The sequence below is a fragment of the Brassica napus genome, chromosome C3 (assembly GCF_020379485.1).
Source record: "Brassica napus cultivar Da-Ae chromosome C3, Da-Ae, whole genome shotgun sequence".
NCBI classification, from domain to species: Eukaryota; Viridiplantae; Streptophyta; class Magnoliopsida; order Brassicales; family Brassicaceae; genus Brassica; species Brassica napus.
This window is the reverse complement of record NC_063446.1, coordinates 32,953,902-33,024,811: the sequence shown is the minus strand read 5'-3', so window position 1 is coordinate 33,024,811 and position 70,910 is coordinate 32,953,902. Positions and strand designations below refer to the sequence as shown.

Here is a 70,910-nt window from a genome sequence, read left to right as displayed (position 1 = left end):
AAATAATAGTATACATGGATTGCTTTTTGATAGATCCCATTTTCTTATCCAAATGTTTTGAGATTTTTTTTTGTCAACCAAATGTTTTTAGATAGACTTTTAATATATGCAGAAAACGTTTAAACAAAAACTCATGTAACATTTCTTTCGAAAATAATCAATCTCTGAAAATGTGTCTTAATTCTTGATAATTGTTTTTTTTTTAATTCTTGTTATCAGAGCATCTTCAATGTATTACTCTATATTTTACTTTAAAATGGTACAACACTAAAACGGAGTAGAATTTTACTTCAATGTATTATTCCATTTTTCACTCCAAAAATAAATATTCTAAAAGAATTCTATTTTTAATTAATTAATAATTATTACTAACAACTTTTGCTTACAAAAACCTACCAATTAATCCCAAATATCTGATGTTTATAACCACAAAATATAATTTATTTAAATTAAACATTTCTTATTAAAATTACGATAAATCATAAATATATATAAGATAAAATATTTTGGTTCATTAATGATTATTAAAATATTATTTCTCACAAATGTCTAACTAATGCATTTCAGGATGAATAGTGAGTTTTTTTATACATGATTTTATTAAATTGGGCAAGAAAATTTAAAATTGAGTATTTTCATCGTTTGGGCAATACTTCACCGATCTGACAATTGCGTAAATGAATTAGCAGATTATTAAATCACTTATTTTATATTATATTTATTTTATATGCTTATGTTTAGTTTGGTATTTTTATTAGTTTATGCAAATTTTATGTAAAATTATTAAATAATCTCTTATGAAATATTATATTTATTTTGTATTATTTTTAAATATTATTTAAGTATGAAATAAAATCATTCAAAATTTAAAAGACCATTCTATAAATAAAAAAAGTTCAACCCTAAAATAGAGTAATAGATACTGGGTGGGAAAAAAAAACCAAACCAAACCGACCCAACCGAACCCAAACCAAAGTATATGTCTAACCCATTTGGTTCAAGATTTTATCAACCCAAATGGTTCGGTTTGATTTGATTTTAAACCGAACCAAACCGAAACACCGAAGTATTTTTTAATTAGATTAATTAAATATGCTCATAATATTAAGATTTGATATATTTATCCTTTTAGCCTAAACAACTAAACATAATTTTTAACATTTTACTTTTAAATGAATAAAATAAACACAATTAAAAATAAAATAAGAGAATATGAATATCTTACATTAACATTAAAACGAAAAAATATTTTATGATATTTATACTATGTTTGAAGATAATAATATAAAATTATTGGATTACATTTTCTACATATTTATTTGGTGATTTTGGTTTTATGTTTAAATATGAAGACAATAATGATTTAGTGTCAAATGATGATTTGTTTATGTTTTTATAATTTATATTTTTATAATTGAACTAGAACAAAGCTAAAAGATCAAACTCGGTTGAACTGAAAAATACATACAAAATCAAAGTAAACCTAACCAAACACAAACAAAACCGAACTAAAACCAAACCGAACCTAATTTGGGTTGACTTCAGTTTAAATTTTCTTAGAACCAAATAATCTAAACCAAACCGAATCTGTAATTAAACCGAAATGTCCACCTTTAGGATTATTCTATAAATGGAATAACCCTAGTTATTACTCAATTTTACAGTTGAAAATGGATTGGGATTGGACTATATTTTACTCCAAAATGATGTTTGGAATATAAAATCTTGTTATTATTTTCCAGTTTTATTTTGTGAAGACAAATAATGAAAGGAATTTGTGAAAAAAAATGATTCAAACAAATTATTCACGACCAGCAGTATCGTAGATATTAACATAAATCTAAGTGACAAGACGCCACACCAACAGTATAATATATATGTTCATAATTCTGGATAACAAACTGCTTAATGGTTTTCTAGTTGTTATCCGTTGTCAACTATTTTTGAGTTCACATACGTCCAAAGCGGCCATACTTTGACGGAGAAATCATCGAGGTCTCCTGAAAAACAATAAAAATAATAATCACAATAACCATACTAATAATAGACGATACTAATATTTTGCTATTAAAAAGTTTAACGAAACCCGTGATAGTAGAATATCATATTTGGCAAAATAATTATTGATATCAGTAAATATTACCGGCAACGGACAAATGACATTAAGTGTAAAATACTAAATAGCTTCACGATACACTCATGACCACCGACTCTTCCCTTAACCACCTCTCCTTTCTAATTTTATTTTTTTTGTCAACACCTCTCCTTTCTAATTATTTTGCATTATTATGTAACTGCTTCTTTTATTATAAGTTAGTCACATTTTTAAAAAAGAAGTAGGAAACACCAAACACTAATTAATGATAATTAATTTAGTTGTCAATGACATTATGTTTGCTTCCGCGGGATTGGTTGGTATGTAGTTTTCACATCTCAAAGAATAAAACAGGCTCAAAAGCTGGCAAAAGCTACTTCTTTATTGGCGTCTCTACATGATCATACTAGATGTTTACCACATACTACTACCATATGAATATGAAAAAGGAACCAGTGGTGGAAAGAGAGAACCATTAATAAACAGGGGAACCGAAAAAAAAAGTGAACAACAACTATATTTAGCGCAAACCCAACATGATAAATAAATTTTTTTTTTTTTGGAATATCTCTTCTTCGTACAGTATATTTTACAACAATGTGGAATTAAACGGGCAAGTGTATACTTACTATGTTTCAATAACTTTAAAGCAGAAATGTTTGTATAACATGTTATATATGTTTTGTTTGGCTCTAAAAAAAGAATGGTCACATCGTAAATAAGTTGGTTCATCTTCCGCAATGTATTAGAAAAGCAGAAAATCTACTATATACACTATATAACCCTTTTGTCGACAAAAAAAAACTATATAATCCTTTTAAAAACACACTGTTATACATGATACCAAGCTGTAACACAAACACGTAAAAGTATGTTTATTTACAGTTGCAAGTTATACTAGCCCTGAACATTTAAATCGAAAATCAAACTGAGCCAAACAAATATGAACCGTTGAAATCAAAACCAAATGAATATTTAAGTTTTAAAATACAGTTTATTTACTTGAAAATATAAGATAATCAAATACTATAAATAATACTTATAAACCAGATTATCGAAAAAGTTACTCAAAATAATTTTGTTTAAAATATTTTACTGTCAATATTTATCTGAATTATCCGATCTAATTTAAAACCCTAAACTATTCGACATTTTAATGTAATTAACGAAGATTGTCATAAATGTATTGAATGAACCAAGATTCGAATTTGATTCCAAATGTTCTTACATATTAGTCGGTTTCTATTTTTATTATCGGAGTCAAATTAAAACAAATCAAATTATATAAATACCTGAATAGTGGTAATACATCTTTAGAACAAAAAAAATAAAAAACCAAACCAAAAATCGAACAGCCATGATATTTGGTTTACTATTTATGACTAAAGAATAGACTTTGTAGCGTGTTACAAAAAAAAAAAAGAGAGAATAGACTTTCGTAGCAGATAACAGCTGTTAATGAAAACGAAGAAAATATAAAATTAACATAAAAACAAGTATATAACGTATACTTTTGCAACCCTAGGGATAAAGAAGCTATAAGCAAAAATCGAATCTCACACCTCACTCTCTCTCTCTCTCCTTCACATAACATCTATCTTCTTCTTCTTCCACATTCTCTCTCTCTTTCCTCGCAGATGTCTGGTTGTGTGGTGGTGATATGAAGAACACCACTCAATCTCTCCTCCTCCTCCTCTTCTTCTCTTTTCTCCTCTCTGTCCATTCTCTCTCCGTCTCATCCAATGCTCCTCTCACCGACAACGAAGTCCGATTCATCCAACGCCGACAACTTCTCTACTACCGCGACGAGTTCGGCGACCGTGGAGAGAACGTGAGCGTAGATCCGTCTCTCGTCTTCGAGAACCCAAGACTCCGAAGTGCTTACATAGCTCTTCAAGCTTGGAAGCAAGCCATCCTCTCTGATCCCAACAACATCACCCTCAACTGGATCGGATCCAATGTCTGTAGCTACACCGGAGTTTTCTGCTCTCGCGCTCCCGATAATCGCCGGATCCGTACAGTCGCCGGTATCGATCTCAACCACGCCGATATCGCGGGGTACCTACCCGAGGAGCTCGGTTTGTTGACGGATCTCGCTTTGTTCCACGTCAACTCGAATCGTTTCTGTGGAACGGTTCCGCACAAGTTCAAGCATCTCAAGCTCCTCTTCGAGCTCGATCTCAGCAACAACCGATTCGCCGGGAAGTTTCCGGCGGTGGTTCTTGATTTGCCGTCGTTGAAGTTCTTGGATCTCCGATTCAACGAGTTTGAAGGTACTGTGCCCAAAGAGCTCTTTAGCAAACCGTTAGATGCGATTTTCATTAACCATAACCGGTTCCGGTTTGAGTTACCGGATAATTTCGGAGATTCGCCGGTTTCGGTTGTGGTGCTTGCGAATAACCGGTTCCATGGCTGTATTCCGTCAAGTTTTGTTGAGATGGAGAATCTGAATGAGATTATTTTCATGAACAATGGGTTGAATTCTTGTTTGCCTGCGGATATCGGGAGGCTGAAGAACGTGACGGTGTTTGATGTTAGCTTTAACGAGCTTGTGGGGCCGTTGCCGGAAAGTGTCGGCGGGATGGTGTCGGTGGAGCAGTTGAATGTGGCTCATAATCAGTTGTCGGGGAAGATTCCGGCGAGTATTTGTCAGCTTCCCAAGCTTGAGAATTTCACTTACAGCTACAATTTCTTCACCGGCGAGGCTCCTGTCTGTCTCAGGTTGCCGGAGTTTGATGACCGGAGGAATTGTTTGCCGTCACGTCCTGCTCAGAGGTCTTCGGAGCAATGTGCAGCGTTTTTGTCTCGGCCTCCGGTGGATTGTGAATCTTTTAAGTGTGGTCGTTCTGTTACACCCCTTCCTCCGATTGTACCTCAATTGCCTCCGCCGCCTCCACCATCGCCACCTCCACCATCACCCGTCTATTCCCCTCCTCCGCCTCCCCCTGTCTATTCCCCTCCACCACCACCACCTCCTCCTCCTCCACCACCACCCGTCTACTCTCCCCCACCACCACCACCGCCTCCACCTCCACCTGTTTATTCTCCCCCTCCACCTCCACCACCACCACCTCCACCTGTATACTCTCCCCCTCCACCATCACCGCCGCCACCACCTCCACCTGTCTACTCTCCACCGCCACCACCACCACCACCGCCTCCACCTCCACCAGTTTATTCTCCCCCTCCACCACCACCACCACCACCACCGCCTCCACCAGTTTACTCTTCGCCACCGCCACCGCCAGTATATTCATCTCCACCACCACCAGCTCCAATTTATTGCACTCGCCCTCCCCCACCGCCGTGCCCCTCACCTCCACCACCGCCACATTACTCACCTCCACCACCACCTCACCATTCTTCTCCCCCACCATACTATTACAGCTCACCTCCGCCACCACCACCACATCACTCATCTCCTCCCCCATACTACTACAATTCCCCACCACCGCCGCATCACTCACCTCCACCACCATACTACTACAATTCACCACCACCGCCGCATCATTCTTCTCCTCCACCATACTACTACAATTCACCACCACCACCACACCATTCGCCGCCTCCCCCACCAATGTATCCTCACTCCCCACCACCACCACCACCACATTCCCCACCACCGCCTCCTCATTATTCCCCTCCTCCACCTCCACCTTGTATCGAACCACCCCCACCCCCTCCCTGCATAGAGTACTCACCACCCCCTCCAGTTTACAGCTCTCCGCCTCCACCATCAGTTCATTACAGCTCTCCGCCGCCACCATCAGTCCATTACAGCTCTCCGCCGCCACCATCAGTCTATTACAGCTCTCCGCCTCCACCACCGCCATCTCCTGAATATGAGGGGCCATTACCGCCAGTGATCGGAGTATCCTATGCTTCTCCTCCACCTCCACCCTTCTATTGATTCTTGGACAGGTAAAACCCAAAATATAAAGCGATGTCGTTTCCAATTACTCTATGTAAGATTGAAAATCTAAAAACCGTCATTGTTCATAGATTGTTTTACAGAGATTAAGCGAGTGATCAAGATTGTCTTAGAAGATTTATTTGATGAAAATAAGAACAAAAAGAAGAGATTATTATGGTTTCCAGGAAACAAAAAAAGTTGTATGTATAGAGGGATGATGATATAATCGGAGCAACATCTTCTGCTCCATTGTTTTTCAATTTGTGAGATTAATTTTATTTTTGTGTTATTTTTCATAGTGAAACTCAGCCACATTTTTCTCTTTTGGTTTTTCGTATTTGATCTATCAGACGAGCCGTAGAGGCTTATTACATTTATTTTTCATTTCTCCATTCATAGAGTTGCACCATATACATAGCGCGCATTCATCTTTGTTTAGTTAACACGCATGTCTACTGACCCTTAGATTGAAAATTTAAATTTTTATTCAAATTTTTTTCACAATATTTATGGACGATAATCAGAATTTCGTTATATTCCATCTTTTCTGCACTAGTAAGCTCATGAAATAATCAACTCATAATAAAGAAATAACAAAAGAAAAATGGGAGGAATAAGAGCCTTGATTAGCGCAAAAATTTCAGTAAGAGTGCTATTGACTTGAACAAAGAGAAAATATTTAGTCAGATTTGAATCCTTAATTTGTGGGTCGCTGCAATTCCTTACACTTTTTCTTTGTTTAATTTTAAACCCTTTTTGTTGTGTTGAAAATTGAAACTGGATTATTTAAATACTCAAAAGAGGGAAAATAAAGAAACAGTAGAATTTCTGCCGACAAAACAGAAATATTTGTTTTCGTCATTTCAACGATTTCATGCGCCAGTTCATTTTATCTATTTTGAATGTATATAATATATATCTATCCAAATTTCTAATACATTTGTACTTTACGAGTTACATTGATTTTTATTATAGATTTTTTTGTAACTGACATTGATTTTTATTATTTAAATTTCATTTTTTGGGTGCCACGATTTTCTTTTTCGGTGGTAAAACAGATTATAGTATAGATAAAAAAATCCTGATAAATGTCGGTCGAACCGAACTTGTGCTATTTTTGGAAAACTTTCAGCATATCGACAGGAGAACAACGTTTTTTTTTGTCCGAGTCAAATCGGTCACAATAACATGTCGATGTATTAGCTGTGTCCTATGCGAAAACTTGTAGCTATTTCTTTGTAAAATTACAGTGTTGTGTTTCTTACTATTTATTTACCCTTACAAAATGGCTTCTTGTAATTATTTAAAGATAACATGTTGCCATTAGATAATTTTGGTAATTCTATTGTGATATGAAGACACTATAATAGTTTTTTTTTTCTCAAAGAAACTTCATGAATAGTCAGATTAGCTCTTATAAGTTTAATCGTGTGTATAACTTACGAAGGCATTTGGTCAAAAAAAAAAAAAAAAAAAAAAAAAAAAAAAACTTACGAAGGCATTATATTAGATTTGAGTGGGTGAGTTAGAAGAGCGTGGACAAATATTTTCACCACATAGAAAGGGGACCGACAAAAGGATGATGTCTTCACGGAGTGGGGCTGACAAGTATGTACTTTTTTCTTGTTCACATATGATTTACCATATATACTTTTTATTTATTAAAACTCACCTCTCATTTCATTTCCAAAATTTAATGGATTTCCACTATTCAAAAACCAAAATAGAATTCTTTTCTTTAACGTGTAAAGAAAAAATTGTCCAAAATATCGAAATTTATTGGAATTTAATGCTCTTTAATACAGTTGCAACTTGCAAGTCAGTATTTTCCAGTGACATTTTTTGTGTTCTTAGATTTTTAATGGTGGAAAGGATATAGTATAGGACTTTACCGAACTATGTGAAAGCATCTCTTAGACTATAACCCGAAAGGCCGAAACAAAGTAAGAAAACTCTCTGTAACAATTTATTTTTTCAGGCTCTATGATATTTGGGATAAAAGCACACAAATTATTTAATTCAGTTAAATATAAAAGACTGTAAAATATGACTGGTCAAATAGTTCAATAAAATTAAAGTTAATCTAAAATAGAAACATTCTCAAAATATCTGCATTATGAAATAGAGTGACTGGGTGGTACTATTCTAAATAGAAAGTAATCATTCAATATTCTATTTTGAAGTTACTATTTCTTTTCTAATTTGCAAAATGATCGATATGTTTCTAGTTTTTTTTTAATCAAAATTTCCAATTTTCTTAATATTACATTATTCTATAAAGTATTCGAAGTATGTTTTTTTAATATGCCAAAATAATAAATTCGAAGTATTTGTCTTTCTGAACTGTTTTCTAGTGAAAAGGGAAAAATAAATGAATATATTTACGTAAATGAAAAGACATAACAGAGTTTTCTGTTAAGAAAAAATGAGAAAATTTTGGTTTCTCTTCAAATGAAAAGAAAAAAAAAACCTGTAGAGAATTTATGACATGAGGTAGTATATGCTAGACAGAAAGTCAAGGTGGTGGATAAACAAGTATTAAAAATGCAAAAGAAGTGAACACGGTTGTTTGTAGAGTATGCATTTGTTAGTTACCAGACAGTTGTTGGTGCGATGAGCTTGACTTCTTGAGACCATCTGATGAATGCATCAGCAAAAGTTCTATTTCACGGATAAAGTGCCATGTTATCCAGCTTTCTAACTTTATTCATCATATTGTTTTGATTCTTTATAAGAGCAGATCAAAAATACTTCTACAACTGATCCAAATGATCACATAACTATTTGATACTATACGATTTGCCCTCGCAAACCTAGTGGAATTAAGTGATTCCTCCAAACAAATTTATATATGAGTAGGTGATTCGCTTAAAGCCGAGTGACTGTTTCAACCAAAAAAAATTACAAAGTAAAAACAATACAAACTTTATAATAAAAACAAGTGTGGTATTTCAAAAAAAAAAAAGAGAGTGTATATGGGCTATGTTGTGGAGTTTCCTAAGCCCATGAATTCAGATTAATAAAAAACGGTATAATATTGTAAACCCTCTGGTAATTTTTCACATATATTGCCAATCACACTCCTAATTCCCTTAAATGTTGAAATATTCTAATCTCTTATATGTAACGTATTGCATTTTGACGTTTTTCAAAAATTAATTAGTCATTCGCAGTTTTTTTTTTCTTCTCCAAAATGGCATAGTTCACGAGTTTCTTATAGATGTTTGGTTAGAAAAATCCAAGTATGTCTATTTGGAAGTAGACCTTAGCCGATAAGACCATAATCATTTTCAGTCTTGTTTTTCATTTCCATCGCTTTCTTTACATTGGAAAAGGAAGTTATACTTAATATATATTCGAATAAAATCAATTTGTAGCTGAAGATTTCACTAATAATAAATCAAGATATTCAAGTACGTATGGATAAATAAAACTGATTAAAAACCATACAAAGAAGCATAAATACGAAGTCAAAACCTCTATGACTCGCTTCCCGATGCAGAGCGTTTGGAAGCTCCCTAGCCGTGCTTCCGCCCCGAGCCCATCGCCGTCCTCTGCTGGTGACTCCCCTCCACCTCACCCCGTTCCACCGGACCCTCCCGACCCACTCTCCCCTCTGTCTCCTCAAGAATATCCTCTCTTATCCTCAACTCCCCTCTCGAAACAGAAACGTAACATTGTTCCGGAGCCTTTGAAAAAAGGGTTACTGGTTCTCTCCTCTATTAGCTCTACCAAGATTTAACATGTTGACTCCACTGTCAAAGTTCAGTTTGAATCGGTAACAACTATTGCATCCGCTGAAACTGGTCCTCAAATTGGATCTGAAATCCCTACTGCCCCTGTTCATTCAGAAGAAACTCACGTACCTATCCTAAACTTCATAACAATTAACCCTAAATCCTCATCTTCTATCATCACAAACAAAGCATCATCCTCTCAACCTACTAATCCGCCAGCTTCTACCACCGACCCCAGTCTCGAAACCAACCCACCACCAGTCACTCTGCCTCCTACCCTTCCAATGCCCACCCAAACTACACCTTCAGAACCATCCCTTGTAGAAAGATTGAGAATCTCTGAAGATAAAACCCTAAAAAGACTTGCCCCTGTAACAATCTCAGAAACATGAAGACCTAGAGTTTTAATTCCTGACTCAGTTTTTGAGAAGGGTGCTGCGATTCACAAAGACTTCATCATCTGCTACTACAATGGAAGGCCACCTCCGTTTAATCAGATTCAGAGCGTCTTTAACCATATGTGGGGCAAAGGAAAAAAGTTAGATTTCATAACAACCCCCGTAACAGATCTACTTTGGTGAGAATCCCAAATGATTACCTTCGCCAGAAGATTCTCGAGAAGAATATTTGGTACGTAGGGGACTCCATGTTCCACACGGCGCAGTGGTCTTTAGAGCATTCTATGTCTACTCCGCCTTTAAAAGCTATAAAGATTTGGGCACACTTGACAGGTGTTCCCCTCGACCTAAGGCATCAAGAAGGTCTCAGTTTAGTAACAGGTTTGGTAGGTGACCCGAAAGAAACAGATGACTTTACAAGGAACCTTGTTAGCCTTACCTTGTCTCGTGTGAAAGTTGAAGTTGATCTCACTTAGCCCCTTCCCTCGGTTGTTGAATTTCAGCGCCAGAGTGGAGAAGTTGTTGAAGTTCTGGTTCATTACCCTTGGATCCCTCCAACCTGTTCGCATTGCCATGAACTAGGTCATCTTGTTCGGAACTGTCTCCTGCTTCCCTCTCCATCGGTTCAAAACACTCCTAAACAAAACCATCCTCAATCAAACCTTCCCATACAAAGCCCTTTCCAAACCAATCATCCTAAACAAGCCCCTGCCAATTCCTTCTCTACTCTCATCCCCAAATCCACACCAAAAAATGCTCCCACTAGAACTTATGTTAAAAAAGTCTCAGCTACTTTTAAAGCCAAAAAAGCCCCGTCGTCAAATCTTCCAACTGCTAGTTCTGATACCCCAAAAATGCCCATCTCTAATACCTTTGCTCTTCTTGAATTTGTCCCTTCTTCTCATGACCAAATGGTAACTGACCCTCCTCTCCTCACAACCCTTCCCACTGAATCCTCGTCTGATCATGTAAATCCTCCTCTTTCAGCCATTTCGTCTAACTCGACCCTATCCCTAGACCTTCTCTAAAAAGATCCAGATCTTCTCCAACTTTCACACCTTCCTCTTCTCTCAATCCAAATCCTTTTGCTCACCAGCCTACTGACCCAGTAGAAGCCCTCGCCTTTCTTTCCAATCCTCTCACCCCCATCTCTTCAACCCGGCTTCCTATTGAAAACCCCAACTCCTCGTTAGATTTTTTGCACCTGGTTCCTCGCCTTACAAGCGAGGTCCCTCCTTCTTCTTCCCAATGAGTGTAAAACTCTTTTTTTGGAATATCCGAGGCCTAAATGACCCGGATAAGCATCGGCCTTTTATTAGTTGGTTACAAACTCATAAGCCTATTTTTGGAGCCATTCTTGAATCTCATATTAAAGAACTTTCTATGTTACCGCTTATGACTAAGCTTTGCTTTGGTTGGCATTTTGTCTCAAACCACCAGTCTGATGAAGATGGTAGAATACTCATAATCTGGAAGGATCCAATGAAGGTGCGTGTAGTTCACCAGAGTAGTCAAAGCCTCACTTACTTGCTTGAATTGCCGAACAAAGACCCCTTCTACTACACTGCTGTGTATGCTTCCAATCTCTGTGCAAACCGGGCTGACCTTTGGGCTGAACTCATATATCTATCAAACTCCTATGATCTCCAAAACAATCAGTGGTTTGTTGGTGGCGATTTCAATCAAATATTGCAGCCCTTAGAACATTCTTCCCCTACTGTCTATGTTCCCAATTCCTTGATGTACCAGTTCCAGGACTGTATACTCCAAGCTGGCCTATTTGATCTGAGCTACAATGGTCCCTCTCTCACATGGACCAACAATCCGCCAGACTCGCCAATAGCAAAAAAAACTGGATAGACAGCTCATAAACTATAATACCCTATCAGCTTTCCCTCATGCCTCTGTCACATTTCTCCCCCCATCCATCTCTGATCACACCCCTTGCCTCCTAGACCTTGCTGTCCATCTACCTAAAGCGGGAACCCAACCTTTCAAATTCCAAAACTACCTAACTAAGCATCCAAACTTCACCATGGTGATAAACGACGCTTGGGCTCGGGCTGGAAGCAACTGTTGGACTCTCACTCAACTCTGTTGGAAGCTAAAACTCATTAAATCAGATTTGAAACTTCTAAACCGAGAGAACTTTTCAAAAATTCAAGAGAGAGTCAAGGAAACTTACTGTTTGTTGCAAACTGTGCAGGTACAAGCACTTACTACTCCAAGCCAACAATCATTTCAAGAAGAGAGAGACCTTCATAATCGCTGGCTTTTCCTGCGTCAAATAAAAGAATGTTTCTTCAGGCAAAAATCACGGATCAATTGGTTGCAGGAAGGAGACCTGAACACTACTTACTTTCACAGAATTTGTCAGGTCAGAGCAAGCTACAATGCAATTCGTATCTTCACTACTGCTGCCAGAACCCGAGTAACTGATCCTACTGAGATGAGCCAGCTAGCTGTTGCTCACTTCCAGTCAGTTCTGGGACCCCTAGCCTCCTGCTCCCCACCGATTGCATCAATGGCGTCATGGTTCTCTTGTCTCTTTGATTATCGAGTCTCTCCTGCGCAAGCACAACAAATGTTAATTATCCCATCAGATGTGGAGATACAAAAGCAATTCCTTAAAATGAATCAGAACAAAGCCCCTGGACCTGATGGTCTAACTTCTGGTTTCTTCAAAGCTAGCTGGGAAGTAATTGGACAGGAGGTAGTAGATTCAATCCAGCACTTCTTTGCCACTGCATTTTTGCCAGCTTCAGCAAATGCAACCATCCTCTCTCTTATTCCTAAATTCCCGGGAGCTACAAAGGTGTCTGACTTTCGGCCGATTTCATGTCTTAACACAGTGTATAAAGTCATATCTCGCCTCCTTGTAACTCGCCTGAAACCATTCCTCCCAGAGTTCATACTGCCATGTCAAACAACATTTGTAAAAGATAGACTACTGGTTGAGAATACAACCTTAGCAAGTGAGTTAGTAAATGGTTATCACAAGAACAAAAGGAGTAAAAGAATCACCATCAAGGTGGACATAGCAAAAGCGTTTGACACTCTCTCTTGGGAATTCTTGCTCTCTTGCTTAGAAGGACTTCATCTTTCTCAAAGCCTTGTCTCCTGGATAAAAGCTTGTATCTGCACGACCAGTTTTATGGTGGGTTACAATGGAACAGTCAATGGGTATTTTAAGGGTAAGAGAGGACTGAGACAAGGTGATCCCTTATCTTCATATCTATTTGTCATTGCTATGAATTGTCTTTCTATGATGCTAAACAGAGCCGTCGCAACCGAAAGATCTAAATACCATGCTAAGTGTGAAAAAATGAAGCTTACTCACCTCTCTTTTGCTGATGACCTGTTGATCTTCATTGACGGTTCCATTGAATCAGTTCAGACTATCCTAAAAGTACTGAGGGAATTCAAGCTAAGATCGGGACTAGCGGTAAGTTTCCAGAAAATAGGCTTCTTCGCTTCAGGTTTATCTTAGGATGAGCTCGATACAATCCAAGCATCTACTGGCATGTCCCGCGGCTCTCTTCCTTTTCGTTATCTGGGAGTTCCACTGAAGTCCAAGAAACTGTCCCTCTCGGCATGTCAACCGCTGCTTCAGCAAGTAAAATCTCGGTTCTCGGCTTGGTCTGTAAAGTCTCTATCCTTCTCAGGACGTCTCCTTCTGATCAAAACGGTGATATCTGGCATTACAACCTTCTGGTCTTCAGCATTCATCCTACCTAAAGCATGCATCAAAAAGATTAATTCCATGTGCAGTCTATTCCTTTGGAAAGGAAGCTTAGAGGGACATCATTCGGCTAAGGTAGCATGGGACACAGTCACTCTAACCAAAGAACAAGGGGGATTGGGAGTTAAGGACTTACTACTCTGGAACAAAGCCTGCTGCCTGAGACTCATATGGATCCTGTTCTTTAGAGATGACTCAGTCTGGGCGATTTGGTTCAAAGAGGTGATCTTAAATGGCTCCGTTCATAATTACTGGATAGTAAAGCCTAGGTAATAGAACTCATGGCTCGTAAACAAACTGATCAAGCTTCGCTCTGAGGTTTCTCCTCTTATCAAAATGCGCCTGGAAAATGGTCGGTCTGCTCGGTTCTGGTCAGATAATTGGGCTCCTCTTGGACTAGTCTCAGCTCTTCGGGATTCGTCAAACTCAAGGCTTGGCATTCCACTGAATGCAACCATTGCTTCTCTGTTTCGTGATGATCACTGGAATCTCCCCGCTGCAAGATCAGAAGAAATGTTATAGGTTTGTGCTTTCCTCACCACTATCCAGTTAACTGAGAACCATGATTACTATGAATGGGAAATTGAAGGAAAAATCAATAGTAAGTTCTGTACGGGAGAAGTCTACACTTACTTGAGAGGATCAATAGATACACACTCGTGGACCAAGGCGATTTGGTATCCTCACGCAATTCCCCGACACTCGTTTCATTCTTGGCTAGTTACTCTGAACAGATGCCCCACCAAAGACATGATGCTTCAATGGGGTCTCCAAGTAACTCCTACTTGTCTACTCTGCAACTTGCAAGTGGAATCAAGAAATCACTTGTACTTTGACTGTGGATTTAGTTACGATCTCTGGACTTTGATTGCATCTCGTTCTCGGATCATTCCTCGACGATCGTGGGATGAAACGATCCTTCAGATGCAGTCTCTACCTTCGGAAAAAGCGTTTCGCCTTCTTGTTCTTCTCTCTTGGCAAGCCATTCTCTACTGGTTATGGAATGAAAGAAACAACAGACTTCACTCCAACACTTTCCGCTCAATTGACTCGATCTTCTCCTTGATTGATCGCCAAATCCGAAATAAAATTCAGAGCTTCAGATACTCGAGCCCTATTCTCTGTTCCAAGATGATGCAGAGATGGTTTGATCTCCCTTCCACCAGGCCGTAGTTTCACATCTTCTATGTATCATCTTTTTCAGTCTCAACTGATCTCAACGAAGAAGACGTACGACTTCGTTAATCTCTTCAACCGTCCCTTCTTTGGGCTTCAGCAACCACAAGAAAGTTCAATATTGAGATTCATGGGCTTGCACTTAAGTTATCTATTTTCTAATTACTGGGCTTTTACTCTTTTAAACACTAGCTTATGAGTTTGTACCTTTTTAGTTTTATTTATATTAATGAAAGCCAATTTACAAAAAAAAAAAAAAAAAGTACGTATGGATAAAAGATTTTAAATTATTGCTGGCATATCTAATTTGGGGCATGGTTTAACTATTGGATAAATGAATCAACCACATTTCCTTCAAAGCATTCTGCGCCAATCTGACAAAGATTATGACGATGTTGCCATCTTTCTCTAGTTACTTTGATGAGTTATTGTCCTATATGATATTTTGTTTTCACATTTTTTTTCTTGATTCTCTAATCTGTGAACTGCAAAGTTGTTTGGTTGCTCCAAAGACTAGAAAATGACTACTCATATTTTGATATATCAATGAATAGAAAATGGACTATAAGGACCACCAAAAGGGACTAATAAAAGTAAAAGTTAAGCTAATTGCCACAAGGAATCTCCCAAATCTGTAAGATATGAAATCTTTACATCACCAGAGCGTTCATATGAAAAAGAAATATGAATTTGAACAATTATAAATTAAATTGTTTTCCCCTTTAATCGCGACTGAAAGGTGGATCGTATTTAAGACTTAAATAAGAAAGCTGACATATGATTCTTTTTTATGATTTGTATCGTCATTTTATCCCTTATGTTATTGTTGTTGTTTGCTTGGCTGTTACTAGTCCCTTTGTATCTTCCTCCTCTGTTGGAGCTTAAACATATTTAAGATTAATGCAAGTATGGTTTGATAAAAAAAAAAAATAAGAAAGCTGGACAAGTAGGTTTAACTACTGCCCCATTTGCTTTGCACATAGTTATGCATCGATATACCTAAGAAGGATTCGTGGAAGATATATATGAGGAATATCAATACATGTTGTCATGTGAACAATTAAGTAATGATACCATCTACATATATGTTATAGAAGTGATCATTAGTATATGTGTTGACTTAAGAAACAGTAAATCACTTTACCAAATAGACAAATATCATATATTAAGCAATACTGTATATTTCGTTAGCCAATTGATGATAATCACCTTATTTTTTTAAGAAAATCGTGAAAGATATTTAGAAACAGATTTTTTTTATCTTACTGAAGTTTGTACCACAACAATTTTACTAGGGGTGTTACTGTACGGCCATTTTGACTTTAACTTGTAGTTTATGTTGGTGCAAGTGTATAAAATGTTGGTGCAAGTGTATAAAAGATGAATCCAATACAAGCTTGTAATGAAATTTAGTTTCTTGAGATAAGCCCAAAATAACCATAGATCTCCTTACGATAGCCCATTTTGTGGAATATAAAACATAGCCCAACTCGAAATAGTTTAGAATTCGTTAGGCTCATTGATGGTCTTAGTTTTAAGAATTTAGTTCTCATATGATGCAATACAAACCATGCATAATTCAGATATGAATAGTGTCAATATTACAAAATTTTGAGCATAACATACAGACTGAACAAATGTGACTTACGAAACTATTTATTTTGTGTATATACAGACTTGGATACCACTTTATTTATTTTTTTCTCAAAACAACATATAAACTATGCAAAATTTTACAAATTTATATATAAATCTAAAACAACAAACTGAACTAAATGTGACTAACGAAACTAATATGATTTTACTTATTTAAAATAAAAAATAAAATATTTAAATTTGGAAAATAAATGCAATCTAATATATACACAAATAAATAATTGAACCAATCCGATTTTATACACAAGATTGTATATAGATAACATAACAACATATTATTATTTAAATTGAATTTTGTGTAATTTCTTATATATAAATTATAAAATAAGATAAAAATTATAAATAAAATAAAAATACTAACTAATGGTTACGATTTAAAAAAATATATTTATATGTGTGCATTGGCACAAAATATCAATAAAGTGGGTTGGCGTAGACGTTGGATTGATATGTTATATATACTTTTTAATTTTATCACATCTTGATCTTTATCTTTCTCCCGATTTTGTTATAGTAAAATAGCTTTGATCTATTGATCGATTTTGGTTCCGCTTAGTTGGATTTATATTTCGCTAACCGAGTTTTGTTGTGTTTATCTCAACCAAATCAAAGTGTTATTCATTAAAATTTCTATTTCCTTCTACAAATCGTGTTGAGTAACAATAAACTGAACTTTCGATTACATGAGGATAACATTTCTGGATAGATTTTAAACATTATTTTATTGTTTTGTTGGGCTTCGTTTATAAAACCGATTTTACTTGTATGCGCCTAATAGGCTGCCTAAACAAAATTATTTGGTCGACAAAAAAAAATAGTGATAGGTTTATTGATTTATCATATACTTTTTTTTCGCTTAATGATTTATCATCATACTTCCAAAGAAGATTTTGATGTATTCACCATAGTCGAGATTTTTTCAGACAAACAGCGTAGTGTCCGATAAATTGTCACGTGTAGTACAATAGATCACCGAACCACACCAATTTTTTAGTTCTTTTATTACGCAAAAGTTTGTCGTCCGAGTTTTATGGACCAGACTAGCTCAAATCTAGAGTTTTAAAACATCCTTAAAATGAGTTCAGGGTTTTAGAAACAACCTTAACTGTGAGAAGCACTCTAAACAAGTTTGTGGCATATCTATATGTTCATATGATTATATATATCTTGGTAAATGAACCACTAACCAAAATAGCGATGTTATTGTTTGTAGAATTGCAGGTCATATTAGTCGATCTTGTTGCTTTTTGTGGAATTGCAGGTCAAATAGTAAATACGGACATAAACACAAACAAGGAGCACGCCAATCTTGTTGCCTTTTGACTATGTAATCCTCTTTGAGTTTGCCCCCACCAAATAGTGCTCTATACAAACTCACCATCATAACCTTTTGCACGTTCCATCACTATTTAGTAGGATTATAAATTACTTGTAATATTATTATTTGTTTTTCACTTCTTGTCAAACGAACGATGAATTAAGAAGCAAGACTTTACAAATATAACTTGTGCTTGGTTGTACAATGTATTGAATGTTAGACCAATAACGTAATTTTGTTCGTGTCTAAGGTTTGATTCCAGTGTGACCACTTAAGACTTCGGCTCGGGCATTTTATCTAGGCATGTGGGTTAGGTTACATCAGTTTCTGGTCAGTTAGTTTGGTTTTGCGGCTAATCTATACTATTAAAAGAAAATGATTCTTAAAAAATCTACTTAAACAAAGTTGTTGGGCCATTTCACTAGAATTAACTATTTTTTGATCTTATCTTATATTTTTCTAACTATATAAATACCTTACATAATTTAAATGAACTCATTTATTATTCTCCCATAATTTATTATATAATTACTCTAACAATAAATTCTTATAAATATATGGCAGATTATTAAAACATGTTTACATATGACATGATCATTACCACATATAATTTCATTAATAATATAAAATTTTTAATGGTTTAGTTATGTTTAATATATGTTGTAATGGAGAATCCTATGTTGTATAACATTTTTTTTTCATTTTTACATGAATTGAAAACTAAAAGCCTTAATGTCAACTATCCAGCTATGAAACATTAATTTAATTAATTACATGCAATCAATTATTAAGATTTTCTTACATAGAATGAACTAAATGATTAATCTTATCATAAAAAAATATCAAATGGGTCTAAACGGCTTGGGGATTTAAATGGAATTAGTTAAAAAAAGATTGGTTTAAATAAAACATGTTTATTTACTTTATAAATTCTAACAATATATATGATACGTTTTATTGAATTTCACAAATGTAAAATATCTTGCGCTTTAAATCCGATAGTTTAGGTTGTTTGGAAAAAAATATAGGATAAATAATTAACTATTAATTATTTGAATAAAAAATATTCGAGTCGTTAATTTTTTTTTTTACAAAATTTGGTTTATAAATAGTATTTTTAGGATATTTAGTTATTTAAAAATTAATTTTTTTAATATTTGTAGGTATATAATTTGTATTTTAAAAATTTAAGTACTCATTTGGTTCCCAGTTTGGTTTCTATTTTTCGGTTCTAAAAATATAATATATGCGCGGTTATTTATGAAATTCAGTTTAATTTTGATTTTTTCAGTTTGGTAGGTTCAATGTGCCTAGGTAAATGTACTAAAACCTATACATTATCTTATATAGAAATTATATAAGAAGAATTTATTTAATTTTAAAAATAAACTTGCGCTTTGTAAGCTCGGATCAAAATCTAGTTCATAAATTAAAAAAAAAACTGCCAAATTGAACTGAAAATTTACTTTTCGGTTTCACTAAATTCGTTCTTTCAGTTGTGTTACTAAACTAAACTGAAGTTTTAGTTTTTCGGTTAAATAAATAATTTTAGTTAAATTCGAGTATTTTCAGTTAATTTTGATTTTTTCGGTCTACTAACCGATTGTCAAACGGAACCAAACTGTTAACCTTATGAATTTTGAAATTTGTTGATTGGTTCAGAACCAATGACCAAAAATGAACCAAAACTCGAAATATATTTGGTTTGGTTTGGTTCAAAACCGCATGTCTAGTTGTGGTCTTGTTGAATTTTGTTATTAGGGAGCCTCTTGACTTCCAAGCTTAGTTGAACAGCCTTACGGCTAAAGCTGATATCCGGTGATATTTTATTTTTAAAGAAAACTTTACAATGGATATATCATTAATTCACAATCCATACACCAATTCAGTTCATAGGTGCAGAAAGCGTACTCCATAAAATATTTTTCTCTTTTAAAGATAACAACAAACTGAAGAATTTCCCCACCAGTAGATGGAGATTCGATGTGACTACAACAGAAAATATAATTTTCACAAAAGACCTTTGTTTATTTTGGTTGTCTTTTAAAATCGTGGGAGTAGCCATCCAAGGTCGATATATCATATATCCACCGATGCTTGAACAATAATAATCTTCACTAATAATTTTATGTTTGCTTTTGGACCGTTCGCGAAGAACCTTGTCTTTGAGACTTGAGAAGGACATACGTGGACGCTAATGCATGGTGAAGCCTTTATTGTTTCCATTACGCAATTTTTGCTGAATCTTAAATAAAAGGCTATACTTTCCAAAATAAATTCCAACGATTCAAGAAATATAATTCAGAATAAATAACTAATAACAAGTGGGTGATGCATAATGATCCATCTTCTTCGTGTGGTAGAAAGATCAGCACCCACAACTACACCATAATTTGTCATGTCTGAAACGTCTTCCTGTTTTTCTAGTTTGTATTTTGTATGGACACTTTTTTTATTAAATTTTTGACCTCGACATCTAGTGATTTTTATTAGTTTATCTATAATATATTAGACTACTCTGACTAGATGAATGGTTGTTTTTCTTTTTAAAAAATTAATTCTTTCATTTTAGGATAATAGCAGCCACTTAATTGATTATGAGTTTAAAAGAAATATGTGAACCAAATTACGGGGTTTTATTTTTATGTTATCTGCTTAATCGAGTCTCAATCGAAATTTAAATAGAACAGTGATATATTGAGCTTTCCTCATTTTAAGGCCAATTAATGACTAGTAGCTACCTAAAATTAGAATTTTTCTTATTAATTTAGGTTATAAATATCTAATTTTCTGTTAAAAACACATATAATTTCTTAATCATTCTGTTAAACAATATTTACCAATGTTTTATATTCATCTTTGCTACTTGAAAGTTGAAACATTCCGTTAGCAACAATCATAGGTTATATGAATAACAATAATGACATAGTTTGAAATTAAAACAAAACTTATCAAAAAACTAGGGTATATGTAACACGCCCATTTCGATTATATAAGATAAATGACAAGAGTTAATTTAATTATATATGTTAGTAAAACAAACTTTGACTCTTTGACTCGTTATCGAAGAATCCAACAATAAAGTGTGCCTTGATTTTGAATCCGTCGACGAAGGTAGAAGACACATGTGAATAGACATAAAAAGTCTGTTTCTGTGGGGGAATTGGTTAAGCCATTACATGGAAAATTTTAACATTACGTAAACAATATTATCGAGTCACTTGTTTGAGCCGAACGGGTAAGACAATGAGATCGAGTCGTCAAACACAACACAGTTATTATGTACATGTCCCTGGTTATTATGTAACCACACCTTACACCTTGTGGTCTGGTGGTGATTAACTTGAACGGAAAAACCCAATACAATAAAAACACCATGATTCGAGTTCCGGCCATTCTAAAATTAACATTTCGGCATCGTAGAGAGAGAAGACCGACATGTGGCAACACATGATTAATTTAAACCATTTCTGTGGGATCATAATATTCCTGTATAATTCAAAAAAACATAAAAATAAAATAAAAGATGGTACACTGGAATATATATATATATCAAGTGCTACTACATAAAGAAATAATATTTGGTTACTTCGAATAATCGTTAGGACGAAACTAATATTACATGTGGTTTCAGGCTCGGGAAGGTTAAAGTTTTGGTCCGAACTTTCTGGTAATAAAAAAATTATATTTCCTTAAATTTTGTTGATTTCTACATAGTACTTATAAGAAATTAAGAACTGATCCTTTCTTTTCCCAAAAAAGATTGATCATTCCCCACATTTAGACAAAACTAAATTCATAAATTACATAGTATTTTATTTTCTTTGCCTTTTGCTTGCTTGTTTGTTTGTTTTCTATGCAGTATGTCCTTCATTGCTTTGGAGTAGATGAATTTCCAAAGTAATTCCGAGAAGACTCCTATATATTAACTAGTTTTCATATTATTAGTTGGTATTGCTTTTACACTCACGTATACAAAATATATGATAGTTTTACATAATATAATAATTCATTTGTTCTTAAAGAATGTCACTTTGACACTTTTGCATACTAGTTAAGAAAATTGATTCAAATTCACTTATATCCTTAGTAATTACAATTAATAATGATTATCAAAGACAATTAATAATGACAATTAAAGTTAAAATGATTTTATTTTTGATAAAAAATGCATAGAATTTTAAGAATAACATTTTTTAATGTTAGAAACAAATGCTAAATTGACAGGTTTTTGTGGAATGGAAGGAACATTTATCGGGTTGGTTGGAGCCACTACCTGGGTGTTAAACTATATGAGTTTCAAACCTAAAATCAATTGATGATAAATAGAGTAGATCATCTATTTTATATACTACTAAAGATCTTTTCCAACTATCGATGTGTGACACTTTGTGTCTAATATGCTCTTTCGAGATGATGTCTCTTTGAGAGCCAATCTCGGAATGCTCAGACAAGGATCGATGGGCAAACTTTGGGCTATATCGATGTGGATCGGGGTCTGATACCATGTTAAGCTAGATGTGCTTCCAAACTAAACCAATTGGTGATAAGATGAGTTGTCTGTCTATCTTATATATTGTTTAGGATCCCTTCCAATTACCGATGTGGAACATTTTGTGTCTAATACGCCCCTCGAGATGATGGTTCTTTAAGCGTTAATCTCGGAATGTTCAGGTAAGGATCGATGGACCAACTTTGAACCATATCAATGTTGATCGGGTTGGACTGTTTGGATCGAGCTCTGATACCATGTTAAGCTAGATGAGCTTCCAACCTAAAACCAATTAGTGATAAATAGAGTGGCTTATCTATCTTATATATTACTAAAGATCTTTTCCAACTGCCGATCTGAGACATTTTTTATCTAATATATGGTATCCACTTTGACTTGAATTCTTCATAAGTGTCCTACCCAAGTCTAAAGGGTTTGACTCTGTCATTGTGAATTGTGTTTTGTCCTCCAGATTACACTGCAGAAGAGGTGGCTAGAACCTTCTTCAAAAATTATATAGTAAGACTAAAGACTGCCGCAGAATATTGTGAGTGATCAAGACCTTGGTTTACCGGAAAGATATAGACGGAGTTATTCAAGATGATCACTATTGATCTCAGCTTTTTGATAAGCTTTCATCAATAGACTAACGAACATATTAAAAGGGTGAATGAAAGTGTTACATTCTCTTTTCGTAAGTGTCTTGTTTTTTTTTTCCGGCGAGTTACCAATGTATGGTGGCAGTTTTATTAGGGGTGGGCAAAAAACAAATATTCAGGGAGATCTTTGATTTAATCTGTTTCATTTGGATAATCAATTTTTTGATTCAATCTACTTCGCAGCTACTCTATTTTTACTAAGTATATGATTCGGTCCATACAAAAAATAAACAAATAAATAATCTAAAATGTATTTTATTACAAAAAAATATTTACTTTTTAAAATTCTAAGAACTAAAATAATAAAATTAGTGAGTAAAAATATTTCAACTTATATAAAATATAATAATTATATAATATAGAAATTTCTGTAAATATAGTTTATATATGTCTATAATGGATTGGAACTGATATCCTTTTTTAAAAAATATTAGATTTGTGATTTCGTTTATTTTTTATAGATATTGCATATTAATATTTGTTTTTCTTTATAAAATTACAGATATTCAAATTTTCGGTTAGAATCGATATGAATAACATATCAAATCAGTTTATAGATATGTTGTCCACCCTTAATTTTTATGTTTTTAGGAGTGTTAAAAAAAGCGCTAGGCGGTAAGCGGGTGACGACCTAACGTATAGCGCTTAAAACGATTAAGCGGACGCCTAGATTATTAACTGGTGGCTTAGGTGTTTATAAATTATAACAACCAAATACATTAACGATCTAGTGTGGACTTTATTTTATTTATATCTTTATTTTAGTGATATCTTTATTTTCTGATTTTTTTTCTTTGGCATCGAAAACTATTTTGGATCAACTTGACCAGCATAAAAGACTTGCCAACATAGTGCAAAATTATTTCACAAACAGGTAGAGACGTTCGTTTTTCGTTGTCAAAGCAGTCTACACGGATGTTTAAAGATCTTTGAATATAGGACACAAAGAATTCAGTGAAACAGGTTGATAAGGCTTTGATCTCATATATTTCCAGCGCCAAGGATTTCTGAATTATAACATCTAAAATCCCAAAAAAATGAATATGAAATTTTTATAAATATATGTTATTGAAGCTTTTAAAAAAAAATAGTATGTGTTTTTCAATTTTATTTTGCTTTAATTTGTTGTTTTCTGGAATGGTTTTGCCATCGAAGCTCATTTCAAGGCAGAAAATAGTTAATTCCAGACAAAAACTATATACCAACACTACAAGAAAACAACGGTATTCTGACGGACATTCCGACGGAAAATGAAATCCTCGGAATTTTCCGAGGAATTTCTGAGGAAATTCCGAGGAAACTCAAAATTTGGGTTTCCTCGGAATTTACTCGGAATATACCGACGGAATTCCGAGGAAACATCAATCCGTTGGAATATTCCGAGGAAATTCCGACGAACTAGTGATCGATCGATGCGTTTTTGAACATATACCCATCGATCGATCACATTGTTACGCTTTGGTCCATCTTAGTGATCGATCGATGCTTTTTTGGACATAAATCCATCGATCGATCCGTTTATAAAAAAAACATTCGAGATTTTGAAACCCCAAACACTAGTTCTTCGGAATTTCCTCGGAATATTCCAAGGAAATTCCGAGGAACACTTGATATCCTCGATCGATCGATGGGATAATCCCATCGATCGATCACATTGTTACGCTTTGGTCCATCTTCGTGATCGATCGATGCGTTTTTGGACATATATCCATCGATCGATCCGTTTATAAAAAAACATTCGAGATTTTGAAACCCCAAACACTAGTTCCTCGGAATTTCCTCGGAATATTCCGAGGAAATTCCGAGGAACACTTGATATCCTCGATCGATCGATGGGATAATCTCATCGATCGATCACTTTGTTACGCTTTGGTCCATCTTAGTGATCGATCGATGCGTTTTTGGACATATATCCATCGATCGATTCGTTTAAAAAAAATTGACGTTTTGAAACCCCAAACACTAGTTCCTCGGAATTTCCTCGGAATATTCCGAGGAAATTCCGAGGAAGAAAAGGGTTTCCTCGGAATTCCCTCGGAATATTCCGAGGAAATTCCGAGGAAATAAGGTTTTTAAACCAAAAACAACGTATTTGCGGTTTGAATAACACCTATATAACCCTTATTAAGTGTCTTACGTTCATTATGAAGTCAAAAATTTGTTCCTTACCCTATAATAAACACTTTTCCGATTGTATGAACGAAATCCCCACAACATAAGAGAAACACTTATACACTTTAATGAACGGTAAAGGGAATACTTACAATTTGTTTTGAAATTTGTTATTTCATGGTTTATGCTCATCTATACAAAGAATCCTCAATGGTATGCATTACAATTGTATAAGAAATGAAATACGACAAAAAAAATTGATGTTTTGAAACCCCAAACACTAGTTCCTCGGTATTTCCTCGGAATATTCCGAGAAAATTCCGAGGAACAATATAAATTAATAGAAATACATGCACAGGATATTCTTTTTCCTCGAATTAATGAAAATATTCCGAGGAAATTCCGACGGATATTTAAGTGGCCGTCGGAATTTCCTCGGAATATTTTCATTTAACCAGGCAAACAAGCCGCCAAATATTTCGGGAAAATTGAAATTGAAAATACTGAGGGAATTCCGACGGAAAATATCCGTCGGACCCAAGGTTTTATAAACTCCAAACGCATCGTCTTCCCCATTTCTCTCTTCTTCCTCTCCGGCGATCTCTCTCTCCTTCTGGCGTTCTCCACCTTCTCTCGCGACGAACTCTCCGGCGAATATTTTCCATTCCCTTACAAATCATGTAAGGACCCTATCCCACTCTCTTAGGTCCTATTTATTAGGTTTTTAAGTAGATTTGATGATTTTAGAAGGTTTTTGATAGATTTTTGTTAGGGTGATTGGGTAGGATTGTGATTTGTTGTGTAATAGGTTTAGAATTGTGATTTGGTTGTGTTGAATTGATTTAGAACTTTTTTTATAAATTGTTCATTATTTTTGTATTTACAAAACGTTTTTTCTATATAAATTCGATTTTACAAAACGTTTTTTGTAGATAAATTCGATTTTTTGATTTATAAAAGATGATTTCATATTTATAAAAATATTTATATTTATTAAAACTAATTTTTTATTTATAAAACATTTTTTTGATTTATAAACACTATTTTTTTATTTTTGTATTTATAAAAACTATTTTTAAATATACAAACCGTTCTTTGTATATAAATTCGATTTTTGGATTTATAAAAGATGATTTCATATTTTAAAATTAATTTTGTATTTATAAAATATTTTTTTTATTTATAAACACTATTTTATTATTTTTTGTATTTATAAAAACTATTTTGTATTTATAAAAAGATGATTTCATATCTATAAAAATATTTATATTTATAAAACTAATTTTGTATTTATAAAACATTTTTGATTTATAAACACTATTTTGTTATTTTTTTGTATTTATAAAAACTATTTTGTATTTATAAAAAGATGATTTCATATTTATTAAAACTAATTTTGTATTTATAAAACATTTTTTTATTTATAAAAACCATTTTATTATTTTTTGTATTTTAAATATGTTTTCTATTTCAATTTTAATTTTATATTTTCGAATTTCAATTTTTAAAAATAAATTTATAATTTTTTTTTTTTAATTTTGGAAATATTCCGAGGAAGTTTATCCCTCGGAATATTTCGACGACATCTTCCTCGGAATATTCTGAAGAATTTCCGACGAACTTGTGGTCCTCGAAAATTCCGAGGAAATAGGGTTTCCTCGGAATTCCGTCGGAAATTTCCGAGGAGTTATTTCCGAGGATTTTTTTCGTCGGTATATCGTCGTAATAGCGTTATTCCGACGACATACCGACGATTTTTTCTCTCCGTATGCTGCTGTTGTTGTAGTGCAAGAAGTTAATGTCAATTTATCGAAAACCAACTAATTAAGAAAATAAAAAGAAACAAAAAATAGAGATATACGGTACAATAATTGATGACAGAGCACGTTCATGTATAACAATAATAGAATTCCATAAAGAAGAAATCTGAACAAATCTTAAGGCAGCCTAATATTTTAATGGTTTTCTGGTAAATTAATTACATTGCTAAGTTTATTACCACTAAACAAATAAATTAAGCAAAACATATTACTACATAGTTTTTTTTTTGTCAACACATATGGTTTTCTTCATCACATAAATCTAAATTGCATTTTCTTATAAAGATACCTGAGGATAGTAGCGGAAAGAAGAAGCTAACGGCGGGAAAGCAAAGAAAGAAAAATATTTAAGTAAAAAAATAGAGAAAAAAAATAGGATATTCCAAAAAAAGCTGTGTATGTATGTATTTGTAGATTTTTATATAAGTTATAAGTACTGTCTGCTCAAAGTAAACCATTCTCCGTCTTGTTTTCACATTTCTCTACATATCTATCTCAGATTTGATCATTCTTCTTCATCTTCTTGTTTGATTTCACATTTACAAGAAAGCTTGGGGAAGAACACGCACAACATTCTCCAGATCTGATCTCGTAAATCACAGGTTTTCTTCCTCTCTATCTCCTCCTTTCTTCGTCCTTTCTGAGATTCAAAAACATGTGCATGTGCTTGCTTGTTTATGAATTACACTTAAATATCTTTGAAAAAAAAAGAATTACACTTAAATATATGTCTCGGGTAAACGAAAATGGTAACGAAGGGAATCTCAATCGGTGGAAACTCGAATTAGTTTTTACTCATGTAATTTTCCCTCGTTAATCGTGTTATTGAACGTCGATTTTCAAAAGATGATCGGCAGAGACTGAAAGGGTCCACTCGTTCTTCACTTTTCTCTTTTTCACTATTTGCTTTCAGCTAATTGTCTCTCTTTGCCAAAAAGATTTAGCCGTAACTCTTAACATAATTATGAATTAAACTATTGCTTAATTAATATGTTTATGCTAAAACGAAACATAAGAGTAATTACGGGTTGTAAGGCCAAGACGACGAGCTATTTGACGGGTTTTGATTTTGTTTTAAGTCGTTAAGATAAAATTACGTTTTGACTTGTATACTAAATTAGTATTGTTTTGACGTTTGGTTTACCAACTAATAACTCAATTTCTGCGGCCACATATTTCAAATTGAGTCAAAAAAGAAACACGAAAATAGTTATCTTTTATCGGCTGCCAATTTAACTCTGTGGAGTCAATAAAAACACAACCACGTGTTGTTTAAAATACAACAAAACGTGTTTATATAGTTTTCTTATAATATTTTTTTGACTCTATGGTGTTATGGTTTACTGCTACTCATCTAATGGTACACGCTTAGTTCATATGCCGGTTATTTCGGGTCTATTATATTATAATGTTTAATCTGAATTAAGTTTGTTCAAGATGAAAGTACGAAATTAGTGGTGAGTTATTTGAAAAATGTTTATCGAGAGACTAAAGGTCGATTATAAAAAAATAATGAAATAGTCAAAGAACTACAAATTCAAGCTATAAATACCTTAGTTCTTATACCGACTCATATGTGATTGTGAATATGTGCTCTTTGAGTTAGGTTTCCTTTATTTATAGCTGATTTCTTTCTTTTCCTTTATAAGTCAACTTATTTTCTTTCGGTCGCCTCTATTTAATTGGATCGAGTTTGGTTTACCTATTAGGTTTTGTCGATGGTAATACATCTCCAACGTATACAAACGATCAATATTTGATTTAAGAACGTTAGGAGTTACTAGTTAGTACTTTATAATGAATAATGAACAATTCCCGGACTCTAAATGAGGTTCTAAACATTCTAACATGAAAATTCTACTACATAGATTACAAATACCAATACTACATCTAGTCATCCACATGCTATCTCTATCTTAGGGTTGAGTTTCTTATTATTTGTTGACTCTCAGTTTCATATTTATATTTTAATTATGTACTAGTATTTGTAGTCGTAATTAAGGCCAAGGCTCATTTACTCTTATGAACGTTGAAGCATGAGATGAGCTTAAATGCTTACATAATACAAAGTTTAACTGCCTGTAAAAGTTATATATATGTAAGGGGTGTTAAACCAAGCTAATTCATCTCCATATAACATTTATATAATTGGTTATAAAGCCATATCTTTGCTATGTGCCTATATGACTTGCCTCCACGGTAAGTCAAAAGCATATATATGTCTTGCCTTCAGGATTCGATAACTTACATAAAGTAAATGAAATATTTATCTAATAAATTTCTGAAGATTTATAATTTATGTTATCCAAATATTATAGATGACGTTTTTCTTTATTAATTTTTTTTATGGGTGGAATGACTATCAAATTATCCCACTTTTTTTTTTTTTTGCTAAACAATTATCCCACTCTTCAAAATAGTTTTAAGTGGAGGCATGTGTCTCCACTCCATTAAGTGGACCAGTGAAGCCCAAAAGGGTATCCGATGTTGCTGCCTACCATTACCCATTCAGATTCGTAAGAGATTGAAAGATTCGTTTGCCCAAAACTATCCGTACCACAACATTTCTTTTCGAGTCCAAAGTTGTATATATCTCTATCAAATCTGATTCTTTTTTTGGTTCCCTTTTGATCTCTTAACCTTTTTCTTTTGGGTGCTTCTCTGTTTGTACACGCCTCTCCTTATGATTTTAATACTTTATCAGTTACTGCCAAATCTTGACTTTGGGAGTTCAAAGTCTTAAGAATCTTGACTGTCCTAAAGACTACAGCTTGCTCTTTAAGTTTGGTATTTTTTTTGTCTTTTTGTTCTTTATCATTTCACATGGTTAAGGATCAAAGTTTCAAATATTCAATCATGGTTAGAAATGAGCCATCTATTGTGGATTCTTGTTGACGCATATAAAAGTTGCCTTTTTAGCTTAGGTAAAATAAACAAGGGTAGGAGTTACTTGTAGTATACGTATTCTCTGTCATGTTTGGTAGAACAAAAAATGAAATGGATTCTGTGTGACTATTATGAGGATACGGCTTCATATGTTTCTCATGTAAAACATTCTTCTTAAAATCTACATATGCTTCATTTTTTTTCTTTTTTTTTTTCCATAGATTTTGATCTGAAGGAAGAAAAATCATCAAATTTCTCGCTCATGTGTTCTCTTTTTCGTTTTTGATAATTTCTTCCGCTACAAGAAACCGAGTTATACCCTTCCCCATGGATAATCTGTTTCTTGAAATCTTCAGTCTTCTAATGTCATGAAGAGGAGAAAAGTCTAGTAAGTATAAGGAGTTATGGAGACTGGTACAAGCACTAGCAACAGCGGAAGCAGCAGTAGAAACGATAGCTATGAAGCAATCAAGAATGGATCATGGTTTAATCAGTTTCGAAATGGCTGCAATCCCTGGATGGCTAGATATGCATACGGTCTGATATTCCTAATCGCTAATCTACTAGCATGGGCTGCTCGTGATTATGGTCAGCGTGCCTTAACAGAAGTGACAAGTATGTACCACTAAATCAGGTTTTAATCTCGTTCCTTGTCTTACAAGTCTGATACAACTCCTCTGTTTTTTTTTTCTAAATTTCAGAATTCAAGAATTGTAAAGGTGGAGAGAACTGTCTGGGGACAGAAGGAGTCTTAAGGGTCAGCTTGGGATGTTTTGTATCCTTTCTTGAATCAGTCTTGAATGCTATATGTTCACTTAAGTCATGTTACACAACTATCAGAAAATGTTTTGGGCTTAACCGTAAATCCTCAGTTGTTCTATTTCGTTATGTTTCTATCAACACTTGGCACGTCGAAAACGCATTCATCAAGAGATAAATGGCATTCGGGATGGTGGTCTGCTAAGCTTATCATGTGGCCTGCCTTAACCATCATCCCTTTCTTGCTTCCTTCTACCATTATTCGCCTTTACGGTAAGGATTATCAGGAAGAATTCATCTTCTAGTACTCTCTCTAATTCAAATGCCATGACAAGTGATTAAAAGGTTCTTTCTTCTGTTTGATCTGCAGGAGAGATTGCCCATTTTGGTGCAGGGTAAGATTGATATGTCCAATTTTCACAATGTACATATGATATGAAACCCTCCAATATTAAGGTTTTCTTGTTTCTTTATAGGGTATTTCTGCTCATACAGCTAATTAGTGTGATCAGTTTCATTACATGGCTTAATGAATGCTATCAGTCCAAAAAAGACGCAGAAAGATGGTTAGTTTTGATTTGCCAAGAAGTTCCATTTTTTTTTTTCAATATATTTCTAATCAAGCAACACACTCTATATGTTTATGTTTGTAGCCATGTCCATGTGATGCTACTAGCAACTACTTCATATACAGTGTGTATAGTTGGGTTAATTTTGATGTATATATGGTACGCGCCGGATTCTTCATGCCTTCTCAATATATTCTTCATAACTTGGACGTTGTTCCTCCTCCAACTCATGACAAGCATTGCTCTTCACCCTAAAGTAAGTAACCATTGCAATCAACATTTGTGTCATGTACGTGTGTATTTTAGATGTTAGAAGTTATTAAGATGTGTTTGTGGTTGCCAACCCAAATAGGTGAATGCTGGATACTTGACTCCGGCTCTTATGGGACTCTATATTGTGTTTATCTGCTGGTGCGCTATTCGAAGGTATGTTATATTCAAACAAATACCAAAACACCGCATTAATTAATTTATTTTCTTCCTTGTGGTAACCACATTAAATTTGACATGTGAACGCTCTAAATGTACTTATCCCACTCCACTTCTGATTTCTAAACCCTAAACTCTATAAGATATACAAGTTTATAAAAATCCTGAACTAGTTGAGCTATATAGTAAATTGGTTTGCCCCAAAATAATGTTGTGCAGTGAACCAGTGGGAGAAAGCTGCAACAGAAAATCAGCAGAGTCAAACAGAACGGACTGGCTTACCATTATTGTATACTTTTTCAACACCTTATTACCTTAATACCCTTTTTCTTTAGTTTCATGCAAAACTAATACGCTAATTCTGAATAATATTGTGCAGAGCTTCGTGGTTGCGTTACTTGCAATGGTTATTGCGACATTTTCAACGGGAATAGACTCTCAATGTTTCCAATTCAAGAAAGACGCGAACAGCCAAGGAGAAGTAGAAGAGAAGGAAGATGATGTTCCATATGGATATGGATTCTTTCATTTTGTATTTGCGACAGGAGCAATGTACTTCGCTATGCTACTCATCGGTTGGAACACTCATCACCCCATGAAAAAGTAAAGCTTTTCTCACCAATTTTATTCATACATTCTATGCACATACATACACACTAATACATAATAAACTTATGAGCTTTTGTATGACTAGTATAAAGCTTGAGACTTCAACTTATACTACTATCTTCTTTTTTTCGTTTAGGTGGACGATTGACGTGGGATGGACGAGTACTTGGGTAAGAATTGTCAACGAGTGGCTTGCAGTTTGCGTATACAGTAAGTACAAAGACTTGAGTGACAATTTGAATGCATTCATCCTTAAAATTTATACTCCAAGATTGGGAGACAGTTTTGTAATGTTTTGTTTATGAATGTTAATATGTTATGACAGTATGGATGCTGGTGGCTCCAATCATACTGAAGAGCAGAAGACAAAGGACAACTGAGACATAAGGAGATAGAGATATTTTGGGGAAATAACAAAGACTGTCGTTTTTGATATATTTTCTCCTTATGTGGTATAGAACTACACCGACTAATTCATCTACGGCGTGGCGCCCACGATGGAAGGCAAACCTGCTCTCATCTAATAGGTTTGGTATGAATATGGTATTAGACGATTAAAGACTCTAAATTTTCAGAAATCAAATCTTTGTAAGTAGATTTTATAGGAAACCAATTACAAATATAGTTAAGACAATTATTTTATATATATATGTGATCTTAAAAGTTTGGATTATTCCAACAAGGATCTTGTCCATATATGTGATGCTTGTACACAAACTTCACATACACATCAGCTGGTAAGACTAGAAGGAATTCCCGAGTAGAAGCAATAAAGTTTTTTTTCTTTCTAGAAGCGATAAAATTGGGCAAACCAATATACTAAATATAGTAATGATCATACATTATATAATTTAACTTCTAAAAGCAACTCCAAAGGTGTTACCTGCCATTGGAATCCTTAGCTATATTATAATGTTTTTTTTTCCAATAGTTAAAGACTCTTATCATAATTATAGGTCCAATGTGTTATCCAATACGGAGTCGTTAGAATTTTTTTTTTTTTTTTTTTTTAGTCTTAGAAATTTAAAATTTTAACGTATGTCAAGCACAGTACGAAGATTTGAAGGCTTCGGAGAATATGACATATCCATCTGTGAACTTCTACTCGAGTCTCCTTCTTCAAACTCTGATGTATCATACTGAATGTATCCATTGCGTTCATTTTCTACTATCATATTATGCAGTATGATACATGTTCGCATAGCCATCCCTATTTGTCTCTTGTCCCACAAAATAGCCGGGTTTTTCACTATTGCAAATCGAGCTTGCAAATCTCCAAAAACACGCTCCACATCTTTTCGGGTTGCTTCTTGAACTTTAGCAAATAACTCTGCTTCAGGACCTTGAGGGTTTGAGATAAATTGGATAAATGTTGACCATTTTGGATATATGCCGTCTGTGAGGTAGTACGCCAAATCATACTGGTGCCCGTTGACCACATATTGTACCCTTGGAGCTCGGCCTTGTAAAATGTCATCAAAAACAGGAGACCGATCGAGGACGTTAATATCGTTTAAGGTACCTGGAGGACCAAAAAAAGCGTGTCATATCCAAAGATCTTGTGAAGCTACAGTCTCCAAGACAATTGTTGGCTTTCCTGATCCACGTGTGTATTGTCCTTTCCAGGCGGTTGGGCAATTTTTTTCACTCCCAATGCATACAGTCGATGCTTCCTATCATCCCAGGAAAGCCGCGTATCTCTCCAATATCGAGTAGTCGCTGAAGATCCTCTGGAGTGGGTCTTCGTAGATACTCATCTCCAAATAACTGTATTACGCCTTCTGGGAAATTGCTTAAACATGAAAGTGCTGTGCTTTCACCAAGTCGGAGATATTCCTCAACGGCGTCAGCAGCACAGCCATAAGCAAGCATACGAAGAGCTGCCGTACACTTTTATAGTGAAGATAGACCTAATCTTCTGACAGCATCTCTTCTTTGTTGAAAGAATGAAAAATTTTCTGAGAGGCGATCGACAATACGCATGAATACCGCCTTGTTCATGCGGAAACGCCGTCTGAATAAATGATGCGGAAATGTAGGATTTTCACTAAAGTAGTCATTCCATAGTCTTGTATGGCCCTCTTCACGGTTTTGTTCGACATATGCACGTTTGCTTTGCTTCTTTGTTTGGTTCTTGACGATGTTGTTGTATGTGTCTTCAAAATATTCATCGACAGCCTTATCCAATGCCGCATTTAATCTTCGATCGACTTCATCTCCCATATTGCAAAAAAAAAAAAAAAATTAGTAATCAGGTTTTAGAATCATGGTTAGAGTTAAAAAAATAAAAAAAAATTACTAATCAGGTTTTAGAATCATGTTTAGAGTTAAAAAAAAACATTACTTGATAAGTAGTTATTTGAGAAGTAGTTGAACAAGAGGAAAGCTTGGAGAATTGGTTGAACTGTCTTGATTTGTTGGTTTAATTGTCGTGAAATTTAGAGAAGTAGAAGAGGAGGAAAGATTGGAGAATTGTTTGAAGTGTCTTGAGTTGCTGAGAAGTAGAAAGATCAAAGTTTGGAATAAGAGGAAAGAAATTTCATTGATGAGATGATACAATTTCAGACTACAACAAGAGCAACACACACTGACTTGGAAGTTCGTAATAGAAAGCAACAACAACAACAAAGCAACCCGTGACACATACAACCCGTGACTCTCCGACATGGAGATACAAAAGACATACAGAAAAAGAAACCTTCTGACCCGGTTTACATGAAAGTTAAGACCCGTGACTGAACAAGGAAGAGACACCATCTTTTGTCTTCATCTCGCACATGTCTTCTACTGATCCTGAAACAAAGCAACAACGAAATGAGTCACTAAAGTAAACAAAGCAAACTAATCATGCAAACAAAGATAACTAAAGCTAACAAACCATCATGACAACATTTCAGACAACAGTTTTGTTTTTAGTGCTAATTCCATATCAGACAGTGGCTCATTGCAAGCAAACTTTCAAGCAAACTTTGCCTTGAGATTTGCTTTTTCATCTCCATCAGCCCTTCAAGCTTGGTTAATTCTTCGTCTTTTCCAATTTTCTTCTTCTTACCCGCAGCCTTCGCAGCCTTAACCCATATTGGTCTATCTTCTGGTTCTGCAACCGGAGTATCCACAGTTTTGCGCTTATCCTTGTCCTTCTCCAGATAGGTGGAGTACCATTTCACATCATGCCTAAGCTCCTTCCACGCATGTTCCAAGTTGAACTTCATGTTCTGGTCACTGTTGAAGATATCCAAGGCAGCCTTCATCACATCGTTGTCATTTTGACCGCTTCTCTGCTCCCTCAATGCCGTGTCGTAGCAGCCAGCAAACTTGCAGACCAAATCATTGATCCTAGCCCATCTTTGCTTGCATTGCCCTAGTTCTCTTGGCACTGTCCCAACCAGGAGAGGACTGGAGTTGTAGTACTCTACAATCCTCTTCCAGAAGGCAGCACCTTTTTGTTCGTTACCGACGATTGAATCTTTGCTAGTGTTGAGCCAAACACCTATCAGGATTAAATCCTCCTTCACAGACCACTTTCTTCTCTCTTTGACACTTGACTCTTGCAAAGATTGGGTACTAAACAATGGAGTCTCTGCAGAGTCAAAGTCAACTGACCCTTGGCTCGCTAAGAGATTAACAAAACTAGAGGAGCTTGCCATTTAAGATGAAGTGTGATTCTCTACTAGTATTCTACCAGGATTAAATAAGGGATTCAACATTGAATTCTAGTAGAAAACTGTCTTATCAGAACAACTAGAGACAATTTAATGAAGTTTTAGTTTGCAAAATGCAGTTAGGGTCTATTTAATGAAGTGTGATTCACTAAGGCAAAGTTATTTTTTCCTAACTACACAGTTACCGACAGTCCTATCCGTTTCAATTCAAACAGCTATGTTCTCTAACCAGGAAACTAATGCGGTTGAGTTTAAAGACTAACCTCAAAGGAGTCGCTCAAGTTCAGACACCCGCTTTACCAACATTTTAACCTGTGCCTGAACAGACATAAGACAAACCAAAACACATGGGTTAGAAAGATAGTACAAACACCAATTTTATGATACTGAAAAAAATATAAACTCACCTTAAGTGCCTCACACTCTCTAAGAAGGTTCTCATGGCGGGGAACTTTCTGTTTGAACCTCTCAACCTCTTCTTGCACACCCATAACCCATGGTTTCCTGTAACGCAGACCGTCATTCTGCCAAAAGAAAAAAAAATGGTCAAATAGCAAACATATAACCGCTAATAAATGAAAGAGATAGAAAAAAACTTCATACCTCGAAGTCTTTGCATATGAAGTATCTTTTCCCAGGGAGGTAGTCATATGTATCCTCTTCATCTACAATTTCCTTCGTGATTGATCCACAGGGGCACAGTTGGGGAATCCCCTGCAGCGAATTTGATACGAAATCAACCCTCTGGTAGTATGCTTCGTGTGCTTTCATATCTCGTTGTTCTTCATCCATTTCAGAACCTGCAAGAAGAAAAAAAATTGTTGATTAAATTCATTGTAACCATTGCAAACATATAACCGATTCTAAATCGACAAATATTATAAAACCCAGACGATTATCATTCAAAAAAAAAATTTCAAATCAAGAACAAAAACCCTAAATCGATTGTGAACTAAATCCCGAACCTCTAATTGAGATGATAACAACAAACAACTGAAGCGAAAATGAAATAAAAAATCAAACCCAGACGATTCTCATTCCAAAAAAAAAAAATTCAAATCACGAACCAAAACCCTAAATCGATTGTGAACTCATTCCCGAACCTCTAATCCAGACGATAACAACAAACAACCGAAGCGAAAATTTAAAAAAATCAAACCCAGACGAAAACCCTAAATCAATTTTAATCCCCAATCCGATTTGAAACCCTAAATTTTTTAAAACACCACAATCGAACCCTTAAACGTGATGAAATCAACATACATCAACTCGAGAAGAAAAAAAAAAGATAAAGCTCAGATTTTACCTTCAAAAGTCACGATCGCAAATCGCCTCTATGTCGCCTCTCTATCGCCTCTCTTTCTGCTCTGGTTTTTTTTTCGGCTTCGAGATAGAATGAGGTTGGCTCGCGTGTTAGAGACAACCCTAATCCGAACCAATGAGATAGCGCCAACACATTAAGGACTTCGTCCTTTTTATCCTTAATTAAGGATCATCCTTAAGTTTGCACTCCTTTTTTAATGTTTAGTTAATCAAAAAGCGCTAAGGATTATAGCTAAGGATTATCTATAATCCCGCGTTGTACATGCTCTGACACAACATAATTCTAGGTATTTGTCACTATCACATTTCACAACTCCACATACTTACACTAACATGACATTTGGACTGGTTGTCATCTCGAAAGTTCATATGCCACTTTTGGCTCATTAATTAATACACATTAATCACAACTTCATTATCTTAGTATGTAAGCTCATATAACCATAGCACTATATAACATGAGTCGGCAGATCAGACTTTCATCTTAGCCACTTGATGACTGAAACAACTTATTTTATTTTTCTTTTCTTTTAAACTGATTCAGTATTACCACTTGATCTTATTTATTTATGATTTAAACACTAATCAATCGTCGGTTACATCATCATCTAATCTCTGCTTCTGTTACACATGATGATTAACTAACAAAAACATATGAAATATCGATGAGCAACTTCACGAACAACGATTCAATGATGTAATTCTCTCGGCAACACTCATATCAACAGACTACTCTACATGTACAACATCCTTCATTGACAAACTATATGCAATAGACGACCACAACGAACAGTTCTACCTGGATATTTCTTGAACTTCCGATAAACTTTGCATTGTTAATCTGCAAGAACTTACATCTGAAAATTTATGTTTCTTAGATCTCAATCTGTTTATGTTTTTTGATCTCAATTTGTTTCTCTTTTAACCAAAACCATACTATCTTTCTAAGAAGTCTCTGCATGGTTTCACCATGACCCGAGAATCATTATGGATTGAGTGAAGCAAGTAAGCATTAATCAAAGCTGCCGATTTTTTTTTTTTTTTTAACAGGAGTTTATAGTGGGTCCCCCTAATTTATAGTAGTCCTTCGTAGTCAAGTATCTCTCCGGGAGCAGTGAACTACAAGTAATAGAAGAGACAACACTTACAAGAAACATTATATGGCCGTAAAAAGGTAAGAGAGTAATGACCACTCTGGACTTTGGTAGTCACTCTCAGCTACAGTGGTCATTGTGCAGTTGTTATACATATTTTTTTTTTCCGCCAAAGATTTGATATTATAAGATGATTGGGCCAAGCCCATACAAGGCCGAAGCCCGATTACAAAGAAAACAAACGCAAGCCCAACCCCAGGGGCAAAATAAAAACTTAAACAGGCCCTCGGCCCAACTTTAGAAACCGCCCGGCCAGCTGGCTAGCGCATCAAGGAGGCGGCTCGACAAGTGGAGTGATCTGCTCCATTGACGCGACACACGTCGTCACCGCCTCGACTTGATCACCTCCGCCTTTACGCCACCGGAACAAACACCCTCGAGCACCTTGTTCGTCGGAGCTCGAAACCAGACAAGCCTCCAAACAAACGCAAAGCCATTCTTCACCGCCGTGTCATCCCGCCGGAGAGATCAATCGAACCTCGAGATCTCCTCCGCCTTTAGCATACTTCAAACCCAAGACACGCGACTCAAGAAGCCATCTCTTCCTTTCCTTGAGAATCATCACCTCGCCGGAGAACCTTGTCTTCAACCAAGATCTCATCCGCAGTGACCCCACCCAAGACTTACCGACAACTGCGCCGACCATGAAACAAAACTAAACTAGAAAACTTTTCCCAAAGAACCGCGGGATCCTAAGTGGAAGCGCGGAGCTGTGCTAGCCTCCGCTCTCCAAAACTAAAGCCGGCGAAGGCAAATCTAAAGAAGACTCCCTTCCCGGGAACTAGAGCCGGCGGCGGTGGATCTACGAAAGCCTCCACCTCCCGGAAAACACCACCACTGAACATGCATGCCACTTCCTCCACCAGGACCCTCCCGACGAGAGCGTCGTTACTCCAAGACCGAAACCACCGTAAGCGGTGAGGTCGAATCCAGAGCTCGGACAAGGCAGTCGTTGACAGGTTGGCGAAGAAGAGCGAAGGGGGAACACTACGAAGGACAAACAGAGGCTCCGGCGCCGGCACGGACGCTCACGCGCCGGCCGCGCGCCGAACCCCAAACAAGATCTCTCTTTTCTCTCTTTTCTCTCTCTTGCAATTCGATCATGTAAGTTGTTATACATATCAATTCGGCAATTTAATGTGTTTTCCAAAATATTTACATTGCAACTCCACGTCTTATGATTAACGGAGTTTCTATCAAAAGTATATGTTAAGAAAAATTATTAAGAAAATAAATACTAAAGAAAGAAAACTAAAAAGAGACACTAGATTCTCCAAACCAGACATATATGGTTCCCGGACTGGGACATTTCTTTGGTTCACTTGATTTTGGTCCAACCATTATTGCCCATTTGTCCTATGCCAGAAACATTAAATTTTATATATATTACGTTTTTGGTCCGGTTTGATGGTTCATTAAATTGAATTACTTCTTTTTTTTGGATCAACAATTGAATTACTTTTTAAAAATCGGTTTAAACTCGGATGAAAACTTAAGTTGGAATTTTCTTTATGAAAAAACTAAGTTGGAATCGAGTCGCTCCGCCACATCGACGTCAGCGTCCAACAACCATTCCAATCTTACATAAAGCTCGAGCACGAGCAACGAGAAGCCTTATTCTGAAGATAATTATTTAATATCTTCTTTTGACCCATATTTTGTTGTTTTCATTCGTGTTTTTGCTTCGTCACTACAAGAAAACAGCGGTATTCTGACAGACATTCCGACGGAAAATGAAATCCTCGGAATATCCCGAGTAATTTCCGAGAAAATTCCGAAGAAACACAAAATTGGGTTTCCTCGGAATATACCGACGAAATTCCGAGGAAATATCAATCCGTCGGAATATTCCGAGAAAAAATGTGTTCCTCGGAAAAAACTGATGAATTCCGAGGAAATATTATAGCCGTTGGAGAGCCGTTGGGGGATTTTACAAAATTCCGAGGAAATTCCGATGAACTAGCCTTTTCCGTCGGAATTCCGTCGGAATTTCCTCGGTCTGTTAGCAGGATTTCAACTATAAATACAAGCACTCCTCTTCCTCTTCATTCACTCCATATCTTCATCCTCCCTCTTACTCTATTTACACACGAATTTGATTCATAAAAAATATGTCTTCTTCAAATTATTTTCGTTCTTGGATCGATCGACCTCATTTGGATCCGAACACGAGATTTCTTACGGAAGAATACCAACGAGGTATAACCGAATTCATGGGGTTAGTTCACCGACAACCGGAAGCAAAAACATGTATGTTAAGATGTCCTTGCTCTAATTGTAAAAATAGAAAGGTTATTAAAGAGTGGGATGTTTGGACTCATCTATATTTGAGTGGGTTTACACGAAGTTACAAAATTTGGTATCATCATGGGAAAACTGATTATGAACATGGTAGTACTAGCGAACCTCAGCCAGCAGTTAGATTAGAAGAACCAATTAGAACGGATGTAGATTATGGTGTAGGTACTGAACAGATGGTAAATGATCATTTTAGAGGGGAAGATTTACCCAATGCACAAGCTAGGAGATTTTATGATATGTTGGATGCTGGAAAGCAACCATTGTACGAAGGTTGCAGAGATGGTCATTCAGCTTTATCATCTGCTACAAGATTGATGGGCATTAAAACAGATTATAATTTGGCTGAAGACAGTGTGGATGCGATTGTTGATTTTGTAAAAGGTATTCTACCCGAGGATAATGTAGCTCCTGGTTCATACTACGAGGTTCTGAAACTCGTAGCTGGTCTTGGTTTATCGTATCAGGTAATAGATGTATGCAGCGACAACTGCATGATTTATTGGAGGGCGGATGAACAGCGGGTTACATGCAAATTTTGTGGAAAGCCTCGTTATAAAGATACGAGTGGAAGAGTTCCAGTGCCATATAAAAGGATGTGGTATTTACCTTTGACGGAAAGGTTGCAGAGGTTGTATCTGTCTGAACGCACAGGGCAACCAATAAGATGGCATGCGGAGCACTCAACAGAAGGTGAGATCAGACATCCTTCAGATGCAAAAGCGTGGAAGCATTTCCAATCAAAGTATCCCGACTTTGCGTATGAGAGAAGAAATGTCTACCTTGGATTATGTACTTATGGTTTCAGTCCGTTTGGCAAGAGTGAAAGACAATATTCTCTATGGCCCGTCATTCTTACACCATACAACCTACCCCCAAACTTGTGTTTGCGACGAGAGTTTTTGTTTCTCTTGATTCTCGTTCCCGGACCAGAGCATCCTAAGAGATCACTTGATGTGTTTCTTCAGCCACTAATATATGAGTTGCAACAACTATGGGCTCAAGGTGCTGAAACATACGATGTTTCGTGTAAAGAAAACTTTCAAATGCGGACAGTACTAATGTGGACAATAAGTGATTTTCCAGTATATGGTATGTTATCTGGATGGACAACGCATGGAAGGCTATCATGTTCATATTATCAAGATAATACTGATGCTTTCCAACTAAAACATGGAAGGAAAACATGTTGGTTTAACTGTCACAGGAGATTCCTACCACCTGATCATCCATATCGTAGGAGTAGGAATTTTTTTACGAAGAACAAGAGGGTGTTTGACAGTCCACCTCCGGAAATTTGTGGGAAAGATTTGAAGACACAACTAAGAGATTTTGGTGCAGAAAGGACGCCAGACGTCGGTGGACATGAGCGTTTTCCGGTAGATGCTGTTGGAGACCTACATAACTGGCACAAAAAAAATATTTTATGGGATCTGCCATACTAGGAGGATCATCTGCTAAGACATAATTTAGATGTCATGTATATTGAGAAGAACTTTTTTGACAATCTCATGAACACGATCCTTAATGTTCAAGGTAAAACAAAGGATAATTTGAAGTCAAGACTGGATTTAGTCGATATATGTGCTCGTTCAGAACTTCATGTTGATGAGAATGGTAGGGCTCCTTTTCCCATATACCGACTTAATGCAGAGGGAAAAGATGCATTCTTTGATTGGATTTCAAACGATGTGGAATTTCCAGACGGTTACGCATCAAATTTGCGTAACTGTATCGACAGAAAGGAAGGAAAGTTTACTGGCTTGAAAAGCCACGATTGCCATGTAATGATGCAGCGTCTCCTTCCGTTCGCCTTCAAGGAACTATTAGCACGAAATCTTCATGAAGCAATTGCAGGGATAAGTGGTTTCTTCCGCGATTTATGCACGAGATCAGTGACTCTTGAAGGTATTGAAAATTTGAAGACTAACATAACCGTGATTCAGTGCAACCTTGAGAAGATATTTCCTCCCTCATTTTTTGATGCAATGGAGCATCTTGTTATTCACCTGGCAAGAGAATTGGAACTTGGTGGTCCTGTGCAGTATAGATGGATGTATCTGTATGAGCGGTATATGTTCCATTTGAAGAAGATGGTGAAAAATTTAAGTAGGGTGGAAGGTTCTATAGTCGCACAGATGATCAATGAAGAAACTTCAAACTTTGCCGAGTACTACTTTCCAGCAGAAATTCAGACCAAAAACAGAAGACTTGCTCTTAGTGATCGATCGATGCGTTTTGTTCCCGAGATTTTGTTCGATCCATCGATGGGATAATCTAATCGATCGATCACATTGTTACGCTTTGGTCCATCTTAGTGATCGATCGATGCGTTTTCAGACATATATCCATCGATCGATCCGTTTATAAAAAAGCTTACACGATTTTCCGAGGACATTCCGAGGAACGTTTGAGATTCTCAATCGATCGATGGGATAGTCAAATCGATCGATCACATTGTTACGCTTTGGTCCATCTTAGTGATCGATCGATGCGTTTTTGGATATATATACATCGATCGATCCGTTTATAAAAAAACGTACGAGATTTTCCGAGGACATTCCGAGGAACGCTTGAGATTCTCGATCGATGGGATAATCTATCGATCGATCACATTGTTACGCTTTGGTCCATCTTAGTGATCGATCGATGCGTTTTTGGATATATATACATCGATCGATCCGTTTATAAAAAAAAATTGACGTATTGAAACCCCAAACACTAGTTCCTCGGAATTTTCTCGGAATATTCCGACGGAATTCCGAGGAAGAAGAGGGTTTCCTCGGAATTCCCTCAGAATAATCCGAGGAAATTCCGAGGAAATAGGGTTTTTAAACCGAAAAAAACGTTTTGCGGTTTGAATAACAACTATATAACCCTTATTAAGTGTCTTACGTTCATTGTGAAGTCAAAAATTTGTTTCTTACCGTATAATTAACACTTTGCCGATTGTATGAACGAAATCCCACAACATAAGAGAAACACTTACATCTTTTAATGAACGGTAAAGGGAATACTTTCAATTAGTTTTGAAATTTGTTATTTCATGGTTTATGCTCATCTATACAAAGAATCCTCAATGGTATGCATTACAATTGTATAAGAAATGAAATACGGCAAAAAAAATTGATGTTTTGAAACCCCAAACACTAGTTCCTCGGTATTTCCTCGGAATATTCCGAGAAAATTCCGACGGATATTTTACTATCCGTCGGAATTTCCTCGGAATATTTTCATTTTACCGGGCAAATATTTCGCGAAAATTGAAATTAGAATTCCGACGGAATTCCGACGGAATTCCGACGGATAATGTCCGTCGGACCCTAGGTTTTATAACCACGAGCCCCTTCTTCTTCCCCATTTCTCTCTTCTTCCTCTGCGCGACTCCTCTCTTCTCTCCGGCGATTTCCCCCTGAAATCCAACGATATCTCCGCCGATCTCCCCCTTCTCTTACACAAATCATGTAAGGACCCTATTCCACTCGCTTAGGTTCTATTTGTTAGGTTTTTGTGTAGTTTTGATTGATTTTTGTTAGGGTGATTGATTAGGATTGTGATTTGGTTGTATAATAGGTTTAGAATTGTGATTTGGTTGAATAATTTGTTTTGTTGAATTGATTTAGAATTTTTTAGAATTTTTTTTTTATTTTTTTTGTATTTATAAAATCGATTTTTGTATATAAAATCGATTTTTGTATTTTACAAAACGATTTTTCTACATAAATTTGATTGTTTGGATTTTAGAAAATCTTTTTTGTATATAAATTCGATTTTTTGGATTTTACAAAACATTTTTAATATCTATAAAACTTTTTTTGTGATTAAAAACTATTATTTGGGATTTAAAAATATTTTTAATATATATATATATATATTTTTATATTATTAAAACTATTTTTTGTAATTATTAAAATATTTTTTATTTATTAAAACTATTTTTTGTTTATTAGAACTATTTTTATATATTTATTAAATATTTTTAATATCTATAAATCTTTTTTTGTGATTAAATTATTGGGATTTTAAAAAAAAAAAAATTAATTTATATATTTCTGTATTTATTAAATATATTTTTTTAATTTACAGGTCTCATGATGATCAGACCCGGCCTCGACAGCGTCGTGGTCGTGGTGGTACGGGGAGCCAGTCTCGGGATTCCAGCCATTTTCAGGATTCCCCTTCGCCCCACAGCTCCAACCATACATCTCCCTCTACTGCACCCGCTCCTGCTCCTCTCGCTCCCGCTGCTGCATCCGCTCCTGCTCCTCCGGGTCCTCCGGGAGTGATGAGTGTTGCAGAGTTGGTTCAACAGCCCGGTCGTGACCATCTTCCGTATCTCACTCCGTATCCACATGGACGGGGTCAAACATGGTAATTAAACATTTTTTTTCTTTAAATTTGGATTCATTATTAACCGTTTGTTCTTTTTATTAGGTTCAACCGATCCGGGAACGGGATCAGCGCATGGATCAACCGTATGATGTACTCGGCCCTCGACAGGGGACATCCGACTTTCACTCACTTCCCTACAGACAAGCAGGTTCTGTGGCTTCGTTAGTTTGCGGTAAGTATTCTAATTTTTTACTTATATTTTTAGTCTTTAATATAAATTTTCTACTAATTGTGTTTTTTTTCAGCAAGAGTTCAACTGGAATTCCGATGAGACGCTCTTTATCTATCACCACTTCGTCCATAAAGTTATAGACAACTATAGGAAGCAGATCCACGAGTGGAAGAAGAAGTGGGAAATCAATAATGTTCGATTTAATTTATTAAACAATTAGTAATTTATTAAACTATTTTTTAATTTATTAAACTATTTTTTTTTTATTAAAAGGTCCCAAAGTCGATGAACGACACGATCTAGAAGGAGTTGTGTGCGCATTGGGATAAGGAAGAGACGAAAGAAACTTCTTCCACCAACTCCACCAACCGCAAGAGCGACCGTAAAGGGAAGGGCATCTACAAGCATAACTTGGGTGCTCAATCTATTGTCACTCTGGGAGATCGCATGGTAAGTTCAACCGCTTTTTGTTCAATTATTTGAGTTTCAGAATTTTAATTTATTGTGCATTTCTTCTAATTTCTAATGTTTTTTGAATTTATGTTTTTTTTCAAGGCGGAAGAAAATGATGGCGAGCCGGTAGATGATCTCGCCCTAATGAGGAGGGCGTATACCAACAAGAAGACCGGCCAGATTGATGACGGTCTTGTGAGGGACGTGGTCGACCTGGTCCAAACTCAGGTGGTAGACGAAGTGTCTCAGCTTCAAACCGAGGATGACGCTTCGACGGCTTCGACCAACTTGTCCAGGTTTCGAATCAACGAAATCGTTGAATCTGTAAGTTCTTTTTTTTTTAAAGTTCAATTCATTTATTTCTTGGTTTAAATTTGTAAATTTGGCTATTTTCTATTCAGTCGGTTCCAAAGAAGAAGGGACGTTTGGTCGGTTTGGGTCGTCGCACCCGGTCGGTTCCTCCTTCTTTTGCACCACCGCCCTTTGTTGATCCAGAAGTACTTACGGCTCAGTTGAAGGACAATGATGATCGCATATCTTTGTTGGAGACCCAGATGGCGGCTCAACAGGCGGGCTATGAGGCACAGAGGAGGCTGAACCAGCAAATGATGGAGATGATGCAGATACCCGAACGAGGTGTTCCCGGACGTGCCAGACCCGTAGTTTTTTTTTTTCTTCCAAAAACTCGGAATGTTTTATTTTTATTTGTGAAACTTTGAATATTAATTAATATGATTTCAATTTTAATTTTAATTTTATATTTTCGAATTTAAATTTCAAAAAATTTATTTTTTTAAAAAAATTAATATTTTTTACATTCCGAGGAAATTAATTATATCTTTTACTCGATCGATCGATGCGTTTTTGGACATAAATCCATCGATCGATCTGTTTATAAAAAAACGTTCGGAATATACCGAGTGACATCTTCCTCGGAATATACCGAGGGACACCTTTCCTCGGAATATACCGAGGGACACCTTTCCTCGGAATATACCGAGGGACCTGTTCCTCGGAATATACCGAAAGACATGTTCCTCGTAATATACCGAGGGACATGTTCCTCGGAATATTCCGAGGAAGATTTCCCTCGGTATATTCCGATCGATCGATGGATATATGTCCAAAAACGCATCGATCGATGAACGTTCGAGGAAATATCCCGACGAAGTTCTCCCTCGGTATATTCCGAGGAGATTTCCGACAAACTAGTGATCCTCGGAATTTCCTCGGAAATTTGTTTCCTCGGAAATTTGTTTCTTCGGAATTCAGTCGGAAAATTCCGAGGGATTTCCGAGGAAAAAAAAAATTCCGAGGAATTATTTCCGAGGACTTGTTTCGTCGGTATGTCGTTGGAATAACGTTATTCCGACGAAATTCCGATGATTTTTTCCCTCAGTATCCTTGCTGTTTTATCGTAGTGTGTGTTTAGCGGATGAGCTTCCCATATAAACGAGACTTCATCGAGTATGTTTACCAATCGTGTTAACGAAGAAAAGGAAACCAAATGGGTTTCGTTTTTTTTTTTGGGTGCCATTGTTTCAGCCATGCAAGTATGCAACAAAAGAAAAATATTAAGGAAATATTAATTTAAAAAAAAGCGGGTCGACAAATGAGGCCATGCCTCCAATAATAGAGGGGCGGTGCTAACGCCAACCTTTTTTTTTAAAAAAAATAGCAATTTGAATATTAAAATATACTCATTTCATTCCATATTAAATATTACTGTAAAGAAAAAATTGTTACAAAATAAATGTCATTTTAAAATTATAATATAATATATATCATAACTTATTTATTTTAGTTTTACATAAATTAAGAAAAAATACAATAAATTTTAATAGTTAATAAAATTAAAACTGAACATTTAACTATTTTATTGATTTACGTGAATATACCTAGAACGACATTTAATTTAAAACAAAGCGAGTAGTAAAAAAGTTGAACACCTACGAAATCATTTGATTTTGGCATAATTATTTTCTGTTCTGATTTACCGAACGTTAGTAATTTTCTTTTAGTATAATATGTTATGATTCTAGATTTATATAATGTCTAGATTCATCAACTTTGGCTTAGCAAAAATAAATAAAACTGCAGTGGCAATAATTTGAAGACCGGAATTGCAAAGCTATTGCAATATTGTTTTAACCAGTTCCAGCCTTTTTCCTGTCAGTTGTGTTTCGAATTACTTTTTCTGTGCAGGTTCATTGCTTTGTACATATAAATGCTGTTAATGCATTTTCTCAAAAGAAAAAAAAATTAATGCAAACAATAAAAAGGAATAAACAAACACTGGCACAAAAAGAAATTATGGTTGTGAATGGTGGCTCATTAGCAGGGTTGTATTTGTTATTACATTTTTTTTCAAAATTGTACTATGCTTTTTTGATAAAACTGATTTTTTTTTTTATAAAATCCGCACTTGTCCTGTAAACTCCATAAACTGCAGTTGCACCGTATCATACTCTAATTTTGCACCGTTTATATTATAAAAACCGCCGTAAAGACTGAAGAAACATCCGTACAAAACACGAGAGACCGGAGCGGCTTTGGTGAAAGAATATTATATGTTTTGTTATAGAGATCAATGGACATTTGTCGTTCGAATGGATGTTGTTAAGTTCATTGTAGTTGGATTTCCAAAACGGCAATTTGGTCATTGTTAATGTTGTCTCTAACCATATCTATGAAAGTTTAATCTAGAAACCTTACGAACAAACACTACAACCTGCCAAAGATAAGTAATAAATTTTTAGTAATTCAACATTTTAACCTTGTCGTTTCAAATCTCAGTAATTGCACCACTTGGGCTATAGCTCAATTTGCTCAAATACCATAACCGTTTATTGCAAATAATTAAATAATTATTCTATTTTGTTAAATAAATTAACTCGATCTTTAGGATTATATGCAATAATATATGTAGCCATTGTCTTATTTTTTCTTTCAAAATATCACTTTATTAATAATTGTTTTAAAATATTTTCCTGTAATGAAGTGGTGGTTCTTGTTTCGGAAATATAATCAACCAGCTAATGAGAATTTAGAATTATAGCAGGAAACAACAAAATAAGTGGAGATAAAAAGCACATGAAGTAGGAACATAATTAATGGAGGTTCGATAATACGCATAAAATAAAAGAACATGTTTTAGCAACTCGAAGGAAAATTATACATTTTTCTTTTTTTCACGTGCTTAACCAATATCACTTAGCATATAATACCTTGTTCCCGCATGTTCTTCATAGGCTCATCACTCATATCTTTTTGCTTTTATAATCCCCCTATGTTTTTCTTGTCGGAAATTCATATTATCAGGTTCAGTTTATCTATGATATGAGAGATTAAAAGTAGATAAGATAAATTTAACAAGACGAAAATGTTTACTATTTCTGAATGTTTTTTGCCGAATCAATATAAAAACAAAGAGATGGGATAATCAGAATATATTAAAAGAAATTAAAGAAGTGGAGCGGCGAGAGTGGAGCCAAAAGAGAAGATGATTTGATTATCCATCCACTCTTCAATCAATTATACAAAACTACAAGTCACACATCTTAGCTTGCATCACATGCCTCACTCGCTAAATCACTCTTATAATTATATGAATATTGAATTTCATTTATTAACTGATGTCATAAGAAAATTGGTGTCAATGTTGGAGAGTTGTTGAACGTGAGATGTGACCTATGTCTTGTTATCTTTCTTTTATCACCTGTCATATCATATTATATGGCATATAATTGTATGATTGCAAACAGTTTTTCAATTCGATTGGATGACACTGTGTCATAAATTTAGTTCTATGAAATTAAAAAGTAACACATGAAAAACTGCTTAGATTTGTTTAAAAAATATAACTATCTAGTGGTTACAGTCGCCGTACCAATCTAGATTGCACTGAAGATAATACTATTGGTTCACCATAATGGACTTCACTAAACTAAAAGAGGAAGAAAAATGGTAGGTTTAACATTGTAGGTGATGCATTGAAGATAATAAAAAATTTGGTAAATTTATCGGTCTCTACAAAATCATTTCAATGTTTGACTTCTTTCCCCACCTTATATTCTCTCTCTATATCCCTTTACGACAGTGTAAGTGTGTCAAATAAGCAAGGTTTCTCTCCTCTCTCACACAACTTCTTTTAAGTCTTCCCAACATCAGTCTCTAAAAACACTAAAAATTACTTTCCAATTTAATGGGGAAGCTCCAGAAGATTGGTCGAGCATGGGATTGTCTGTTTTATCCAACAAAACAGTGTTCATGCTTTTGTCTAAACACCCTTGAAAACGATGACGAAGAGTTTGAGAAGGAGCCACTGATAGATTCATCATCAGAGAAATCGGGGAAGGTCATGAGATTAAAAGATGTTGTATCTGCCGATCATCGTCAGACTCTTGCTTTTCATCTTAAGCCTAAGGTAACCACAAATCACCGCAACATTATGTCATAGACTACGTTACGATGAGTTCTTGAGCTTTGAAAAACGCTTGTCACTATGCATCTTTTTTTTGGAAACAGTGAAATAAATGTTTAATTAGCTCTTAAAAAGTTGTGTGGGCCTTTTTTCTCTTATATGGTGGTGTGCGTTTTTCTTGTTATTCCAAGTTAGTTTTTTTTTAGTTCTCCCAAAATCGAATAGAATAATATATTTGATGGATATAAGGTATCACGAATTCAGTTTTCACCTAAAAATATTTCTAAGTGAGTTGTTTCAAGAGTTTGAAGTTTGAATGATTTTGAAAATAATCAATCCGGATGATGATGGTGATGTATGCAGGTAGTGGAGCTAAAGGTGTCTATGCATTGCTACGGATGTGCAAAGAAAGTCGAGAAGCATATTTCTAAACTAGACGGTAACGCCAAATCTTCTTTATTTTTTTAGGCATTCCTTTTAGGGAAATACAATCACAAGACATGATTCAATAATAATAATTACAAATTTAATCATTGTTTCTTTGCGTAAATCACACATTAACTAAAATTTAATTCTATATTGCATTTATGTTTAGTGGAATATACAGTTTAATTAACAGAATTCCAAAAATGAAAGAAGACTGAATTGTGACAACATTCATATAGGAGTATATTTTTTTGTATCAAACAAAAGATGAACTAAAAATAAGAACATCAATTCAAAACTCAGGAACAAATCTGTAGCATATTTACTGAAATTTTTGTGCAACGAAAATGAGATCTAGCAAATGATTAGTCGTTAGAATAAAATTACTATTTAAAATTTTAATCATAAGAATTCAAAAACACCAATAAGAACAAAAGAGTATATCAAAATTTTAATGTAAAATTGTATATTTGCAGTAACAAATAGTGAAAATTGCAATAATTTATGGGTAAAGACGGATATTTTTGTTTAGATAATATTATATGTGTGTGTGTGTAATATATCATATATACCTCTTTAAACTTACAGAAATTCAACATAGCACGGAAATTCAGCATATAGCACAAATTTAAAAGTTTATAAAACTGTTGAAAAACTTATCAATATGGTTTTATTCTAACGAACAGGAGTGACATGGTACAAAGTGGAGCTTGAAAGCAAAAAGGTAGTGGTGAAGGGGAACATAATGCCAGTAGATGTGTTAGAGAGCATTTGTAAGGTCAAGAATGCTCAGCTTTGGTCTTCCTCTTGAATTTCTTTCTATTTCCACATGGGTCTTTCATGTCCATGTCCCCATCTTCATGTAATATTATTACTAAATTATCTAATTATGCGTAGATACACATGCATGCACCTATCTCTCTAATCTATGATCTAATCCCTCTCCTTTTTTTCTGGATCCATTCTGTTGGTAACATTTTAAATCTATCTCATTAATAATTTAACTGAAGATCGCTGATTAAACTTAAGCATGTGCATATTTTAACTGTTCCGTGGAATGAGGACTGATCTACACAAATGCCTGATGACGTATTAACGTATCGTTGAATGAAATATACATAGAACAAAAATTTATGAATTAAAATAAGATATGAGTAGTTAATAATTAATCTTCAATTTGGGTTGAAAACTTATGAGCTTTTTTGATGTGGAGTCAGGATCTATCAAATCCAAACGAATTGAGTCGATACATAAACTGGAAGGGATACAAAAAGTCATTATATCAAGGAAGATACATTTATTTATCATTTTTGAGTGTCATCAAACTCTAATAACAAAAGTTAGTTTTCTACTTGCTTAGAAGTTAGAAGTTTATGTTGGACCACATATTTACATACTATATTTTACATTATCTAGCTAGTAGTACGCATCTTATCTTATAACTAATATGTTGTTGATTAAGTATATCTTAAGTTCATGCAGTGTGGACCATAGGAAGCCCCCCTCCTACACCTAGCTAGCCTTGTTTACCGAATCTAGCTTTGAAACGGACCAGGTCAAATTATTTAATGTATGTCAGAATTCATATTGACTTTTATTGAAGGAGATAAATCTTAGAGTACAACTTTGTCAAATAATTTTTTTTGGTAAAATGTTAAATTTTTCGTGAAATACTTGTTTGCATATTCTAATTTAACTGTCCGACGTTTATTGCATTGTATCAGTTGCAGTCATTAACTGTGAAAGTGTTCACATATATACACGGAACAATGAACAACTGTTGGAGACTTGGAGTCAATACTTGTATGCTGATTTTGTTGTTGTTGATCGGAAAATCTAGTCGACTTAGAGTTGTTGTTTCGGTGACTAGACTCGTTGTCAAGTGACAAATTTTGTAATGAGCGACCAGAAACATAGAAAAGCATATGTCGTGTTTTTTTTTTCTTTCTCTATATCGCTCAAGTTCTGTGTCGTTCTTGTCCTTTGAGGTGGGTTCTCTTGTGGATTTAATCATCTATTTTGTTCCCAAACAATGATCCTTCTCTGATTCATAGGACAAACCGAAGTGCTACAAGTGCATGATAATATGATGGTTAACAACTTATGCATGGATCATATCATCGATCTTATGAGATTAGTGTTTATAAGTAATATGATTAGAACAAAATAGTCCATGATTTCGCTCTAGCATGGGTTTTGGGTATTAATCTATCATTAACCTCTTCACTTTTCCAATGTAGTGAAAAGTATTAGTAGCCTCTGCACATTAGTCTTAAACTCTGCAATGTAACTTAGAGAATCCAAGACTTGCTGCATCAGTGGTCATTCATTCTTGTCCCACTTGGTGCATCTTTGGATGAGTATGCCCATTTCTTTCACGTCATTCACTGGATAATCATTCCTAAGTCGTGGATCGATTATTTCCCTAATCTTCTGATTATCGCACAATAAAGATGGTCTGGTGGTAGCTATGCTTTTTCTTCTCTCCTTTCGTATTGTATCTTTAGAACCAGTTACAAGGTCAAGCAAGATCACACCAAGCGTGAAAACGTCAGACTTCAAATCCAGACGACCTGTACAAATGACACAAATTGTCTTTACATTGCAAAAATCATATGTAGTTTAGAACGAAGTTAAGGTTTTTGTAATGTACATTGTACATATTCAGGAGGTTCGTATTCAAGTCCTCCAATGAGTCTACATGCATCTTCTTGGTTTGATTCAAGATAAAACAATTTTGCATTGTATTGCTGGCAAAAATCCAAACATAGGCATTGATTTTTACGATAATAAACAAAAAATAAAAGAGAGATGTAAATAAACCATTACCTCATCATGCATAATGTTATACATTCTGAGTTTTCGAAATAACGGTTTGTTCTTGATAAAGTGGATAAATTCAACACCTCGAGCTACTCCAATGGCTATCTTAACCCGTATCTCCCACGGTAGTGGTTCTTCTTCTTCTGTTGAGAAAAACATGACTTCTATGTAAATCAAAATGCTATTTATTAGCCATTAGATTATAAGAGATCTTAACTTCCATAAATGTGACGGTCCAAGCTTCCTTTGTGGAAGTATTCAAAAACCAAGAAGTGTATTTTGTCATCTTCACAACAGTAACCCAAAAATTTGACCACATTGGGATGAATAATTTGTCCTAGAGATTGCACTTGTTCCTGCAATTAAATGTTATCATGATCAATCAGATGCACAAGACATAAAAGGTGATATACAAATGGACTGACTTTGCTTATCTCTCGGTCTTGTAGAGGGAATGAGCTACCAACATCCAGGACAGAAACAGTGATTCCGGTTACAGTTCTTGATGGAACATACTCATCGATGTAGCCCTTGTAGAACTTTCGAGAAGAGCGATCGTCACCATCTACGACCCTGCATTCTCTGAAGTTCTTAGTTGCTTTCTTCAGTTCCGTGAAGCTGAAGACTTTCAGATTGTCGTTTTCTGCCTCAAACTTTTCATGCAAGTTTACGTGAAGGACAAGTAAAGTGCATCTGAAAAACATATATGTACCTGAAACAGAGATGGGACGCTTGTAGGCCACTGAATGAGGTTGGCGTTTGAAAGACTTTAGAGAGTTTCCCATTGTTGATGGAGATTAAGAATTTTAACACATCTTATTGGGTTTTTAAAGAGGTTGAAACTGTTGACAAAAAAAAAAAGAGGTTGAAACTTATTTTCAAGTGTGAGAGAATCGTTGGACTGCCTCGGTCAACATTTCAACACTTGATGAATCATTTGCTGTTTTGAGCCTAAAAGAAAAGTAACAAGAAACCACATTAATTAATATGACTCTATCTTTATATGGAAAATTTGGGAGAAATTGTCAACCACTTTGGCAAGTTGTTGAAGAAAAATCCAAGTCCATTGTTATTAGCCTTTTGACTTTGCCAAGTTAATAATAATGTTTTAATTCTAATTATCTTATTAAGTTTCATTGTTGGGCATTTACAATAATTGGGTGATATAACATACATTAATGGCAGATTTAAAACACAATTTCCACAAATATTTTACTTCTTGGTGACTGAAAATTGATTTTTTGGATATTCTTTTGGATATTTTGAAACTATAGTTACTAGCTTTTCCTAATTGTTTCATTTTTAAAGTATAAAAAACTACATTACCAATATTTTCCTCTTTCTAATCTAACCTATACTAAAAGGAGAATAAGCTCAAAGCTCAGGACATCCACGTAGGATTAATAAAATCATCCAATCATAAACATTTATTTGACCATGTCAGCACTGCTCTGTCGACTTAGAATCGGGCATTCAAATGGGCTTCTAAATTTCGAAATGGCCCAGCCTTTTCCTTCACAGCTTGATTGTCCCAGACCTTTACACTTCGTCTTCGTCGTTTCAACTCTCTGATATTCACCGTTACCACGATCACTCTAAATGATTCAATATGTTCTTTACTCCTTTCTTTATGATTTTGTTTAATCTCCTTTGTTTCTCTTTCTATATAAAGCCCTTTTACATCAACCAAAATCTACAGCCTCCAAAGCTAGGTTCAGGTTTCATTCTATCAAATAGTTCAATGCGAACTGCGACAGGAGAGCCGATCTATATGATAAATCTAATATATAGTTCGTTGATAATGTATTCCTCTCCCTGTAGGTGTTAGCTTCAATTATCTGACTTAATAGCTGAGGCAAACATTAAAAACCATCCAAATACGCAGATTAGCTAATCGTCGGAAAAAATCTACAGGAGCTCCAACTACTCCTCATACTTGACAGCAACAAAACTCACTTGCGTACATCTCCTACTTATACATTGATCGAATACAAATTCCCTACGGCTTGGGAATCTCAAGGTTTCGTATTATGTTTTATCTTCTTCGGGTCGTTCACAGGTAAAGACATAGTCTCACCGTTTATAAGAAATTTGATCTGATCACTTCCTTTCAGCTTTTAAGTTACACTACTTTTTTTCAGGATGACAGAGCTTCGAATTGAATTGTGATGGCTCACAGGAACAATGGTATCACAAAAAGTTAGACTAGACTCGATTAAGATTTTGAAGAGGAGTGGTTCTCAACTAAGCCTATAGTCTAATTACAATGCGAAGGTGAGAATAAAACTATGTTCATTATGTGAAAATAATGAATGTGTTTAACTCTTTCAAAGGCCACGAATCTTGGCAGGTTCCTTTTTTTTTTCAAAATGTAAAACAATCGTGAGACAGCTGGTTAGTTGCTGATTTTCGCTCATAACTATGCTGTTGAATATCATAGCCTTAGTTTTTTTTTGTAACATCATAGCCTTAGTTTTTTTTTTTTTTTTTGCAACATCATAGCCTTAGTTAACAAGATTTTCCAACATATGTTGTGTTTTGTTTAATCTTGAAACCAGTGCAGAAGAGTTGCCTCTCTCCTTGGTTATTAGATATTGACTAAATGTCCTTAGGATTGAGGTATTCTTACTGCATTGATACTTTGTAAAAGGCGACTAGAATAAAATAGTTTGACTTATTTTTAAATGTTATGATCATTATCATTACTGTCTTTGAGATATCTGTTTTTGTTTTGATATTTCCAGGTACTAATCCAATATAACGGAGCCAAATGGAAAAGATGTGGAATCTACGAGGAAGACAACTTTTATATATGATTCACGGCTGAGAGTAAATACGCACATGCAAGGACAACAAATTTAATGCTACTTTTCTCTGCCATGGGTGCTCACAAGTGGGGGCTGGTGAGTTTCCAAGAACAGTACATCTTGAGCTTTACATTCATTTATGTTCCTTCTAGCTTTACAGTTGAATTATGGTCTCGGGGTGAATGTGATCATTAAGGACATCACATGCGTCTTTTTTTGTAGCTCAATGCATCTATCCATGGAATTGTCAAAGTTCTATTTGAATCTTAGCGTGGGTGCAGAAGGTAATCAGTTTTACTATACTGTTTTTTTTTTTAAGTTTGTGTTTCTACATTGAAGACTCTCCTGCTTATATAAAGAATAGTAAGCTTGCACTATGTTGGAAAAATATAATTATATCTCTCATCTAATGTGCTCGAGTTGATATGGTGTACAAGGTAAATGGCAGAGAATTTACATTGGGGACTAGCCAAGAAAATCAAGAATGAGGCGCAAAAATTGTTCTCAAGAGAGATATATCTAGAGGCTTTATTGGTCACAATGGAGAGGTAGAGGAGCTTAAGTGGGGTTTTTGATAAGCAGAAGAATTAATAGAGAGAGAGATGAGTTTCATGGAATGTTGGTGGTGAGAGGAAGATGAACCATAAAGAAGGATGTGTAACAACCTGCTTATGAGTATATTAGTATAGATGATGCTGATGCTGATGCTGACCGAGACTGGTCATTGACTTTGGCCATACATATAATCTCATCAAATAATTATTTTAAGTACATATAAGAGAATTTCTAGGAGGAAATTGTTGATGTTGTTGCAGGAAACCATGATTAATGACCTAATGATGTTGCACCATGTCACTAAGTGTAGGCACGAAACATATCTAGCCAAGTTACTATTATAATTGGGCCTAACCATGTCACCAAGCGTAGGAGAGCACGAAGCATATATAGCCAATTTACCATCATAGTGGGGCCCGTGAAACAATCATGAAAAAATGAAAACTAGCTTTTGACAGCAGAAGGCTACTTAGAAAGCTTTTGTTTTATAGTTATTATACTTTCAACTTATGGGTGTGATTATTTAGTTTTTTGATCAAAATGAGCGTGATTATTATGATTTTAACTTATGAAATAAAAGAGGAGTCTTATCGTACCTTACTATTGGTACATAAGTTTTTTCATGGATTCGTTTGCGAGTAGTTCATAGGGATTTAACAAATATATTTGCATGTTTCTCTATATTGGTTGGTGATATCCAATTGGGTCACTTGACCAAAAAAATTCTTCTCTTTTTGTTTGAAGGTATGTGAGAGAAGTCAGAGAGCTTAAGCTTCTGGCCTAATTGACGAGGCTAACAATACACTTGCAAAAGACCTGGATAAGAGGAGTTCAAAAAATAAAACTTAAGGATATAGAGAGGGGAGGTAGCTAGAGAAGTCCATCTCTGGACGTCTATTAAAAACTCTGAGAGGCCCACAAATGACCACAATGGAAAAATGTTAAGAGTAAGTTTCTTAGCAGATACAATGAGGTAGCTCTTTCATTACAACCATTTTCTAATTTTATGTTTGCGAGCTTTTAACTAAATACCTGAAAAGGTGACATACCAAACTATAGTGTTTAAGTCAGTGACAAAAAAAAAGTGTTTAAGTTATATCTCCCTCAAGGTTTCCATAGTCCTCTACCTAATGATCCCATGTGGGATCATGCATTCATGCCTATGGGTTTGGTTTCCGGTGAGTTTATAAAATTTTACACACTTATCTTAGAGAAATTCAGTGTCAACTTAATTACAGTGAAATAATCTAAGACCAGCGAGATTAGCCCTTAAGCATTAACTACTAAGAATCTGAAAACGAAACCCTGATAATAGGTTTCACCACCCGAACCAACCTTGCTATATAGTTGTTCTCTTCTTGCATTGGTATCTTAGCCCATCTCAAACATTACTTTAGATTAGAAATACTGTCATATGTGTATTCGTTTAAATTATTTTAAAAAGTAAATAAATGAGAGAAACAAGAGGACTACATGGCAAAATGTAACAAGTGTTCGTCCTGCTAAGCTTAATGGAACTGTGTACCTTTTTCCCTAAACGTTATATTGTTTGTATGTATATGTTACTGATGTGTTTAAGTAATAGAGATCAAATTTATTGCAGATCAATACAAGAATAACTAAAAAATATTAATAATATATATAATCTAGAATATAAAATATACAGCTTAAAATTATGAATTTGACAAATTTAAAGCACATGATCCGCGCATAGCGCGGAGAAAAACTCTAGTTAAATTAAAAGGTGTACATTCATGATGTAATCACATGAGTGTTGTTAATAAAATTAAATGTGAGAGAATTAATTAAATTGTTTTCCATTAACTCGTTTTGTAAAGGGAAAATCCATTACTGTAAGTAAAAGGTGTTGAATATTTTTCCTCCTTTGTACACACATATGTAGGGACCAGAGCCGGTCCGTGGGCGAAGCCAGTGAAGCGATGGCTTCCGGCCGTCTTATTTTAAAGAAAATTTCGGGTACAATTTTCTAAAATTTTCGTTTAGTCTACTGGTAAAATGTGAAGTCTACAGACTTCGTTACCTCCAACCAGGGGTTGAATCTCCTTTCTAGTGGCCAATTTTTTTTAATTTTCTTATGGTCCTGGATTTCCTAGGACGTAGGGACTAGATAGATATTAATCATGACCCAATGCCCATGACCAATAACATGAGTATTTGACTAAACCTTTAACCAATATCATTACTAAATTCACTTCCATTACTAAAAAAATTCATAATATAGTAGTAACAATAAATCTCAATTACAAAAAACAAAAAAAGATAGAACAACAACTAGTCATTCAAGTCTTCGGATATAGTTCGGGTCGGATCTTTTCGGGTTTGGATCTTTCGAGTTTTAGACATTTGGATCAAATTAAGTATTTAGAAAATTTCTGTTTGTTTTCGGATTGGATCGGATCATTTCAGTTTTTGACCTGTTTGGGCAAACAATTTTTATATCTTTAAAGAATTGCAAATACAAACAGTTTCGGTTTGATTTTCATGTCTTTTGGGCATATTTCACATCTTTTTCATGTTTTTGGATCGATTTCTTTGTAACTTTCAGGTTTTTTTGGATACTTTTCAAATCTTTTTTTATATTTTCGGATATATTTCTTTGTAATTTTAAGTCTACTTTATAAATTTCAAGTATATTTCTCATAATTCAAATATATTTTATCATATCCAAATTTGCATCTGAAAAATTCTGTAACATACAACTTAAAAATCTGCGGTATCACAAATCCATAAGACATTTCAGATAAAATGTCTAAGTCTACTAACCACATAATCGAACCAAGATCGAACAACAAAAATTATAAACAAATTGTTAGTGTTAACCAGGGCTTGTGGTGATTAACTTGAGGGCAAAGCCCAATACGGTGAAGCTGATTCGGTTTCGGCTACCGGGGAGTTGACATTCGGCATCGTTAGGGACATGAAACCAACACGTGGGCTGGGCTGAAAATGTAGACTGCTAACATGTGGCTAGTTTGGGTTCACTTCGCATCTAGGATTAAAATACAGCGTATAATTCAAAAAAAAAGAAAATCGCTAGTGTTATTGGGTAATGTTGCTATAGGGCCGAACGACACACTTTAAGGCTAGTGGAAGCCTTTTAACTGAGTATTCTGGTGGATTCGAACAGGGTCACTGATGTTTTGGTTCCTCCGACAAAAGTGGTTGATGTTTGGAATCGGTAAGAAACAAAGCGATGATCAAAACTTTGGGTGTGGCTTCTGCTCGCTTCTTCTTCTCCAGACATCCACCAACGACTCGTAACATTTGCGTTTCATCTCACTCCGTATCGAATCGCCGGAAATTCTCTGTGATGGCCAGTGGAAGCAGCGGTGGAGGAGAAGAGTTGGTAAAAGGAAACGTTTACCCAAATGGCGTCGCTGTCATCACTCTTGATCGACCTAAAGCTCTCAACGCCATGAATCTAGGTCCCTTTTTGTATTTTCTTTAACCCAATATTCAAAATCCATGAAAGTTTTGATTTCTTTTTTTACAGAAATGGATTTGAAGTACAAAAGCTTGCTTGAAGAATGGGAATCTGATCCCAAAGTCAAATGTGTTGTCGTCGAAGGAAGCACTCCTCGAGCCTTTTGTGCTGGTAAAGTTTAGCTCTTTTTGTTGTGGATTCTCTGGTTTGGAAAGTATGTTGCTTTTGGTCTCTTAATCTTAGGCTTGGTTAATGCTCTGGGGGAAGAGTTTTGTGGGAGTGACACCATATTATGAATGGTGCAGGGATGGATATTAAAGGAGTTGTTGCAGATATCTTAATGGACAAACACACTCCTCTTGTGCAAAAGGTTTCTTTATGAACCATTTTGTTTATTTATTGGTTGGCTTTAGAAGATGATTCCAGCATCATTCCTTGATTGATCTAGTTATTGCTCTGTGCTGTGTTTTATCTGAGGGGGGAGTGGGTATTTTTTGAGTAATTTTCTTGCATCAAATGAGTCTTCTTTTATATAGTCAAAACCGGATAGATAGTGCATAACCATGGTCTTAGTTTATTTTCAGGGGGTGATGTGAAGCAGTTTACAACCAAAAAACATTTGTCAGATATGATAGAGGTCTGGTTTGTGCGCTTTCTTCTTGGCTTAATGAAACATGGAACATTAGTAGAAACCAAAACTTGCTACCTGATATTATAGGATCAATCTCATATCTCCAGAGCATGATACTCTATTTCTGCTAAAACATAATGTATTAGGAAGCTTCTAGCTTAATGAGATCAAAATGATTAGATCATCTTGATCAAATTAACCTGTGTGGCACTCTTAGTCTAGGCTTTATTAAAACTATATAATGTATTAGTACTCATTTTCACTTTCTTACCGTTTTACTGCATTATGTGGTATGCGAAGGTGTTCTTTACCCATGATTAGCTGTATGTTTCTTGTTTATGATGTCTTGACTTCACAGCTTTGCTTTCTTCTAGGTATTTACAGCTGAGTATACCCTGATATGCAAGATTGCTGGATACAAAAAGCCATATATCTCTTTGATGGATGGCATTACAATGGGATTTGGCCTTGGTCTTTCTGGACATGGGCCCTACCGTGTGATAACAGAGGTACAAATAGTAAAATACTTAATCTGCACTTCTTTGCAAGTAGATGTTTAGCATGATTTGTGATAGTTTATTTTTGTCATTCATTTCCAGAGGACGGTCCTGGCAATGCCAGAAAATGGAATCGGCTTGTTTCCAGATGTAGGGTTTTCATATATAGCAGCTCATACCCCTGGCAGAGGGTCTGTTGGTGCGTATCTTGGTATGACTGGGAGAAGGATCTCCACACCTTCTGATGCAATGTTTGTGGGTCTTGGGACACATTATGTGCCATCTGGAAAGCTAGCTTCACTCAAAGAAGCCTTTCTGTCAGCTGACATGTAAGCATTTCTTCTTATGGATCAACAAAAATTGAAACATTTCTACTCATTTCTTTTCACTCAAAAGAGTGACCTGCATTTATGAATTTCCCTATTTTTCTCAGTAGAAAACGATTGTGTGTGCATAGATCAAGTATAGGAGCATCTGTTTTTCTGTTTGTCAAGAAAGCTTTCGTGTTGGTAATACAGTTCCAAGGATCCTCATCAAGACATCCAAGCAACTTTATCAGAATACAGCAGCGGTCCTGACTCTGAAGCCTACCTCAAAATGATGTTGCCTCAAATAGAAACAGCCTTTAGTGCTATTAAATCTGTTAAGGAAACAATCGAAGAGCTGAAGAAGTACCAGCAGAGCACTGATGCTTCAGGTATGAGAGATTGACATAACTTGTTTTAATGTTTGTTAGTTACTTGCTGTTTGCATTATGAGATTGAAGTTAACATCTTGCCTTTGAGAAAGTTAGACAATGTGTTTTGTGTACAGTTGCAGAATGGGCTAAGGAAGCACTCCAAGGCCTTGGAAAAGGAGCCCCGTTCTCTCTATACCTAACACAGAAGTACTTCTCCAAAGTTGCTTGTGCCATGGGTAAAACCGACAATGAGATGGCAACGGTGAGGGTCCAAACTCTTTGTTTCCATTTACGTCACGAGTTCGTACTTATTATTATTTCCATCTTGAAGCTTAATGGTGTGATGAAAACGGAGTACCGCATTGCTCTGAGAGCTGCCTTGCGCGGTGATTTCTCTGAAGGTGTTAGAGCAGTCTTGGTCGACAAGGACCAGGTTTTGTTCATTCCCACTCATTGATTTTGGTTGTTTATGCTCATTCGGTTCATAATGTGACATGATATCCGTTGTGCTTACTCTATGCTCATATCTCATAAGTGTTTTTCGTTTATTTTGCAGAACCCGAAATGGAAACCAGCAAGCTTAGACGAGGTAGAAGAAAGCGAAGTGAACGCTCTCTTTAAGCCACTAACTCCTGAAGTGGAAGAGCTAAACGTATGAAAATGAGTTCACTTGATTGTTCTAGCTTAATATATATGTATGTGACATATGTATTGACTTTCAAGTTTCAACAAATTGATCGCTCGTGTGTTTCCAGCTTTGTATACAGAGCACATGTCCCTTTCATATTATTATTATTTTCAAGTCGTATAGTTGTAGATTTCATTTACTTACAAGTTACACAACAGAAACAAACCAAGGGAAATCAACTGCAAGGCAAGTCTGGTTTTCTTGGTACGGAGTCGGACCAAAAGTGAGAATGCTAAAAAATTAAAAATAGGGACCATAAAAAATAAAAATGTATAGAAGTTGTGAAGAGAAACATAAAGACAAAAATGGTTGGGAAACGTAAATCAATTTTACATTTAAAAAGTGGTAATATATATATAAATCTCCACTAATCTGAACAAAGAGCATCAAGATCCCTTTCTCTTGTAGTCTTTACATGTCAATACGACAGAAAAAGAGAACCATATGTCTACATGTTTAAAACACTTTTAAAACAAAAAATCTCAATATTAGGCCACGAAGAAGAGGAAAACCATGAGAAATGCAATCAGTACGAAGAAAATCTTAATCATGAGCCATCGGTTTGATGATATACTGTTCAGATACCTAGCCAGTTGGCTCTGTGCGCCTTCTACGTTCGCCAATGTATCTTCCATGTTCTGATCGATTCTGTAGTACAAACCAATTTTTTTAACAACATATTATATTACTTCCTTTTTTCACAAATGTTCAATGCATTTTAACAAGTTATACACATTTTGGTGTCGACAAACCTGATAGCGATCTCCCCTTGCTGAGAAACCATGGTTGCTAGTTGTGTAAAGATATTGCTTAGCTCGTGGATTGTTGATTCTACGTTGTGTAGAGCTTCTGCGCGGCTCTCCATATAAGTGTCTTGCAACGGGACCATCTGTTGTTGTTGACTCCGCTGCAACAATGGAGAAGATTCAGCCTCTCCCTGTCTCCTGCAAATGCATAAATTATAGAAAGGTTTTGAATTCTCGTAAATGCACTGCGCTAACTAGGCTAGACTCTGAACCAAATTTCAAGTGAAATGTTGCAACTGTGGTTATGGGATGAGTAGTACATTACCTTGGGACTAACTGAGATGACGATGAAGAAGAGCCATTAGCCCATGGGAGAGGAGCAGGTTGGCTAGGCGCAGGCTTAGAAGCCAAAGGGCGCTGGCGAACGAATGGGTTTGTTGATTCTTTTGAAGGGTTATTCGTGAATCTTTGCCTTCTATTTTCATGAATCTTCATGTTCTGCAAACACCAGAGCTCACAGTTTAACATCATATTACAAGAAACAAAATAAAAGAGTCGTTTCTCAGAAGAAAGAACCTAACCTCAGTTCTCAAAGTGAGAACATCCTTAAACTCTTTGGTAGTGTCCATCAAACGATTCTTTAGATCATCGACCACTGTCGCTGAGTGAGTAGTTGTGTCTCTAGATATGTTCCTTTCATCATTATGAGAGTTGCGTACAGCTTGAAGGTCGATCAGAGCGGTGTTTAGTCCAGAGATCTCTTGTTTGATTACCGCCGTCAGCTCTCCTATCTCCCGTGTGGGATCATCAAAAACCGATGACCTCTTTGCCACTGATTTTGCAACGTAAATGACAAATAAATAAAACTAATATGCTCAAAATATATATGTGAATAAAGCAACAGCTTCTTCCATTTCTACTATAACAAAGAAGAATTCACACCATCAAACAAACCATGAGCTAACTGAAGTAGCTTTTAGCTCCACTCGGATATATAATTACTTATTTAGGCTTTTTTGAATATTTATTTGGATATTCGGGTTGGATTTTTGGGGTTTTTCAGGTATCAGTTCGGTTCAGGTCTAAAAAATCTTATGTATTTTTTACATCTCAGATCGGGTATAGATTCAAAAATTTTTGGTTCGGGTTCAGGTCTGTGGTTGGGTTACCATGCTCAGGCCTAACAATTTTGCTTCTGTGTAGGCAATGGTAGTAACTATCTTTTGCTACCAGTAAGATGTACGCAAATTCCACCAGTAATTACATGTTCAGCAACGAGCTTATTCTTTGAAATGAGATCGTTATAACTCCCTAAGCAAGCCACGTCATACAGATTCAGTGATGAATGAGCGAAGTTCATTATAATAAACTTACGTTGAGCAAGCTTGGAAAGCTTCTGAGACGTCTGGTGGATAGCTAAACCGATCACAGAAGCTCTTCTGTTAAACTCCGATTGCATAACCGCCGCGGATCTCGGATCCTCTCTTCTCCCACCACCATACGGCACATTATTCGCCGCCGCCGGAGCAATCGATCTCCTCAGCGTTTCGACGATGCCGAAGAACTCGTCCGTCCGATCTCGATACGACGAGTGCCCATGCCTTGCTTGCATTGTTTGTTTTCTTCTTCCTCTTCCGGATCTGGTGTCTCTCGGATCGCAAATTTCAACAAGAAAGCTATGAGATTGAAACACGAATCCAAGGAGTTTTGCGGATGGGGAAACAATCTTTTACGGATTCAAACCAAAATCAGAGGAAAATAGCTAAACTCGTCGGGATAGTATTCTCATTTCATTTCTTCTGCCAACTAGAATACGTAACAATCATATATATAGCAAGAAACTTAATGCTAATTTTCATTACAATGAAAAAGGTTAACAAATATTAAATGTTAATCAATAAAAAATAAGAATATTCAGTTTTAAAATTTTTAATTTGTTTTTTATTAGACTAACTAGAGAAATAACAGCAAAGAATACACAACTTTGTTAAAAGAAAAAATGTTTTTTATTACTTTCAAAATGATCAAGGGTGTTTTACAATGGACTATGACCTAAACTTATATAGTCTCGACCTGGACTCAAGTACAACGTTCTAATTAGGCCTGGGCAAAATAACCGGAACCGAAGAACCGAACCGGGACCGAACCGAAATACCCGAAACCGGAACCGGACCAATACCCTCAAATACCCGAACGGTTCCTATATTTTTATATCCGAAATAACCGAACCGAACCGGAACCGAACCGAGAACCGAACGGGTACCCGAATATATAAAAATATTAATTATATATACATATAACATCACTAAATATATATTTTTAATTTAAAATTCTATTAAAAGTATTTGAAAATAGTTGAGGATAACTAAATTATTATAAAGTATCCAAACTACCCGAAAGTATCCGAAACTATCCGGATAGTTTTATCCGAAATATCCAAAGTAATCCGAAATATCCAATTTTTTTTTATCTAAATCATCATAATTATTTGATATTTTACCTTAAATAATCAATATTTTGTCCAAATTATCCGAAGTACCCGAACTATCCGAACCCGAACCGGATCCAAATGAGAACCGAACTTTTTCCGGATATTTTTCGGTTCCTAAATTTACTATTCGAACCGAACCGAACCCGAAACTATCCGAACCGAACCGAACCGAAAATAGGTCAAGTACTGAATGGATCTTCTAGCTACTATCCGAACTACCCGAAACCCGAAATACCCGAACCGAACCGAACCGATACCCGAAATGCCCAGGCCTAGTTCTAATACTCTAGAAAAGATAGAAAATACAAGAAAATAAAGCTGATGGTCTTTGTCTTCAATAAACTAGCCGTTAGGCTGGTTTGTAGCCATTTGAAAGGTCTGATCTTGTATCTTGATATCTCTGGTTGCTGAATAAACTCACATTGATCTTTGTATATTCTGGTTCAAAGAAAAAGAGCCGTTGGTCCTTAACTCCTCCAAGCAAGAATGAATCCGAAAAAGGCAAGTTACCCGAAATGAAGATCTTCTTATTCCCATACTTGTTGGTGTATGGTCAAATCATGTAAGGCTCTTCTGGATCGTGTGATGTGTCCTCTGGATGTCTTGGATCGTGTGGAAGTTGCCTTGGTTGAGTAATCTCGGTTTGGAGATTGTTGACCGAATTGATTTCACAATCTTTCCATAATTGGCTCCTTATAACCGGTTCTGGAAAAATGGTTATATCTTCAATTTCACTGGGCCTTTTCTCCAGATTCTTGGCTTGTTGGATCCACAAAAGATCTCTCTTGAGATCCATAATTGAGTTTGGCTCGGGCCGCTTCTTGGTTTGGTTGATTTTCTCTTCTAAGGGCCGATACTCACAAACGGATGGGCTGGGAAACCTCCAACTTGTAAAATTCATAACTTATTCCTCTGTGAATATTTTCTTGTAATTCTAAGCTTCAGTGATGAATAGTTGAGTTGGCCTTCTGTGAAAATTGGTTTCATGCCAAAATTCTTTCTGGTGGTTGAGATTCTCTTTGAATGAACCTTGGTCGCAGGTAGCTCTATTGAGGCAGTTGTGGCAGTTGTTGCTTATCTGGCTGAACTTCGGCTCAGGTACGGTTTCTGTTCCCACAACAGAAACCAAACACAAAGCGGAGACTAAGAAGAGAGCTATTCCTCGTAAAGCTGCTTGACAGTCTTGGGAGGATCCTACTCTTGCAGAGTGGCCAGAAAGTAAGCAATGCCCTTCCTCTTCTTTACCTTGAGTTCTTTGATTGTTATCACTGTTAGGCTTTGGGTGAAAATGGATTTATTATTGATATCTTGCATATTTGCATTGTTTTAAGCTTCCATTTTGTACATAATGATCATATAGATTAAGAGTCTAGCATCTTTAGGATCCATTTTGCATTCATATGTCTTAATTAGGTATTAGAGTGACCTATGGAGTGATTGGAGGTGTTTAGAGGCATGGGAGTTAAAAGAAAAGATGAAAATGAAGTTAGTTCGAGTTCAAGCCAGTTCAACTCGGGGAGAACCAGTGCGGGTTAGTTTACCCGCGTCGAGATGTCGAGAAGAAGAAATGAAGAACTCCTCGCGGGTTGAGCAACTCGGGAAGCAGTACCCGCTCGCGCCGAAAGCCACATCAACGCCAGTCTCACGCGGGTTGCAACACCCCAAGTCCTTTTACCCGCGTCACGGAAAGACCAAATCGGAGGAGCCACGCGGGAAGAGGCACGCGGGGTCGACTACCGCTCGCACGAGCTAGAAGGATTGTCGACGTCTTCACGCGGGGACGACGACGCAGGTGATCTCCATATTCCCTTACCCGCGTTGCCGAAGAGATTTGTTCGAGGAGTCACACGGGTGAAGCAGCGCGGGGACCCTTACCCGCTCGCATGAAGAAGGAATGTCGTCGAAGGTCCAACATGGGGAAGGCCACGCGGGTTGGTGCCGATCGTCTTGACCCGAGTCGAGACTTTACCTTAGTCGAATTTTAATGTTTTCAAGGGCTTTTTAGACTTTTGAATGGAAACCATTAGGTTTACCAAAGACATATAAATACTTTTGTAATCCCAAGAGGGGATCTGATCTTGTTTTTCTATCTAATCACAAAGAATTTTTAGGTGAAAGATCTTATCTTGATCATTTTCTCTTGTGATTGTTTGATTATTGGGATCACTAATCATGATTAGCACCAAATCATCATTGATTGTTGGGCTCATCATGAAGAGTAGTGAGTAGTCATCTTTGGATTCATGGGTTAGGGAGACTAAGCTAGATCTAAGGTGTTTTAGTATCGATCCATCTTGTTCCTCGCTAGTAGAGTGTTTTTAATGCAACTCTAGAGTTGGCCTCTCTAAAGTTAAGCTCTAGGCATTTCATGCCTGAAAGGTGTTTGATGAAATGCCTGAACCAACTCTCCTAAGCTTTTAACATTATTTACCAAAGAGATTTGTTGTTAAAGGTGTTAAGATGGCTAGTAGACTTGAGATTAATGATTACTTAGATAACATTCAACCAAAGAGATTTGATGCTTGAGTTATCTTAGTAAATGAACATTCATCTAGAGATAAAGTTTGTTTAAGATGGTGTCTAGGTTTAAGGTAGATAGATTGGTTGAAAGTTCACACCTTTAGATTGAAACTTGATCACACAAGGTCAATTCCTTTAGCCCATGAGTTCTCTTATCTCATAAGAAAGAAAACTTTGCCTTTTATTGAAATTTAGTAGCATATTAGTTCAAAAATCATCTCACCAATTGATAGCACTTAGATTAAGCATGGTCTTGCATTCCCTTTGCTTTAGAATCACTTAGAACTGGTTTGACATCCTTTATTCTACAACATTTGATTAGGAGCCTTGAAACTCCTATCATCAAATTGGTGCCGTTGCCAAATTCTAAGTTGATTGTGACATTGGGATTTAGTCATTTGCTTGAGACTAAGTCAATTTTGTTTAATTGTATTATTGCTTTTCTTTCTTTTTTCCCCCTTTGGATTTCAGGTGTATGAACACAAAGAGCAGAGGTCCAACAAACCTAGTTCCAAGAGTTGAAGACATTAGAGCACTTGAAAGGGAGATTGCAAGATAGAGAAGAGAAGTAGAGCAACAAGCTCATCTGCAAAGGTTGGGGTTTGATATGGAGAATCTGCCTCAAGATGGTGATGCCCAAGGAGGCATTGATCCAAGAGCTGATCACCTTCGACCACAGCGCCAGCCACAACATCCACCGCGCCAAGCTCACACCATTGGAGCCTATGATCAACCTCACATTAATGGTCATAGGTTAGGAATCAGAGCACCACCAGTGGAGAACAACAACTTCGAGATCAAGTCAGGACTGCTCAACGCCATAGAGAACAACAAGTATCATGGTCTTGCTGCTGAAGACCCTTTTGATCACTTGTACAAGTTTGATTAGTATTGTGACTTGTCCAAGACAAATGGTGTTTCTGAAGATGCCTTCAAGTTGAAGTTGTTCCCTTTCTCTTTGGGAGACAAGGCACACCAATGGGAGAAGACTCTTCCAAGTGACACTGTCACCACTTGGGAAGAGTGTAAGAGAGCTTTCCTAGACAAGTTCTTCTCTACTTCAAGAACAAGTAAGATCAGGAACAAAATCTCTGGGTTTCAACAGAAAGGTCTAGAGAGTTTTAGTGAAGCATGGGAGAGGTTCAAGGGCTATTGGTCTCAATGCCCTCATCATGGTTTCAGCAAGGAGAGTTTGCTTAGTACCTTCTACAGAGGAGCTCTACCACAGTGCAGAAACAGGCTTGACACTGCCAGCAATGGTTTCTTCTTGGGGAGAACCGAGGAAGAGTCAGAGGAACTGGTAGAGAACATGGCTAAGAGTGACTCGGTCTACAGTGAGGAGCATGATAGGTCAACAGAAGTGATGATCAACAGACAAAGAAAGATATCAAGTCCTTGCAAGAGAAGATGGACTTGCTTCTTTCCAACCAAGCTAAGCAAAAGCAGATGAACTTTGTGGGTGGTCCTAATCAAGAGGTTCCTCCCAAGATCAATGAGATTGATGGTTTGGAAGGCCAAGAAGAGCTGTGCTTCATCAACAACAATGGTTCTTGGTACAGGAAGGAGCCTAACTTTCAGTACAACTACCAGCAAAGGTCCTACTCTAACAACCAGCAAGGAGGATACCAACAGAAGCAAAACACTCAGCAAGGGAGCTATCAACCTAGACAAAACACCCCTCCTGGTTTCAACAATAACAACAATCAGTCTACTCAGGCTCAAGGAAGTTCTTCCCATGCTCCAGCTTCAGATACAAGTGTGGATGCAATGTTCAAGAAACTCTTGGATTTTCAGGAAAAGAATGAGAAGACAATGGGGTGATTTGCTTTCATACAAGTGTTGTTGATACAAGTGTTGTTGAGTTCAAGAACATTCACTCCAAGATTGATGGAAGCTACAATGAGCTCAACAACAAGATCAGACATTTGGAGAACCAGTTTGCTTCAATGAATTCTCAACCAAGTCGCCAACAAGGGGCATTACCTGGAAAGCTAGAGCAAAATCCCAAGGAAACTTTGAAAGCAATCACCCTACGGAGTGGTAAACAGTTATCTCCAAGAATTCTCACCAAGGATGGTGAAAAGCAAGGTGGGGAGGTGGCTATCAACATTGATGATGAAGTGGTGATTGTAAATGAGAAGGTTGATGAAGAAATTCTAGAAAAGATTGTTGAAGCTAAGGGTGAAGGAAAGGTTGGAGAAGAGAAGAGGACAGTGAAACATGGTGAAACTGCTACTCCAACAAAGGACTCCTCTTTTGTTCCTCCTCCCTATGAGCCAAAGCTATCATTCCCTGGAAGATTCAAAAGACAGCTATTGGAGAAGTACAAGGCACTCTTTGAGAAACAAATGAGTG

The 70,910-nt window shown here is 35.9% G+C and overlaps 7 protein-coding genes and 1 non-coding gene across 11 annotated transcripts; 4 read left to right on the top strand and 4 right to left on the bottom strand.

The window, feature by feature from the left end:
* The first annotated feature begins 3,605 nt into the window (after positions 1-3,605).
* On the top strand, positions 3,606-6,385 carry LOC111204573 (leucine-rich repeat extensin-like protein 4). The gene is made up of 2 exons (XM_022699649.2): positions 3,606-6,016; positions 6,098-6,385. Exon 1 carries the CDS (start codon positions 3,756-3,758, stop codon positions 6,003-6,005), a length of 2,250 nt encoding a protein of 749 aa, XP_022555370.1. The 5' UTR covers positions 3,606-3,755; the 3' UTR covers positions 6,006-6,016; positions 6,098-6,385.
* A 21,186-nt stretch (positions 6,386-27,571) lies between these two features.
* Positions 27,572-33,066, top strand: LOC111204576 (probable serine incorporator). Of its 3 annotated transcripts, none has more exons than XM_022699653.2 (12): positions 27,572-27,720; positions 30,226-30,619; positions 30,706-30,779; positions 30,877-31,036; positions 31,134-31,158; positions 31,240-31,329; positions 31,417-31,588; positions 31,685-31,758; positions 31,981-32,050; positions 32,141-32,364; positions 32,507-32,580; positions 32,696-33,066. In XM_022699653.2, exons 2-12 carry the CDS (start codon positions 30,409-30,411, stop codon positions 32,755-32,757), a joined length of 1,236 nt encoding a protein of 411 aa, XP_022555374.1. In that variant the 5' UTR covers positions 27,572-27,720; positions 30,226-30,408; the 3' UTR covers positions 32,758-33,066. The 3 variants fall into 3 exon arrangements, with proteins under 3 accessions (XP_022555374.1, XP_022555377.1, XP_022555376.1); XM_022699656.2 differs by having other exon boundaries at positions 27,582-27,720; positions 30,361-30,619; XM_022699655.2 differs by having other exon boundaries at positions 27,582-27,720; positions 30,310-30,619.
* Positions 33,067-35,092: 2,026 nt separating this feature from the next.
* LOC111203707 (glutathione S-transferase T3-like) lies at positions 35,093-36,017 on the bottom strand. The gene is made up of 2 exons (XM_022697699.1): positions 35,327-36,017; positions 35,093-35,163 (listed from the first exon to the last, which is right to left on the bottom strand). The coding sequence occupies exons 1-2, from the start codon at positions 36,015-36,017 to the stop codon at positions 35,093-35,095; spliced, it is 762 nt and encodes a 253-aa protein (XP_022553420.1).
* A 13,876-nt stretch (positions 36,018-49,893) lies between these two features.
* Positions 49,894-51,569, top strand: LOC111204579 (heavy metal-associated isoprenylated plant protein 8-like). Its single transcript, XM_048751714.1, has 3 exons — positions 49,894-50,250; positions 50,611-50,686; positions 51,360-51,569. The coding sequence occupies exons 1-3, from the start codon at positions 50,029-50,031 to the stop codon at positions 51,482-51,484; spliced, it is 423 nt and encodes a 140-aa protein (XP_048607671.1). The 5' UTR covers positions 49,894-50,028; the 3' UTR covers positions 51,485-51,569.
* A 1,121-nt stretch (positions 51,570-52,690) lies between these two features.
* Positions 52,691-55,963, bottom strand: LOC111214667 (putative inactive serine/threonine-protein kinase At5g11400). Its single transcript, XM_022717681.2, has 5 exons — positions 53,922-55,963; positions 53,714-53,852; positions 53,503-53,639; positions 53,327-53,423; positions 52,691-53,246 (listed from the first exon to the last, which is right to left on the bottom strand). Exons 1-5 carry the CDS (start codon positions 54,279-54,281, stop codon positions 52,996-52,998), a joined length of 984 nt encoding a protein of 327 aa, XP_022573402.2. The 5' UTR covers positions 54,282-55,963; the 3' UTR covers positions 52,691-52,995.
* Positions 55,964-59,970: 4,007 nt separating this feature from the next.
* Positions 59,971-62,920, top strand: LOC111197809 (3-hydroxyisobutyryl-CoA hydrolase-like protein 4, mitochondrial). Of its 2 annotated transcripts, none has more exons than XM_022715110.2 (9): positions 59,971-60,304; positions 60,373-60,474; positions 60,888-60,940; positions 61,309-61,443; positions 61,534-61,760; positions 61,950-62,128; positions 62,245-62,372; positions 62,442-62,543; positions 62,667-62,920. In XM_022715110.2, the coding sequence occupies exons 1-9, from the start codon at positions 60,073-60,075 to the stop codon at positions 62,766-62,768; spliced, it is 1,260 nt and encodes a 419-aa protein (XP_022570831.1). In that variant the 5' UTR covers positions 59,971-60,072; the 3' UTR covers positions 62,769-62,920. The 2 variants fall into 2 exon arrangements, with proteins under 2 accessions (XP_022570831.1, XP_022570830.1); XM_022715109.2 differs by lacking the exon at positions 60,888-60,940 and adding an exon at positions 60,609-60,673 and having other exon boundaries at positions 59,986-60,304.
* A 184-nt stretch (positions 62,921-63,104) lies between these two features.
* On the bottom strand, positions 63,105-65,367 carry LOC111213367 (syntaxin-32-like). Its single transcript, XM_022715112.2, has 5 exons — positions 64,919-65,367; positions 64,126-64,376; positions 63,870-64,042; positions 63,551-63,742; positions 63,105-63,446 (listed from the first exon to the last, which is right to left on the bottom strand). Exons 1-5 carry the CDS (start codon positions 65,154-65,156, stop codon positions 63,287-63,289), a joined length of 1,014 nt encoding a protein of 337 aa, XP_022570833.1. The 5' UTR covers positions 65,157-65,367; the 3' UTR covers positions 63,105-63,286.
* A 4,260-nt stretch (positions 65,368-69,627) lies between these two features.
* Positions 69,628-69,734, bottom strand: LOC125584588. The gene has a single exon (XR_007321501.1). It is a non-coding gene; the product is annotated as a small nucleolar RNA R71 (small nucleolar RNA).
* Between the last annotated feature and the right edge of the window lie 1,176 nt (positions 69,735-70,910).

Bases quoted from the DNA above. Each gene is read 5' to 3' on its own strand.
- LOC111204579 (XM_048751714.1), top strand. From the start codon at position 50,029: ATGGGGAAGCTCCAGAAGATTGGTCGAGCATGGGATTGTCTGTTTTAT. The intron at 50,251-50,610 runs GTAACCACAAAT...TGATGTATGCAG, and splicing joins CTTTTCATCTTAAGCCTAAG to GTAGTGGAGCTAAAGGTGTC. The intron at 50,687-51,359 runs GTAACGCCAAAT...TCTAACGAACAG, and splicing joins GCATATTTCTAAACTAGACG to GAGTGACATGGTACAAAGTG.
- LOC111214667 (XM_022717681.2), bottom strand. From the start codon at position 54,281: ATGGGAAACTCTCTAAAGTCTTTCAAACGCCAACCTCATTCAGTGGCC. The intron at 53,853-53,921 runs GTCAGTCCATTT...ATTTAATTGCAG, and splicing joins AAGACCGAGAGATAAGCAAA to GAACAAGTGCAATCTCTAGG. The intron at 53,247-53,326 runs GTACATTACAAA...TCATTTGTACAG, and splicing joins ACCTCCTGAATATGTACAAT to GTCGTCTGGATTTGAAGTCT.
- LOC111204576 (XM_022699653.2), top strand. From the start codon at position 30,409: ATGGAGACTGGTACAAGCACTAGCAACAGCGGAAGCAGCAGTAGAAAC. The intron at 30,780-30,876 runs GTATCCTTTCTT...GTAAATCCTCAG, and splicing joins GGGTCAGCTTGGGATGTTTT to TTGTTCTATTTCGTTATGTT. The intron at 32,365-32,506 runs GTAAAGCTTTTC...TTTTTCGTTTAG, and splicing joins ACTCATCACCCCATGAAAAA to GTGGACGATTGACGTGGGAT.
- LOC111204573 (XM_022699649.2), top strand. From the start codon at position 3,756: ATGAAGAACACCACTCAATCTCTCCTCCTCCTCCTCTTCTTCTCTTTT.
- LOC111213367 (XM_022715112.2), bottom strand. From the start codon at position 65,156: ATGCAAGCAAGGCATGGGCACTCGTCGTATCGAGATCGGACGGACGAG. The intron at 64,377-64,918 runs GTAAGTTTATTA...TTGCAAAATCAG, and splicing joins GCTTTCCAAGCTTGCTCAAC to TGGCAAAGAGGTCATCGGTT. The intron at 63,447-63,550 runs GTTTGTCGACAC...TTTGTACTACAG, and splicing joins CAAGGGGAGATCGCTATCAG to AATCGATCAGAACATGGAAG.
- LOC111197809 (XM_022715109.2), top strand. From the start codon at position 60,073: ATGATCAAAACTTTGGGTGTGGCTTCTGCTCGCTTCTTCTTCTCCAGA. The intron at 60,674-61,308 runs GTTTCTTTATGA...GCTTTCTTCTAG, and splicing joins ACACTCCTCTTGTGCAAAAG to GTATTTACAGCTGAGTATAC. The intron at 61,444-61,533 runs GTACAAATAGTA...ATTCATTTCCAG, and splicing joins CCTACCGTGTGATAACAGAG to AGGACGGTCCTGGCAATGCC.
- LOC111203707 (XM_022697699.1), bottom strand. From the start codon at position 36,017: ATGGCAAGCTCCTCTAGTTTTGTTAATCTCTTAGCGAGCCAAGGGTCA. The intron at 35,164-35,326 runs GTTTGCTTGCAA...GCTTTGTTTCAG, and splicing joins AAGGCAAAGTTTGCTTGAAA to GATCAGTAGAAGACATGTGC.